General features: G+C 41.5%; 3 protein-coding genes across 3 annotated transcripts; 1 reads left to right on the plus strand and 2 right to left on the minus strand.

Annotated features, from left to right (window-relative positions):
- Positions 1 to 14,094: 14,094 nt before the first annotated feature.
- LOC134204596 (matrix metalloproteinase-19-like) lies at positions 14,095 to 15,847 on the minus strand. The gene is given in 5 exon segments (XM_062679396.1): positions 14,095 to 14,557; positions 14,609 to 14,813; positions 14,874 to 15,118; positions 15,121 to 15,538; positions 15,597 to 15,847. Coding segments are annotated over 5 exon segments (1,458 nt in total). The 5' UTR covers positions 15,783 to 15,847; the 3' UTR covers positions 14,095 to 14,153.
- An 11,475-nt stretch (positions 15,848 to 27,322) lies between these two features.
- LOC134204597 (matrix metalloproteinase-19-like) lies at positions 27,323 to 29,280 on the minus strand. The gene is made up of 2 exons (XM_062679397.1): positions 29,077 to 29,280; positions 27,323 to 28,911 (listed from the first exon to the last, which is right to left on the minus strand). The coding sequence occupies exons 1-2, from the start codon at positions 29,278 to 29,280 to the stop codon at positions 27,643 to 27,645; spliced, it is 1,473 nt and encodes a 490-aa protein (XP_062535381.1). The 3' UTR covers positions 27,323 to 27,642.
- Positions 29,281 to 37,149: 7,869 nt separating this feature from the next.
- Positions 37,150 to 39,070, plus strand: LOC134204600 (72 kDa type IV collagenase-like). Its single transcript, XM_062679402.1, has 3 exons — positions 37,150 to 37,600; positions 37,664 to 38,323; positions 38,477 to 39,070. Exons 1-3 carry the CDS (start codon positions 37,412 to 37,414, stop codon positions 39,068 to 39,070), a joined length of 1,443 nt encoding a protein of 480 aa, XP_062535386.1. The 5' UTR covers positions 37,150 to 37,411.
- Positions 39,071 to 57,636: the final 18,566 nt, after the last annotated feature.

Consider the following 57,636-nt stretch of genomic DNA (forward strand, 5'->3'; position numbering starts at 1 on the left):
CAGTGATATCATACACATCGGTTGATACGATGAACGATCATCCCTTGTTCCATTTTTCATCCATTCTACATTTTTTTCCACCAATGCAACTATCGAAGGCTGATGCTATTTTGCTTTCCTGCTACTACACACCACTTACGCCTAGGTCTGCGTATGCCGTCAGGCAGCTGATGGTGGAGTTGTTTTCCCGATCAAATCGTGGCCCCAAACGGGGAATAAAAATTGGATTTGATGAAGCGTGTTAATTGAGTTTTGAGCTGTAAAACCATGGTCTCGTGGGTACAATTTATAGTTTTTATTGTCTACTATTGCGTTTGTTGCCGACGATGTCGATAAATTTGAAAATGGGAGGAAACATGCGGTTTTTTGGTGGGTGGGTTCTGTTTTGTTGCTAGATGTCAAGGTTTCAAAACGATTGGACATTTTTGTCTGCTGAAATTGAGTTATGACAAGGGTAATACACTGTATTTCAAATTGCAATTGTATCAATATTTTCTGATTTTATACCGTTCGTTACACCAGGAAAGCGATAAATCATTGAGAAATAATTTGACATATTTAGTGATGACTAATAAAAAATGGATTTACCCGCTAAGTGGGGATATTGAATTTCTCGAGATTAGTTAAGGTGATTATAGAATGAAGCCAGAAATCGGCCATTTTGTAAACCACGTGCTTTTCCAATATTTTTTTCAAGAGCACGAGATGAAAGAACCATAACGCGTATGGGGCTGAAATAATGGAAGATCGTTTGCTTAGTTATGCTGAACAATCATAATTTTATTTCCGGCACTGTACGAAAACTATTACGCCAGATTTAGGCTTTTGGAAATGATTGTAGAGAAACGTGTGGTGAATTTGAAATTCACCACGGGCTTCATTCTATAATCACCTTAAGGCACTAACTTTCGTTGTTCGATACACCATTTACCTTGGAGCTGATTACGAAACTAACGATTGTATCGATGTACATCGATGAGATTGTTTTCTACGTCGTACCCTGATACTAATTAGTTCTACCCAGTTTTTATCAAAACATGATTAATTCAAAGGGTTTGTTGGAGTGAATCGATTTCGTATACAATCTGCATTGTATTGGTGCAAATTATTTTTGTCATACCTGTTCAAAGTTCATCAAAGTTTGCAAAACATCCGAAAGAGATACGTGTAGTCTCTTCAATTCAACATCAACTATCCACATTGATGGTGGAAGGGTAATCCTGATGCAACCGCGCCGCACCAATCAACGAGCGAAAGTTGAGCAGCGTAATCAATTCTAAATGTGCCACAGAAATAATTTATAATGCTCCGAGCCCGTTGCAATAGTTTTGCCTCCTTGCACAACGCCCCACTGCCTATCGGTCGCCGCAAAAACCTCAACCGGCTCGGGCGCCCTGCGGTGAAATTTGATCCCACGAATAGTTCAAAAACCTGAATGGCACACGGTTTGATCCTGCATGTGGGCCACATTTGGGAAGGCATTTCACTGAATGGGATTCGAACGAACGACATTTAGGTAATTGATGCCTCGACACTAATGAGCTTTTCAAACCAATCGCGATGGAAATGCAATAAATACGCATGAGCGCAGGAAAAGCAGTTCCATTGAAGGATTCATCTATCAATCAGTAGGAAATACATTTCGGCAATCCTTGTCTAGTAGATAAGAATATTAAACAAATGTATTTGTTTAGTCAAGATGAAGATGATACACTCTTTACTAGAAAGATTACAATTGAAGCTAACTATCGGTTTGTAACTGTCGGATTTTCTTTTTTTTAATATATTAAGCACAACAAAACACAAAACAATTAATATGGGCAACATTTTTTTGGTTCAATCAAAGTTAATTGCCTATTTCCGGGGATTGAACCACCCGACTTGGACATTAATTTACAATGTTGTGAAAACTCATATGTGAATATGTACATTATGTGGAAGATATTGATTTGAAAAATGTATTGGAGGTAACCACTTTCCTTTCGATGGGACTCGAATTCATGACCCTACAGTACGCTAGACTGGTGCTTTAACCATGGAAGTGTTTCATGTTTGCACCGGCCGGCATCAGTTAGCGGGCCATCCATAAAACTCAGCACGGACGCCATCCCCAACCGGAAGTACGTCCGTAGACTTGGCGTCGACTTGGACCGGAAAGTCTCTTTTCTACCGCACTTCTAGGCGGTAAAAAAAGCTTGCAAACCCCGCGTTAATCTCATCGAAACAAAAAAAACGCAGCACTAACAACAGGAGCACAAGATTAAACATCGGACAAGCCATCATTGATAGTCGCCTGCTCTATGGCCTAGAGCTTACATGCCCTGCCTACCGGAGCCTCATCAACACTCTTTCGCCTGTTTTTAACAGCTACGTCCGGACAGCCTCCGGTTTACTCCCGTCCACTCCCGCTAAACCTGCATGTGCTGACGCTGGCATCCTCCCTTCCTGGCACCGTATTTTAATGGCCATTTGCCGCAAAGCCACCTCTTCCGCTGCCTCTACCTCAGGTGTAGTCAGGATCCTTCTCCCCGATGAGGCTGACCGGATCCTGAGAAGTGTAGCCGATACTAGCCTCCCCCCAGTGGCGCGGGTCCACTGGCACAGACCCGAAGGGCTAGCTGACGACTTCAGTAAGCATCGACCGCACCATCGCTTCGCGGTTTAAAAGGGGTGACAACACAGAGGAACTCCGACGGTCTGTATTAGAACTGCTTGCAACACGCTTCCGGAACAGCGAAATCCGGTACACCGGCGGTTCCGTATCCAGCCGAGGAGTCGGCTTCGGAGTCTATGGACCCAATCTGGCCATGTCGGAGAGCCTGCCACGTCAGTGCAACATTTTTTTCCGCTGAAGCCGCCGCCGTCTTTGTTGCGACCACTATCCCAGCGAATAAACCAATCGTGATCCTTACGAACTCCGCGAGCATGGTTTCTGACCTCCAAAGCGTGACACCCAAGCACCCCTGGATCCAGGGAATACTATCTGGGATGATACCCGCAGGGTTGTTACGACTACGCGGATTTTGCGATTTTCGCGGATTTCGCGGTTTTCGCGGATTTGGCGCGGATTTGGCGCGGATTTGGCGCGGATTTACATAACGATTTTAGGGTTTCGCGCGGATTTGGCGCGGATTTAGTTTTAGGTGGAAATTTCTTAGAAAAAACTCAAAGGTGCAGCCCAATCGGGTTGTACGCAAAGGTGACGTAGGACTACGTAGCTATTCGAAAATGATTGTATTTACCATAATAATTTGTCTCGTTTTATTAACATTGAGCAAACTGCTCGGAGGCCAACTCAATCAAGAAGTCGATTAGTTGCTCCCAGTTGGATGGACTTTGAGTCTCTAACCGTGGAATTAACATGACTCATCGGCCGCTAAAGCCACTCGACTGGCTTCCAGTCGGGGACATCACAATCCTTACTTTGCCACGTACGCTTACATCGCGAGCGAAAACCAAACGTTGCTAATAAAAATATTTCCGTTTGGTTTCACGCCACTGCTTATTTCTCCTTTATTTCGTAAATTTTGAGGATGATGTCCTCCAAAAGGCCTTTATACAAAAGGTTGATCCGACAATCCGAGATGAATTTTCTTCAAAGTGCAAAACTCAATCGTAACTAGCAAACTTGATGGCGCATCGGAGGGAGATGATGCAGTAAATTTGAATGGATGGAATCACTAACAGATACCAAGCTACCACGCCAAACCCGATCCCACAGAAACAATTCATTTTCGCAATAACCTCTTTCTTATCATAAAATGTTGGTCCTAAGAAGAACCATTTTTCATTTCCCAATGCGACTTTCTAATAACTAACTGCATCCAAACGCTTGCCGGCACCTTACGTTGAAACTGTCCGACCGCCACCTGATGATTTTTCGCTCAGCCTCTAAAATTTGAAATAAATTTTCCGCATTGCCACACTGCCACCCACTTCGTGCTGCTGTGTCCGCTTCGCTGCATCCGATGTCGAACCGCCTTCTGTGGAATCTCGATCAAAATGGCTCGCGCGCGCCGAACAGCAGCTTTCTTGTATTTAATAAATTAAACCCGTAAGCCCCGCCCCTTTGTGAGCTGATATAGTGTAAATATAATGTGCACTCATAACGATTAATGAAGGGGCGGGGCTAATGGGATTACTTCATTAGATATAAGAAAGCTGCTTTTCCGCGCGCGCGAGCCAGTTCGATCGGGTTTCCACGGACAACGGACCGGAGAATTATGAATTCTAAGTATCCAATGAAACTTTCTCTAAAGATTCTGAATTTGGTTATGAGATCAATCGTAAATAGCGAATTTGATAGCGCGTCGGAGGGAGATGATGTAGTGAATTTTAATGAATGGGATCACTAACAGCAACCAAGCTACCACGCCAAACCAAATGCCACCGAAACAGTCCATTTTCGCAATTACCTCTTCCTTTTCGTAAAATGTTGGTCCTGAGAAGAACCGATTTTCTTTTCCCAATTCCCATTCCAATCACTAACTGCATCCAATCGCTTGTGTAAATTTGCAGCATTGCCACACTGCCACCCACTTCGTGCTGCTGTGTCCGCTTCGCTGCATCCGATGTCGAACCGCCTTCTGTGGAATCTCGATCAAAATGGCTCGCGCACTCGAACAGCAGCTTTCTTGTATTTAATAAATTAAACCCGTAAGCCCCGCCCTTTGTGAGCTGATATAGTGTAAATATAATGTGCACTCATAACGATTAATGAATGGGCGGGGCTAATGGATTATTTCATTAGATATAAGAAAGCGGCTTTCCGCGCGCGAGCCAGTTCGATCGGGTTTCACAGAACAACGAACCGTTCGGAGAATGAAACTTTCTCGAAAGATTCTGAATTTGGGTATGAGATCAATCGTAAATAGCGAATTTGATAGCGCGTCGGAGGGAGATGATGTAGTGAATTTTGATGGATGGGATCACTAACAGCAACCAAACTACCACGCCAAACCCGATGCCACCGAAACAGTCCATTTTCGCAATTAACTCTTTCTTCTAATAAAATGTTGGTCCTGAGAAGAACCAATTTTTTATTCCCAATGTTCCAATGTTCCAATGGATCGCCACAGTGCTATTTTTATGGTCAACCTTTTCTTCATATGAAATTCTGGTTCGTTGAGGTTGAATGATCTGCAGCAACACATCGAGCACCACCACCAATGCGATGGATTTTCTTTGAAATTGTTATTAGCGCCTCCATGATGCTGTGTCCGCTCCGCTACAATCGCTTTGATGCGTCTGCTATGCGTGAAATCTTGTTCAAACTGAGGATTAGATCCAAACCCGCAAGTGATTGATTTTTGATGTCTGTGCTAGTGATGCATGTACGTGATTGGTTAGTTTACCTATTTCTAAACAAATAATTGATTATCGATAATAAATAGTTGAAAATCAGTATTTTCAAATAAATACAAAGAAGCGTTGACTCATCCTTGATCGAATGGTCCAAAAAAATTGAAAATCCATCGAGAAACGGCTTAGATATTAAAGTTTAAAGTCTATCATATTTTCGTGACGGTCCCCGATTTTCGCAATCGTAAAGTGTACCCCAATATAGAAAACACAGACGTAGTCCTACGTCAAAATCTTAGAAAGTTTGTTTGAAAATTAGTTTTATGCCTATCTAGATGGGCTTTATTTTCATTAGCAAATGTTGTTGAGAACAAATTTGCGTTCCAAGTTTATGAACATTATTTTGGATATGTCCAAGTCCTTATTTAATGGCATGCATTACACTCTCAAGCATTATTTAAACAAATATTATGAGGAGAGATACGCCACTTGTTGTCATTTTAATCCATTCTAAAACATGACGTACACAAACCATGTCTATTGAAGGACATGAACACCCATTTTCATCTTGTCAATTTTTTCGTAATTCCAAGATATTTGTCAGTTTCTGATTGGTTGTTTCTTTTACGATGAACCACTCAGCATATCATTTTTCAAAAGTCGTCAGGAATTCTCTCATAATATTGGAACATTTTATATTTCCTTTATAACATTCATCTAGTACGAATAGAGGTTTATACAACAATTGAAAACATAAAAATCTTCTGTGATTTAATGCACATGCCTCATCTAAATAAGTTCTTCCGCAGAAAGTCGATCAAAAATTAGAAGATGATTCTCAAAAGTTATTTCTGGGCTCTGGTGGCTTTTTTATGATATTTTCGGTTAACTCCGGGGGTATTTTACAGGATTACCAATAGAAAACGAAGAAACTTCCTAAAGAAATTTCCATAAGGACCCTATGATGATCCTTGTATAAATTCCATGCAAATAAATTTCCACAGCGTAAAGAGGATTTCTGCAGCATTAAAAACCCGAAAAATTATAAAGACATTTTTGGAGGAATTTCCTGGAGCGGTGACCGCAGGAATGACTATAGAAAATCGAAAAGAATGCCGCCTTGAATTTACAAAAGATTTATAGCGATGATCATAGATATTTTGTGCTCAAAAATTGTACCGGGAGTTTTTCCGCAGGAAGTCACCAATCAATTTCTGCAAGAATTTCTAAAGCGATTTCCGTAGGAATTCATGAAGGGGTTTTTGCAAGTTAGCTCTGAAAATATTCCGCAGGTTATTTGTGGAGAATTGACTTGAACTCACGACAAAATTCCCAAATGAATTACAAAATAATTTCCCTGGGGAATTTTTGTAATAATACTCGGAGAAATTCCCACAGATGTTCTCGGAAGAATTTCCACAGATCCATTTCCATGAAAATTTCAGGGAGAATTTCCGCAGGATGACCCGCAGAAATCTTTGGGATGAATCGGCGCACGAAAGATGAATTTCTACATGAGTTCTCGGAGTTTTTAAATGAAATTCCAGTAAGAATGGTCAAAAAAAATTCTGCATGAGCTTTTAGAAAAACTTGTTACAAGAATTGAAGGAGAAATAATGGACTAATTTCTGTTGGAGTTTACGCAAATTATTTTGCCGTATTTCCAAAGAAATTTCTTCTGAAGTTTCTAAAAATATTCCTTCCGTTTGATTCTGACTTAAAAATCAACGGAGCTTGAGCAACTATGTTAGATTTTGTATTATTTGAGCTTGAGCAACTATGTTAGATTTTGTATTATTTGTTTCTTGATATGAATTCAAATATTTGTTTCACAGAAGTTTTGTTTAAAAACGGAGCTTCATTGTCTAATTCCTTAATATCTAAGCAAGTTTGTCTTGTGATCAAGAACTACAACAAAGCTGCCTAATTTATTACTTTAAAGGAAATTGCGGTTTTGGCAGATATTTTAATATTTGCCACGTTTATCTTTAATCAATTATGATCAAATCTGGCCCTTACATTCATTTGTAATCAACGTACCTTGTGCCGAATTTTATAAAGTTCTATCAACAAAAAAACCCTGATAATAACGGAACAAAACATGCCAAAGCCATCATCTAATCCAAAAAGCGGTGCTTATGCAAATAGTTTTGACTGTTTAGTTCTTGTTCCCTTAGATTCAGTACTTCTAGTGGCGAATAAGGCCATTTAGAAGGGTTGTAATACTTACTGCGGTTTTATTAGTCCTATTAGCATTTTGATACAAACATATGTTGCAGTTTAAAATCATATTTGAAATCTGTAATATTGTAAAAAAAAAGAACTTGAAGAGAAGACGCTCAATAAATTGTTATACAAAAATTGACATTTAACGTGTATTTGCTTAGAATTTAGATCTGGATCGCGCTGATTTGGCGCGGAGTGGATTTCATATCGCGCGGAAATGGCGCGAATTTGATTTTAGTCGGCGCGGATTTGGCGCGGAAAATATTTCAGGATCTCCGTAATAACCCTGTACCCGGTACCACCTTTGCATGGATCCCCGGTTATTACGGCATGAGGGGAAATAACGAGGCCGACGCCCTGGCAAGTGTCGGACACGAGGGTCTATTATACACCCGTCTGTCCCGCTGGCCGACGTTAAGAAATGGACGAAGAGCGTCGTCGGCCAGGACTGGGCTCGGATATGGAGCAGCAATAGAGGGGACTTCCTTAGAAAAGTTAAAGGAACCACCGACTCCTGGAATGAACCAGCCACCCAGAAAGAGCAGCAGGTCATCTCAAGGCTCCGGACCGGCCACACAAGGGTCTCTCACAATTTTGGTGAGGGCCCTTTTCGGTCCCTTAGTGATCTATGTGACACTGAAAGTAGTGTGGAGCACTTTGTCTGTCGGTGTCCCAAATATGACTACCCCCGAAATCTCTACGGAACACCGGGTAGCATTCGGGACGCACTGGCGGATGATAAAGCTACAATGGCAGCCATCTTTTGCTTCCTGAAAGACGCCCGATTATTTCATGAAGTCTAGCACCCCGATAGCCTCATAACATTAAGCTTCGGGAATGAGGCCTTTCACAACAGGCGAACGGGCATTTCCTAAATATGAGTCCCACCCCCCCAGCGATCACCATTCCGCCAAACCAACAGACATGCCATGCCAATTCGCATTCGATTTTTTTCTCATTCCTTTATTGAAGGACCTCGATAAGAAGCCTTCGAGCATTTTTTCAGACTCCCTCCGAATTTTTCGGATTCTGAATACCATCACATTTAACAAGTGGCGTTCTGATCCTTTCCTTGAAAGAAAGGTCGAAAAATAAAAGGACTTCTGTCAAATTGCAAATTTTGGCGAGGAGTTAATGGGTAAAGCCTCACCGCAACTTCAATCCTTCAGAGGCAAACATTACCACCGGAGAACAGCGTACCATTAGGACCACAGCAGGATATCAAAATACGGCCGAATTCAAGCAGGAGCCCAGAAGGAACTAGGGGAATGTAGTAAACGTAGGAAGGCAAAGTAAGAGGTCAACCCTCATAGGACTGACCAGGACCAAAATGACCCTATCCACGTCGGAACGCCCGTATCGAACTCGGCTTGTGTGTCATCATTTTATCTCTAATTGTTTTCAACCATGCAATTGTTTTATTACTTTATTTTCAGGCAAAATTTTAAAGTGTTAGGATTAATTAGTTTTATTAAAATTACAACGCCAACCCGTAACAACTACCACTAAGCTGATGCTTTTCAAATCGCTTATCCTGCCACATTTTTTATTTGGTGACATTCTACACATCCGTCCTAGTGCTAGTTCCTTCAATCGCCTCCGTGTAGCACTGAACTGCTGTGTACGATATGTCTTCAATTTGACCCGTTATGATCATGTGAGACACTTGCAACAACAGCTTATCGGATGCCCGTTGGAATATTTCTACGCACATCGTTCATGTGTCTTCTTGAGAAATTTAATGGTAACACAATCCCCACCATCAGTGGCGTAGCCACGGGGGTGGTTTTGGGTATAAAACCCCCCCCAAAGACAAAATTTTTGGAAGAAAATTTTTTTTTCTAAAAAAAAATGTTCAGAAAACCCCCCCCAGACCAATTTTCTGGCTACGCCACTGCCCACCATTATTGTTTCAAAAACTCATCCAAACCAGAGGTTGCCGCTTGCAGAAGGTGTGATACATTGGAACTCATTACCAACTGCTTTAAAACGTTCTCCATCGGGAGCAATTTTCAAGAGAGGCTGCATCGAATTTTGGAATCGTTAACAAAGTAATTATTTAAAACATTAGAATAAAAATTAGAATAAGATATTAGAATACCACATTAGGCAGATTTAATATCGCGATTTGAAACGGAGGTAGTAATTTAAAAGATTTGTATCTTACGCTACTGGACAATAAAACAAGCAAACGAACACTATGCCCAGGGTGTCGAGAATGTTTCCAACCGAAAACATCCTAGACCAGACCGAGAATCGAACTCGCCATCCCCGGATTGGCAATCCTACGCCTTTGCTCGCATGGCTATTTGAGATGCTTACTGCATAACCCCATTCTGAGTCGACAAATACGTATTTAGTTTTCTTTTATAAAACGCCTTCAGTATTTTGTTAGAAATATCTAACAGAAAACGAAAAGTATCTTTAACTATTCTATCCTATTTGTGTAAATGTAACCAGAAATGAACCAGATCAGTATAATATTGTCAAAGAGGCAATGCCGTAGCCCTTGTGATGACTTTTTTCACCTCCTCCACCGATTTCTTCACCTCCGCTTAGGCCCCAATCCAGGTTTAGCACATGTGTAAGAGTAAAGAAGGCCCTAAGAGATAAATTGGCTGTAAGCACGTGACCGGCATCATTATTGATCATGAATTGGAAACTCCGAAGCAAGTACAATGAGAATAACTTTTTTTATCAAAGGTAGATTATGCAATTGGTGAGCCGTGCAGTGTGCATATTTGCTGTTTCTCGGCCAATCATGATTAGCAACTACGATTTGTAAGTTAATAACTAAACTCTTCTTTGATTGTGCAAATAATATGTACGGAACATTGCAAAGTAGTGAGCATTCCTAGATCTTTGCATGAAATTTTCAAAAAAAAACAAAATCCAGAACGGGTTGGAAGATCAATAAAATTGCTGAGTTCATTACTCATGATTGCTTTCAGCTCATACTGACCATAACAGCTGCTTTTTGCACTTGATTGAATTCAGTTAATGATGAAAATTTCGCAACAATATTTGCATTCCTCATATGCACAAACACGTATACAAACTTATAGGACAAACAGAAACTAGCTCAGTTCGCCGAGCTGATTGTGTGCTCTTGCTCCAAGTTATTTGAAATAATAGTGGATGATTGCCTATTTAGGTGTTGCAAAAACTACATCGACAAAGATCAACACGGATTCTACCCGAAGCGTTCTGTATCCACGAATTTGATACAGTTTACTTCCTCCTGCTTACGGAGCATGGACTTAGGCTGGCAGGTTGATGCTGCATACATGGATTTGAAGGCAGCGTTCGACACAGTTGACCACGGAATTCTGCTTGCCAAACTGGAGAGACTCGGAGCATCTTCAAGGAGCGTAGACTGGTTTAGATCCTACTTGCGAAACCGTTCAGTCAGCGTAAAAATAGGTTGTTCGGAATCCCAACTGTTTGTCAATAATTCTGGAGTCCCGCAAGGCAGTAATCTTGGGCCTCTTCTATTTTCTATTTTCATAAATGACGCCTCCCTGTTGCTACCTCCTGGATGCCGCTACTTATTCGCAGACGACACAAAAATAGTCAAAATAGTAAAATGTTACTCCGACTGCTATTATTTACAAAACATGGTAAACATCTTTGCTGAGTGGTGCTCAAGAAACTTGCTAAGACTAAGTATCGAAAAATGCAACATTATCTCGTTTCATCGGAAAAATCAGCCATTCACATTCGACTACGTCCTCAACGGACAGACTCTTCTTCGGGTTCAGCAAGTTAAGGACCTTGGTGTTATTCTGGACAGTGCCCTCACATTCCGTGTCCACTATAACGATATAGTGACCAGAGCTAATCGTCAACTTGGCTTTATGTTCAAAATCGCTGATGAGTTCAGGGATCTGATGTGCCTCAGGTCTCTCTATTGCTCGATTATGAGATCTTTATTGGAATCGAATGCTGTTGTTTGGTGTCCTTTTCAAGCCAATTGGATTGCTCGAATAGAAGCCGTTCAAAATAATTTGTGCGTTATTGGTTGGCGTGACCAATGGAATTTGCCACCGTACGAGGAGCGATGTCGTCTTTTGAGAATCGAACCACTTGACGTGAGAAGAAGATTCGCTCAAGCAACGTTTGCAGGAAAATTGCTCACAGGTGACATCGATTGTCCAGCATTGCTGGCCCAAATTCAAATATACGCACCAGAAAGACCGCTTCGTCATCGTAACTTTCTTTTTCTGGAATCGAGGAACAGCAATTATGCTTTGAACGAGCCCGTCCGTGCAATCTGCCATCAATTAAATCATTTTTTCATACTTTGACTACAATGTTTCTGCTGACGTGTTTCGACAACGACTACTAGAAGTTTTCCGTACCGCCGGACGTTACCAAATAGATTTAGAATAGAATAAGTCATATTCATTGAGACAATCATTGTCAGTTGGATAATAAACAAACAAATAACAAATAACAAATAAGACTATGGGCCGAGCATCCTATATAAAGATTGAATTCGGAAGGAATGATAACTAGCCTTTTGATACAACTTTTTGTATGGGAAAGGAAAATCAATTCATATCTAGCAAACTGCTGCCGTAACGAGGCGATTTATCACAGACTACTTCTTCTCTTATTAACATTTATAGCTCTATTAGTCGCAAAACAGTTACATATTTGGCTTTGAAAAGTGAAATCAAAACTCCGTACATAATGTAACTCAATTTAATAAAAATTCTGCGAAAAAAAAAATAAAATTTCGTTTCGTGTCGTTAAATTTCGAATTAAATGGACCCTGGTTTCGTATCGTTTCGAAGTCACGTAAGTTAATCTATATTTAGTTTCGATTCGTTTCGAATCAACATAGAAATTTTTAATTTTGTTTCGTTTCGTTTCGCTAGGAAAAAGCGTGTATCGCATACCCTTAGTCACAAGCGTGCATCGGATGATTGACGTTTTAGTGGCAAATCATCGTATGAGTTATGTTGGCATCCATAGCAATTAAGTGATATTTTCTCGCACTTACCCCGAGTATGTTTATGCTATCTACTAAACTAAGTCCATTAGAAAATGTCCAATTTTTTATGATTGCGCTGTTCCAAACATTAACAACAACCAAATTCCTGAATCTTTCGAGAAGATTTGACAGCCACAGACACTATCGTGGCGAATAAATTGGCCGAGGAGCCACTGCCGATGACTAGCTAGCGACGCCATCATTGTCATTTTCACTTTGAAGAAAATTAGCCCTGTCGTATCGCTTAGCCACACTTAGTCGACAACTAAGAAGCTTCACCCGAATGCAAAAAAATAAGCCCATGTAAGCCTACGTGTGGATTATGTGTGGATGTGAACGTGTATGTGTGTACAAAAAATAGTGCGCCATGCGGCCAAATACCTTCAAAGTCTCATAAAATGCCTCTTCAATGCAATATTTTGGATGCCTTCAAAGCTTTTATTTTTATTCTGGTCTAGTACATTTGGATCGGACGCAGCTCAGTTGATTTTGGAGTAATTGGCACAAAATTGGATTATTAGCATCTTTTCTTAAGGTGTGGATTGTTGAGGTGAGTGCACTGCACATATATCGCGCACGTCCTGTTCCTTCAACTGTAATTTCAAAACTACTGGAAATTCTGCAATGAAACTCACGCAGTGTAAATACAAACACAAATTAAAGCTGTCGTGCACAAAATTTCATTAAAATCAACCTAGGATACGAACAGTTATCGACCGCTTCTTTGTTCGAACAACTTGTTTGAAGAAATCCTAACGTGTAAATTTATGGCAAATGTTCAGTTTCTGATTTTTGTTTTTAATTTAACGGTTAATCGTATGTTAGTAATTATATTACTCAAATGTCCAGGGAAAAAAAGAGGAATAATAATATAATAAATAAGCAATGATTTGTCATAAATTCAAGAAATTTGTAGAACAACGACTTTAGGGGAAACAGTGTTATTATTATTATCGTCTTTATTTAAGAGGTTTTCAGCCCTTGGCTGGCTCACCTCTTAAGGGAAACAGTGTATTTATGCACTCAAAAGCTCGAAAATCACTTTAACATGGTCAAAACGTGAACGGAACGGATCGCAATGTTCACAAGACTTGTAGAGCACACCAAAATCATCCGTATAGAGGTTGTTGCGAAATTTTTCGGTTTTTATGTCTCTCGTTAGATTTTTTTTTCAAAATAGAAAATAGCCCAAAAACACTAAATCGACATGAGCCACCTCGAAATTTTATCCGAATTAGCTGAAAATTTGACAGGAGACTTATTTTAGCGTAAAAATTGTGGTTTTGGACTGACCGGTTGAATTTTTGATACTTTTTGAAAACATGAAGAGGTCTAATAAACAGGCTGGGCTTATTGTAAGCAAAAGGGACTTTGGACTGGTCATGAAACACCAGGCAATCTGAAACGAGTCACTAGAACTGCAATAAAGCTGACTGTGAAATCATGTAATACAGACAGCTTTCTTCCATATAATATCACTGCCAGACAGTGGGGGTTAGATTACACACGTTCAAGTTTCTCATTCTTTGCCTGAGGAATAATCTTTTTTGTGCGACAAAACTTCCAACTTCTTACTTAACCCTCATTTATTTCAATAGAGTTATTGTTACGACATTTGTTGTGACCCTTATTGTGCACATACCAACCAATCATTCTCGTCCACCTTAAATCTCCCATTCTGTTGTAAAACGTACTTCAACCCACCCCTGAACGCCACCACCTCATCTTCGGTATCCAACGCTGCATCGACGTTGTTCGGCAATCCCATGTCTCGCATTTTGGCAGGATACTCCGATCCGACGCGCCGCTTGCTCACATCGTAAACCCAGTACTGGTTACCTTTCATCGCGAATATATCCCCATCATCGTCACTCATCAGGGCATCGATGTCGCTAGGCAGCCCCCGGAATCCTTCGCTGATCAACCGCGGGTGACCCGCATTCAATCGACCGTCCGCAAAACGCCAGTATTTGTTACCCTTGAAGAAGTAGCTGCGCCCGTCACCGTAGCGCAGGGCAGCGTCGATATTTCCTGAGTAAAACAGTTAGAAAAATTAACCAGAAATTAAAATTTGCGACAGACCTGGAAGCCCCGGCCACTTCGACGAGATTAAACGCCCAATAGGACGCTTTTCGTTCAAATTGTAGTAGAAGTTCCCGGCAAAAATGTACAAGTTTCCGTCTGATTCTTGAATGGCCGCGTCAATTTTCTCTAACGAACACAATTTGGGAGCGTCGTTGTTCATCGATCTTCCCCCTCTACGAACGCCGTACATTACTTGAATATTCTGAAATCGACGAAAATGGTTAAAATAAGGATTATACCGAAAAATGATTTCGCAACAAACTTTGATATCAATAGGTTGTGGCTCATTGAATCGATTGCTCTCGGTAGGATGCATCAGCGATGCCTTCGACCGAGAATGCTCCAGTCCTAGCGAATGCCCGATCTCATGCATGGCCGTATCCAGGAAGTCCTCCATCGTGACGTCTTCATCGTTGAAGAAATATTTATTATGAAAATGAATGTCACCGACTTCTGGGAAGAATGCGTGCGCTAAGGTATTCGGATCGTCGAAAGTGCATCGACTTCCCGCTGCTTATGAATTCGTCCGCCGAAGTTGATTTCAATATCGGCATCCACACCATCCACCTCCACAAAATCCAAGTTCGTCACCTTGCTCCATTCGTTGAATGCCTTCAATAGCATCGACTGGATGGGAGCCATCCGTTTGCCTCGTGGATAGTTTTCTATGCTGTACGTCAGAACATTTTTGCTCCATTTTCGATCGCCCCCTTTTAGTTTGGCACTTTTCTTCGACCCACAGTGGGGCCTGCCGATTGCCAGTTTCGTTTCATCGTCCAAAACGCCTGTCACCGGTATGTCATTGTCGTGCTGGAAGATGCTTATAATCTCACTCAGAGCACGTTCCGAAGAATCCGTAAGCCCGATGATCCGGAGATCGTCATCATTTTGATCGATTTCGTTGTAACCCAAATCTCGCAGAATAGCCTTCAAAATAGTATAATCGTAATATGTGTTTTACAATTCCACATGAAGATCAAATTACTTCCGCATTTGGCTCAGAAATATCTGGTATTATCAGGACCTCAGCTGGGTCAGGCAAAATATTGACACGTCTGGAACTTTTCCTTTTAGCCAATTTGGATGCCTTTTCAACCGAGGAGGCCGCAGGAGCGGCATAAGTTTCAAGTTCAAAATAAAACAGAAGAAAATAAAATGCCAATGATCGCATTGTGAGAACCTGTGAAGTGACGATAATATTGCTAGCAAGTCAACACAGCACAACGAAATGATTGCAACTGAGCGCGAGAGAGATAAGGGACATTTCTGATTTCCCATAAAGGGCAAACAACAAGATGATTATTAAACGATGCTGGAGGAATTCCTGATTCTCAAACCAAATTGATTCATCTAGTAGTGATATTCTGCCGTTCTCAAAATTAGTCAAAAAATCGACCTTTTTACTTCTACACACCATTTTCATCACAACTTTTGAAAGCAATGACCAGACGAGCTCGGTGGTCTAGTGGCTACTGCTTCTGCCTTATAAGCAGGAGGTCGTGGGTTCAATTCCAGACTCGTCCCTTTCCTACTTTGTATTTCTATCTTAGTTCTTTCTGTGTTTCACGTTCTACCAAAACGATTCCTACTGTTATAACCTTTCACACAATCCCAAAACCTCCCGTGGCACCTATCGTAGGAGGTCGTAGAGTTCTCTGCATCTTTCTTAAGTAGGTGTCCAACAAACCATCCTTCCCCTTCCTCAGCATTCGCAAGGACGTGGCCAGGACAGATCTCGACTATTGGAGAGTGCAATGCTTCCATCTAAGAGATAGTGATTAGTCCCAAATCAATATCTGAGGTAACGGATGAAAGTAATGCTACTCTCATACAATAGTCTTGGCTTGTACCACCTACGAATTTGTGCGAATTGCTCAATGCTAATGCTAATGCTAATGCTAACTTTTGAAAGCAATGACCAGTCGTGAGCAAATCAAATAGCTATCCAATCCAATCATGCTTCAACCACCGTCAAATTTACTTTATTGGAAGAAAGTGCGATGAGAATTGCTAATCGAAATGTTGTTTTCTTAGTTAATGTGCAAACACGTACATTCGGATAGACAAACGCTTACACAATTCGTCGAGCTGTGTCGATTGGTATATAACACCATTATTGGAGTGTACGAGAAATACTAAAATGTTGTGTATATAGATTACGGGAGCAATTTCCACTCGGGCTTTTATCCCTGAAATCGAATTAAAAAAAAACGCTGAAAGAAACATCTACATTCATATCTACAACCTATTTCATATCAGAATGTCGCCACAAGGAGACATATTCTGATACATTGCAAGTTAAGCAGACTCCGAGCCTCTTGATATTTGTAATAGAACTTTGGGCTGTAATCTCGTTCCATTAATTAAAAAATTAGAATTTAAGCTAATTCAAATTTTACGTAATGTATCAACAGGGGTCTTCCAGCCTTCCATTAGGGGAGACTGGGTAGACTTGATCCCCTTTTCTAATTTCCGATGTATCACAGCCAAAAATAAATAAACATACGCGATTTCCACACAGACTCTCTAAGAAATATAGTATTTAACTTTACTGAGGTATGACAGTCCTTAAATTATTGTTGTTATTGATACACAATCGATTTTTTAGAGTGCTGTCAAAAATCTACTTTTAAAATATTCGGGGGAAATTGATCCCTCTCCAAGAACTTGCTTTGATAAAATATGAAAGGCGTCCTCTGATTTTTTAAATATTTTTCCTTCAAAATACGCGCAATTTTCGAATTGCTGTGCGTATACATGAACGATTTTGCAACACATGCAATTATAAAATTTGGGGAGACTTGATCCGCTTTCTATGATATCTATGCAATAAATAATTTTTCCTGACAGCCCTTCATCAAATCTGTCAAATCTACAAAAAATTAGAAGCCTGTGAACAGATTTATATTTTTTTGAATTTTTTCGCCAAATTTTTGTATGGGTGACTAATGGGGGATCAAATGTCCCCATATTGAGGCAATAACTTCAAATCCAAATATTCTAAAACTTTGATGGAATGTTGACATTTTCATCAGTACAAATCATTAAGCACATTTATGGCTTTGTGCTGTGAAAAAACGAAAGCATTTGGTCATTGTTATGAAAAGTTATTCAAATTTTGCGTGGCCAATAAAAAAATCTTTAGGAAGGTCAAAACATACAAACCGCCCTGCAGAATAAATAAGGTTGTCAATCCAAAAATAACTCACCACATAAAGTTCATTTGTCTGGAGGATCTATACTAAAAAATATGCTAGAACAAAACTACTTTAGTTCTCGATAAAACAGGGGGTGATCAAGTCTCCCCGGGGATAGAGTCTACCCACCTTCCCCTATACTTTTATTTCCTGTTCGGGTGTGCCACTGCGGCCAGTTATTAGATCTTTTGTAGCGTTACCCGTATCCTTAGTGTTTAAGTGCATGTCGAATTACTCCATTACATTGATAAGCAATGCAGTATCGGTTTCAATACAGTGGTTGCAGTCGAAACTGCGTTCCACTTCTCCACCGCTTGGCACATCCTCTGGATAAAAGTATCCGGGGTTGTGTCCCGACCGCAAACGTCTAGGATAGCTCTTCTTTCGACGTCAAAACCAGGACATACGAACAGTATGTGCTCTGCAGTTTCGTCAACACCTGGGCAATCAGGGCAGACGGGGCTCTCCGCGTGCCCAAACCTGTGGAGGTACTGCCGGAAGCAGCCATGGCCTGACAGGAATTGTGTCAGATGGAAGTGAACTTCCCCATGGGGTCTCTCCACCCAGCTCGATATGTTAGGTATCAACCGGTGGGTCCACCTATCTTTAGAATAGTTATCCCACTCGCGCTGCCATCTGGCAACCGAAGTCACCCTGATGCGTTCGCGGGCTTCTCTGGTGCCACGTAGCTCGAAACACTCCTCGTCTTCCCGGATGACCAGCCCGACTGGCATCATGCTCGCAATCACGCAAGCTGCATCATGTGATATCGTGCGATAGGCAGATATCACTCTAAGACACATTAAGCGGTACGTGCTCTCCAGCTTCCGCAGGTAACTGGTTACCCGCAGAGCTCTCGCCCAGGACGGGCCGCCGTACCTAAGAATAGATACGGCAACGCCTGCCAGTAGCCTACGTCTACTGGCGTACACCTTGGAGTTGTTGGACATCGTCCCCGATAATGCCGCAACAGCAGTCGAAGCCCTCTTGCACGCGTAGTCGGCATGGCTGGCGAAGGTCAGCTTGTCGTCTCTTACGACCCCAAGGAGCTTCAAACTCCGCTTTGCTGTGATCGCGACTTCACCCACGTGCATCATGTAACCTGCTAAAAAGGTTTCATTTCGTTGTAAACAGTTTGTACATATTTGATTCATATTTCTTCTATTTTTTTAAGGATAGTTAAATGAATCTGAATTTAGAACACTAATGAATTTAATGAAACAGAAAAGAACTGAAAGAAAAACATATCGAAAACTTATCCTGTCCAAACAATGAACAACCCTAGTCCCGTTTTACCCACTCCTTTCGTAACGCCCTGTAATGCACTACAATCATCAACCGCATCTGACAGCTGACAGCTGTCAGCACGGTCATCGCTTCGCTCGAAAAAGGAGAGGGTTAAAACCAACGGACAGGAGGAAGATCGTTCTCTTGCAAGGTGACAGCCAACAGCACCTGACGTGTTTTTTAGCTAACCGCTAAAAGTATTTTTCTTCCCCAGTGAAAATACTTTTTTCTCGGGTGGCCAGTTCTGTGAGTTCCGGAAAGTCCCCGTCTGTAAAACCCCCGTAACTTTGTGGTGAATTGTGTGACGCTATCGGTTAATACCGATCATTAGTTTTCACGAGGACGTGTGACAAGTCATCGGGATCCAGCTGCCTCTCGGCTCGTACGCCATTTTGCCGCGGAAGTGAAACCTTCGAAGAAAATCGTGTGGCTTTTGATCCCCTTAATACCAAGCACCAGCTTTCCGAGGACGTTCGTGAAGCCAGCCGAAATTAGTTAGACCCCGACGGTACGCTTTTTTCCACTACCGACAGCTCAGAGGGAAAACGACATTCGGTGGTTGACCCATCCACCATGCGGTACACAGCGATGGAGACCCCGAGCTCCAGCATGAACGCCGGTCCGCTTGTCGGAGAAAGCGAAAAGTTAAGGGAAACGACCACCTGCTTTTCCGTCTAGAGGATCTAACCATCGATTAGCTGGTCTCCGACGTTACCTATCGTTGGCCGCTGCCCCGTCGCACGGATACCACTCGTCAGCAATCTTACGGTAAACTGCAAATTTAAATCTCCTTATCCAACACTAAAAATTATATAAAAACCAACAACGGAAGCTAATCCGAATTAAAATGAATCTTTGAAAAACTAACTATCCTAGTGATTAAATTTATTTTATATAGACTATTCCATTCTACTTGCTATTGTTTCGTTCACTTCGGCTTGTTTAGGGAAGCATTTCCGCCCTACCTAAGACCACCCTCCAATTTCTCCCAAGGTCACTAAAGGGCAGACGAAAGCCCCCAGCAAAAAGTTTCTCTAACAATCACTGCATGTTGAACCGACTTGCGGTTGTTGACGATAACCACCTCCGTCTTATGTTGAGCAAGCTACAGGCCTCTAGGGCTCATCCAATCCTCCACCGTGCTGATGGCGTGTGCTGCGGTCAGTTCTACCTCGGAAATTGACTCACCGAGAAACGACTGGTATGACGGCGAATGTGAGCAGTTAGTTGAGGAGAAGAATGCAACGGGCGCAGAACAGACAAAACTCGATTTTTCGGAGGAAAAAGCGCCAGCAGGAAGCTAGAGACGTGAAGAGACGGAGCAACTGTACCGCGCTAATAACACACGAAAGTTCTATGAGAAGTTAAACCGTTCACGTAAGGACCACGTGCCACAGCCCGATATGTGTAAGGACATAACCCAAGTAACAATTTCCATGCTTCTTGGATTTATTTAATTCTTATTGCGGACTTATGACAGCAATCACCAAGCTGATTGCTCAGTTTTATTGGCGCTCTTATTGCTATCAATAAACCTCCCATAAATCTGCTGAAAAAAGCTTCAAACGTCAAATGCCTATTGACCATATGAACAGATCTATGGTAGTGGTGAAGAGCGTAATAAATCCAATTTTCAACGCTCGAGGGGGCAGCAGGGACTATGTCCAAGGGCTTGACGATCCCTCCCCAGGCCATCTGCGAGTTGTGCATGAATCCGCAAGTAGGCTCCGCCAAAGCGACCGTGTGCCGCTCAAAGCGCACAAGCCCAAGTCCTGGTGTTAGGTGGGACGCTAAACAGCCCTGACACGACGGCCCTCCGACGAGACAGGAGGTTTGCGCAGGCCCAATAAGCCGCCTTTAAAAACAACTATTACGAACGACATAGAAGATAATACGACTCGAAACAATCGGCAAAGACCTAGGCGACGAATAAAGGATCACGATTGGAAGCTTGGAACATGGAACTGCAAGTCGCTAGGCTTCGCAGGTTGCGACAGGATAATCTACGATGAATTACATCCCCGCAACTTCGATCTCGTAGCGCTGCAGGAAATCTGCTTTTCGGTGACATGAACGCTCAGGTAGGAAGGGAGGAAATGTATAGACCGGTCATCGGACCGGATAGTCTGCATACCGTATCGAACGATAACGGCCAACGATGCATAAACTTTGCAGCCTCCCGCGGAATGGTAGTCCGAAGCACTTTCTTCCCCCGCAAAAATATCCACAAGGCCACATGGAAATCACCTAATCAAGTAACAGAAAACCAAATCGACCACGTTCTAATCGACGGTAAATTCTTCTCCGACATCACGAACGTACGGACGTACCGCAGTGCGAATATTGAATCCGTTGCAGTATGCTTGCGCTCAAAACTCTCGACGGTGATCAACACGCGTCGGAGTCGTCCGCCGCGGCTAAACATTGGGCGGTAGGCTAGTCCAAGACTACGCGCAGCAGTTGGAAGTGGCACTCCCAACGGAAGAGCAGCTAGGCGCAGCATCTCTTGAAGATGGCTGGAGAGATATTCGATCCGCCATTGGAGCACCGCAACCGCTGCACTAGGCACGGTGGCTCCGGATCAGAGAAACGACTGGTATGACGGCGAATGTTAGCAGTTAGTTTAGGAGAAGAATGCAGCATGGGCGAGATTGCTGCAACACCGCACGAGGGCGAACAAGGCACGATACAAACGGGCGCGGAACAGACAAAACTCGATTTTCCGGAGGAAAAAGCGCCAGCAGGAAGATCGAGACCGTGAAGAGACGGAGGAACTGTACCGCGCTAATAACGCACGAAAGTTCTATGAGAAGTTGAACCGTTCACGTAAGGGCCTCGTGCCACAGCCCGATATGTGTAAGGACATAAACGGGAACCTTCTTACAAACGAGCGTGAGGTGATCCAAAGGTGGCGGCAGCACTACGAAGAGCACCTGAATGGCGATATGGCAGACAACGGTGGCGGTATGGTAATGAACCTAGGAGCACGCGCGCAGGACATGCGACTTCCGGCTCCGAATCTCCAGGAAATCCAGGAGGAGATCGGCCGGCTGAAAACAACAAAGCCCCTGGAGTTGACCAACTACCAGGAGAGCTGTTTAAACACGGTGGTGAGGCACTGGCTAGAGCGCTGCACTGGGTGATTACCAAGGTTTGGGAGGATGAGGTTCTGCCGCAGGAGTGGATGGAAGGTGTCGTGTGTCCCATCTACAAAAAGGGCGATAAGCTGGATTGTAGCAACTACTGCGCAATCACATTGCTGAACGTCGCCTACAAGGTACTCTCCCAAATTTTATGCCGCCGACTAACACCAATTGCAAGAGAGTTCGTGGGGCAGTACCAGGCGGGATTTATGGGTGAACGCTCTACCACAGACCAGGTGTTCGCCATACGTCAGGTATTGCAGAAATGCCGCGAATACAACGTGCCCACACATCATCTATTTATCGACTTCAAAGCCGCATATGATACAATAAACTGATACGGTTGATCAAGTGGATGGATCGGGTGATGTGCGTAGTTCGAGTTTTAGGGGCATTCTCGAGTCCCTTCGAAACGCGTAGAGGGTTACGGCAAGGTGATGGTCTCTCGTGTCTGCTATTCAACATCGCTTTGGAGGGAGTAATACGAAGGGCAGGAATTGACACGAGTGGTACGATTTTCACGAAGTCCGTCCAGTTATTTGGTTTCGCCGACGACATTGATATCATGGCACGTACACAACTTTGAGAGGATGGAGGAAGCCTACATCAGACTGAAAAGCGAAGCTAAACGGATTGGACTAGTCATCAATACGTCGAAGACGAAGTACATGATAGGAAGAGGCTCAAGAGAGGTCAATGTAAGCCACCCACCAAGAGTTTCTGTCGGTGGTGACGAAATCGAGGTGGTTGAAGAATTCGTGTACTTGGGTGTAGTATTCAGAGTAAGCGGCTAATGATTTTAGTTTGTATAAGTGATTCTAGACTATGAATTGATTCTGCTATTGCGGATAGTACATTAAACATAAGCAATCAAATATACCAATCGTGAAATCACATATTTCGCGTGCCCCAATTTACCGTACAATGTGGCAAGTTTTACATTAGACTTGATTCGAACTCTCAATTTTGCATATGCACTAATATTGACCTCTATCGTGAAAGAATCTGTGCATGATTGAGTATTTGAGAGTATGGAGAGCAACATATTGAATTTTCTGACGAACTTTGCTTCATTTAAGCGTGTGCCAAGGAATCGGTAGCTTGTGAAGGGCTGAGAGAGGTTGCGCGGCGGGGTATGGCAATGCTAGCGCATTGCAGCCACCGCAGTGTGAGATGGTGTTGGTAGCGCCATCGTGTTGAGTAGCAACGACGAAGATTGCACCGTCAGTTTGTTGTCGAATTTTAAAACGAACAGTCGCACCGCTCTTCAACGGCGGATTCCATTCAGCCGTTTTCGGATGGAATACGACATTGGGCTCACTGGTGACCGCCGATAACGATACCAGCAGAGAAATTCGGAGGCGCATAGTGGCTGGAAATCGTACGTACTTTGGACTCCGCAAGACGCTCCGATCGAATAGAGTTCGCCGCCGTACCAAACTGACTATCTACAAAACGCTTATAAGACCGGTAGTTCTCTACGGGCACGAGACCTGGACGATGCTCGTGGAGGACCAACGCGCACTGGGAGTTTTTGAAAGGAAAGTGTTGCGTACCATCTGTAAGTGGGGTGCAGATGGCGGACGGTACGTGGAGGAGGCGAATGAACCACGAGTTGCATCAGCTGTTGGGAGAACCATCCATCGTTCACACCGCGAAAATCGGAAGACTGCGGTGGGCCGGGCACGTAGCCAGAATATCGGACAGTAATCAGGTGAAAATGGTTCTCGACAACGATCCGACAGGAACAAGAAGGCGAGGTGCACAGCGGGCAAGGTGGATCGATCAGGTGGAGGACGATTTGCGGACCCTCCGCAGACTGCGTGGCTGGCGAAGTGCAGCCATGGACCGAGCTGAATGGAGAAGACTTTTATGTGCAGCACAGGCCACTCCGGCCTTAGTCTGATAATAAATAAATAAAATAAATTTCAACGCTCGAATAAAGCTACAATTTTTGGTCATAATGCGGTCAAATGAATTACCCCCATAAGAATGTTTGTATTGCGAAGAGTTTATGACGGTGTTTTATAAAAGCAAATTTTTTCCGATCAAATTCCATGATGGCCATACTGAAAACGGAAAAACATTTCGCAGTCAGTGAAATATATCACTGAAATGCATGATTTAACAAAATTTTAACCGCTTAACATACTTTTTCCGATGATTAATTTTATTAATTAATAGTTTGGGCAAAAATACTAATCGATTTAGTGGACATCCTAGATGTTGTGGTAATCAATATTTTCGATTTATTTCCCTGAACTACGTTATATGGCCGGCGCGTGGTGTTCAACCTTATTTTTTTCACAACATTTGACCATAAAATCGAAAGCGCACTTCTTTTCAATGGTACTGAATCGAAAAAACAACCTTAAATAAAATATTATTTTGTTGTCATCGTCATAATTTTCATCAACAATCCATTTTGTTATTATTTTTCTGCAAAGATTTGTTTCTCTTTTTTTAAAGCAACATTTTGACAGCTACCGCAGCCAAATTCCCTTTTTTGCGGGTGGTTTAAAAAGGGTTTCTAAATGCTCTTACCCTAGCAGCACAATTAGAACCGATTTGGCTGCAGCAACTCAAATGTAACTAAATTCAGTTGTAGGGGTTACAGTAACTTTTGTTCAACATGTGTGCTACTCGGGTATGATAGGTTTTAGTGGTTATCTGGAGAGGGCCACTTGGCAATATCTTACTCTTATAGTGGTCATCAAAAGGTTTCCGTGTATTACTCGGTTTTATTGTTAGATCTTATGAATAGATCTTGAAAACCATTCGTAGAGCGGAATAAAACTTAAAATGTTACTTGGGAAGCGGGAACCTTCTTACAAACGAGCGTGAGGTGATCCAAATCTGGCGGCAGCACTACGAAGAGCACCTGAATGGCGATGTGGCAGACAACGGTGGCGGTATGGTAATGAACCTAGAAGCACGCGCGCAGGACATGCGACTTCCGGCTCCGAATCTCCAGGAAATCCAGGAGGAGATCAGCCGGCTGAAAAACAACAAATCCCCTGAAGTTGACCAACTCAGGAGAGCTGTTTGAAAACGGTGGAAAGGCACTGGCCAGAGCGCTGCACTGGGTGATTACCAAGGTTTGTGAGGATGAGGTTCTGCCGCAGGAGTGGATGGAAGGTGTCGTGTGTCCCATCTACAAAAAGGGCGATAAGCTGGATTGTAGCAACTACCGCGCAATCACAAGGTACTACAAGGTACTCTTCCAAATTTTCGAATAACACCAATTGCCAGAGAGTTCGTGGGGCAGTACCAGGCGGGATTTATGGGTGAACGCTCTACCACAAACCAGGTGTTCGCCGTACGTCAGGTGTTGCAGAAATACCGCGAATACAACGTGCCCACACAACATCTACTTATCGACTTAAAAGTCGCATATGATACAATCGATCGGGAGCAACTATGGCAGCTAATGGACAAAAACGAATTTCCGGATAAACTTTTAGGGTTGATCAAGGCGACGATGGATCGGGTGATGTGCGTAGTTTGAGTTTCAGGGGCATTCTCGAGTCCCTTCCAAACGCGTAGAGGGTTACGGCAAGGTGATGGTCTTTCGTGTCTGCTATTCAACATCGCTTTGGAGGGAGTAATACGAAGGGCAGGTATTGACACGAGTGGAACGATTTTCACGAAGTCCGTCCAGTTATTTAGTTTCGCTTATTCGACCGGTAGTTCTCTACGGACACGAGACGTGGACGATGCTCGTGGAGGACCAACGAGCACTGGGAGTTTTCGAAAGGAAAGTGCTGCGTACCATCTATGGTGGGGTGCAGATGGCGGACGGTACGTGGAAGAGGCGAATGAACCACGACTTGCATCAGCTGTTGGGAGAACCATCTATCGTTCATACCCCGAAAATCGGACGACTGCGATGGGCCGGGAACGTAGCCAAAATGTCGGATAGTAATCCGGTGAAAATGGTTCTCCACAACGATCGGACGGGCACAAGAAGGCGAGGTGGATCGATCAGGTGGATGACGATTTGTGGACCTTCCGCAGACTGCGTGGTTGGCGAAGTGCAGCCATGGACCGAGCTGAATGAAGAAGACTTTTATGTATTGTACAGGCCACTCCGGCCTTATTCTGGTTATAAATAATAAAAATCATTTTGGTTCTCCAAAACATCTTGATATCCGTAGTGTTTGAACTACCCGATCATCCCAGTCCGTGAACGCAGTGGTTCTACGCCCCAACTAAAAAGACCGCGGCTACATTCGAATGAACATTGCGTCATTGTGTATCAGGTAGATACCTGGATCATAACTCCAGATATTTTTAGAAGGACCTTGGACATCTCGTGTTCATCGAAATTAGGATCATATGCTAATTGAACCGGATTGGTGTATCGTATTCCGACGACATTGGAAAAGTCCTGATTGATCTAATAGGTACCTTGAGCTGAACTCGAGAACGTTCTGGAGTACCCTTCCGAAAAAGTGTCTAATGATAGGTATTAAGTGTTCAGTCTGTATGACCTCTGGCCGAAGACGGTGTTCTTGTTTTTTTCCTTTTTGCCTTTCTCGTACAACAAAGTTGTACCAGAAGGCTATAATTTCACTCCAAAAGTGTGTATGTGTGTAGCCCATAAATATTTTTTTTGTTAAACGCGTTTCATATAGAAGGGCTTGACAGATTCGAGTGCAACTGCAACTGGTTTATTCGACGGAGCAAATTTCCTAGTTGGACACTATTGTTTTTGTTTTTTAATAAATCAAGCAGTTTGGATTATATTTTTATTTTTTAATCAACAAAAACACAAATGCACATTGAATCATTAATCATTTTAGCCGTGGCGCAACCCACGGTAAGTAATTTTTAAGCAACGTACTAGAATTGCACCAAATCTTTTTACCGCCGAGATGTAGGCAATAAGCACTGCATTTGCAACATTAATTCGAATTCAACATACTGAATCGAGAAAGGCATCATCACCACCTAAATTTGGGTTTTTTTTAATGTCAGGAGGCACAATAAATTAAAACCTGCCAAAAACTTCTCCTACTGTCTCCTGCCTTTACATATACTAACATTGATAATGATAATATTACATGAGTAAAACGCAGAGTATGTGTCATTTCATTATACAAACATAACCAACTATTCATCTTTTTATTTTTAAGAGTTTCTGTTCTTATTTGGTGGGAAAAGTTGATACATCACATGAAAAAGCAACATATGTTTGCTGTTGTATGAATAATTCTTAGTGTTAGACGAAAACGAACTACTCTGGCATAATCATTAGTACATAGCAGCAAATAAACTTGAACTTCTTCTCTAGAATGAACTTTGTTTAAGGCCCATGTCTGGATTTGTTCTAGGTATTATTCATTTATCAGTTTTACTGATGTTACATTCTATCCATAATCCACCATTCAACTCCCCATATCTAGCATTCAAACCACTGCTGCTCCATTGGCGTGGCCGGTCCCACCGTGTAATCCTTCATGTTCATGATGTAGAAACTTCGATCCTTGAAAAAGTACGATATTCCATCGGTATGACGCAGGGCCGCATTCAAGTTCGATGGCATATCCTTGAAGTCGTACACCAACCGGGGGAACTCTTTGCCCACCTGTGGCCGCTTTCGGGGATTGTAGAACCAATACTGCTTCTTCCTAATGGCCAACAAGCTTCCTTGTTTCGTCACAAACACAGCACTCAGATTATTTGGCAGACCTGGAAAATCGTCTCTAATTGGCTTGGGATAGCCGGCTTCCAGCTGATTGTTTGCGTACACCCACACTCTGTTGCGTTTGAAGAAAAAGGTTTTGTTATTTCGATACATGAACGCGACGTCCATGCCGCCGGGTAATTTGGGCCATTTTGATGAAATTTGACGCCCTTGTGGGTTCCGCTCGTCAAGGTCGTAATAATAATCACCAGCCAGAACATATGTTCGACCTTGAGCATCGTTCAGTATAGTGTCGATTCTGTCAAGCGAGCACAGATAAGAACCGCTAGTTTCAGAACGAGGTGATGTAGTTGGGCTTGTAGTTTTTCGAACACCGTACAACGCCTGCAGGGCACGACGATCTTCTGGTGGAATTTCCGTGTGATAGCGAATGTGAAAGGGAAACATAATGGATGTTTTCGAATTCGTATGATCCAACCCCAGAGAGTGTCCGATCTCGTGGATGGTAGTGCTGAAAAATTCATCCTGAGTGTAACTTCGCCCACTATTATAATGGATATCTCCCACTTGTGGGTAGAAGGCATGTGCAAGGGTCGCGTTGCTTGTGAATCGACAATCACTGCCAAGTCGATTTTGGTGATTTTCCTGTTCATCACTGACATAAATATCGGCTTCGCCTTGCATGACTTCCGAAATACTCAATGGCACATGCTTGGTCCATTCGTTAAACGCTTGCGTGATCAAGCGTCTCGCTTCGCCATTTGTTATACTTCCCGGGTAGCTGCTTATTCTAAACGTCAAGGATTGTTTCGTCCACTTGTCATCGACTGCGTTTAGTTCCGCCACCCCGCAACGCGGAGCAGCGATAAGCCGTCGAGTATCATCATCGAGCGTTCCACTATCTGGCAGATTGAAACGTTGTTGTAATTGCTTTAGAGCGATCAGCATACTCTCATCCGCCGTTTGGTCCAAACGAGTGACTATGACGTCCGTACTCAAATATCCATATTCTTGCAAGATAATCTAAAATGAAATTCCTAGTAAACGAATGCAATTAAAAGTCATATAATGGCTTCACTTCATCCTACCTCCGAATAGGACGACGGTAAATAACACAACATAATTCTCTGTTCGTAAGTGCTGGAGGTAGGAGGAAATTCCGCAATGCCTTAGCTTATACCATCTTACACTAGCGTCCTGCTCTGTCACTTCTGGTGGTGTTCTTGGGTCTGTAGGGAAATCGTTCGAATCAACATCGGAATGGTCGCCAATATTATTATTCAACAAAAGTGTTGGTTTGATTATTATTGACTCCGGATTTATGTAGACAGGCAATGGTAAACAAAATTTGGAAAGACATTGTAGAACAGTAAGCACAGCTAGCAGAACCATCCTCCAACTGATAACGATGGAATACAACTGATCTGTTTGAATACAATCAATTTGTATTTAAAAACAGCGTAATTTACTCGACTTGATTAAAAGTGTTGCCATCCATCAGAAGGTTGGTAAATTACAGAAATACAACATCATCAAATAAGTTAACAAAATAACTAAAGACGTAGGAGATCAGTTCCAGTCTCCATCTCATGGTAGCCATCTAATCTAAAAAATAATGAATGAAGCACCAATTTCGTCGGAAATATATGTCTGTTAACATAGCAAACACAAGATGATCTTGTCTAGATCATATATTATTATACAACTACAAAATGAAGGCCATATACGTACATCTTGCATTCAGTCAAATAGAGGCAAGTGCTTATATCGCCTCCACATTGTACTCTTTGTTTCCTAGCATATGCGACTTTGCGTTGGCTGGACACCGCAGAAAAAATCACAAGAATGTGAAACATACTCATGTTCTATGTTTTTGGGAAAATGGCTTTTTATTTGGCTTTTGGCTTTGGTTTTCACGGAAATGGCCATTTCTCCGCATATTCCTGACATATTCTTGATCTGCAGCCAGCATTGTTCAGTTAATAAGTTCTAGTTTCTAGGGGAAGATGGAAGAAAAGCCAGAACATCTCCGGTAGCCCTGGACCAATCTGAGATTTAAAATGAGGATAGAATGGACTAGTTTCAAAAGTTAATACGTTCTACTAGAGTTTCTACGTCCGATGGTCCCAGCTCAATCAAATTTGTATTATTCAATGCAAAGCTATGCTAATATTAAACTCGACAAAACGTTTTTTATTACCTCTTGTATTGTGAATTATAGGTTGGTTGTAGTAAGTCGTTGATACAAAGCCTTCTCCAACCCCCGGCAATATCAGAGATTTTTCTTTGGGTTAGATTCCATGCTTTAGTTGCTTGCCGATATTCACTGCATTTACGCTGCATAGTTTCCAGAAGGTTGCGAAGAAGGACCAGCCCCCGGCTGAACTTTTCAAACATGACAGTGAGAAGCTTTATTAAGTGCTGCACCACATATGGGCAGACGAGGAATTGCCTGCTAGCTTGTTAAACGGCCTCATTTGCTCACTTTTCAAGAACCCTCCTCAATTCGGCGAACAACATTATGCCCCGTATTCTGTTCAAGAATTTGAGACGACCGTTTGCAGAGTCGTATACCAGGCATGTTTTCGTGAGGGCCGATCAATGACAGATCAAATGTTTACCCTGAGACAAATCCTTGATAGATTCCGGGAGTACAACTTGCAGACACATCATCTGTTTATTGATTTCCAAGCAGCGTACAATTGAGTGAAACGAAATATTTGCTAGAACATGGTTTTTCGGTGAAACTGATACGGCTAATTCGTGATACGTTGGACGAATTCAAATGTAAGGTTTGCGGAATTACGACATCATTTCTAGACCAACATTTGAAAAGGGTGTAACAGCCAAATTTATTCCGTCTGATTCTTCGTCTACATCTTCTTCTTCTTCTTCTTCTTCTTCTTCTTCTTCTTCTTCTTCTTCTTCTTCTTCTTCTTCTTCTTCTTCTTCTTCTTCTTATTGGCATTACATCCCCACACTGGGACAGAGCCACCTCGCAGCTTAGTGTTCATTAAGCACTTCCACAGTTATCAACTGCAAGGTTTCTAAGCCAGGTTACCATTTTTGCATTCGTATATCATGAGGCTAGCACGATGATACTTTTATGCCCAGGGAAGTCGAGACAATTTCCAATCCGAAAATTGCCTAGACCGGCACCGGAAATCGAACCCAGCCACCCTCAGCATGGTCTTGCTTTGTAGCCGCGCGTCTTACCGCACGGCTAAGGAGGGCCTCCTATATATGTGGACAAAGAATCAGATGGAATGAATTTTGGCTGTTACGCCCTTTTCAAATGTTGGTCTAGTTGTAACCTTAGATGAATTGAAGCAGAGATATGCAATTACGAATTTATTGTCTAATATAGCGCTCGAGGGAGCAATGAGTTGAGCTGGTGTGCAAAGAAGCGGTGCCATTATCACAAGATCTCAAATGCTGCTGGGTTTTGCGGACGATATCGATATTATGGAGAAGAGTCGTTTGACCGTAACCCATTCGGCCGAATGCCACTAGGCCGTACAAACCATTAGGCCGAAACTCATCTGGCCGAAAAGGTCATTTGACCGAATAGGACATTTGGCCGTATAGGACATTTGACCAAATAGGACATTTGGCCGAATAGGACATTTGGCCGAATATGACATTTGGCCAAATAGGAGATTAACCCATTCGGCCAATTGCCACTAACCAGTACAAACCATTAGGCCGAAACTCATCTGGCCGAACAGGACATTAGGCCGAATATGACATTTGGCCGAATAGGACATTCGACCGAATAGGACATTCGACCGACTTGGATATTTTTCTGAATAGGTCATTTGGCCGCATTCGACATTTGGACGAATACGACATTAGGCCGAATATGACATTTGATCAAATAGGACGTTTTGTCGAATAGGACATTTGGCCGAATAGGACATTTGGCCGAATAGGACATTTGGCCGAATATGACATTAGGCCGAATATGACATTAGGCCGAATAGGACATTTGACCAAATAGGACATTTGGCCGAATAGGACATTTGGCTGAAACCCATTTGCCAGAATGGACCATATGCCAGAAATCCATTCACCAGAATAGACCATTTGCCAGAATGTACCATTCCTCAGAAAAAGTAAAACTGGAAATCCGTTTATTATTGGTGGCTGAATAATAGGAAAAGAATTATATAAAGAAGATAATTTGACATAACGGGAATTTGGCATTATTTACTAATAAAGAATTTTTGGTTTAGATAATTTTCGTAAAAGATTATTTAACATATTAGACAATTTTCAGAAAGATGGATACTATTTATCAAAAAAAATACATTCATATTTGTCTAATACCAAACAAACTGTCTACGAATGGATATCATATTTCCTCGCCTCGCCTCATTCCAGACGCAGACTTCATTTCAAAAATTGAATCATATCTACAATTGGATAATATCACTTTCTGATACTATAGACAGCTATTTGCTTTCATTGAAATAGTTATATCTACAAGTCTAGGCAAAATGTCTACTTCTAAAGAAGAAATCATATCCATAATTGCCGTATCCAAACACGGGAACAACGCCTACTTTTTAAGAAGGTATAACATTTACTCTTGTCTTATTCAGAGCAAACGCCCTCTTTTAAAAAAAAGATCATATCCATCGTTGCTTTATATCTGGGAACACCTACTTTTAAAAAGGCGTTTAATCTTGGCAAACACCTAATTTTAAAGAAGGGATCACATCTCCCATCACATTAATCCCGGCAAACGCTTACTTTTAAAAAAGGAATCGCATTCACCATTACCTTAATTCGGGCAAGCACCCACCATTGCTTTAATGCTGGCAAACGCCTACTTTTAAAGAAAGGATCACATCCACCATTGCTTCATTTGTGGAAAACTCCAATTTTCAAAGAAGGGATCACATACACCATTGCCTTAATCTGGGTAAGTACCTACTTTTAAAGAAGGAATTACATCCACCATTCTCTTAATCCGAGCAAACGCCTTTTTCAAGAAGGGATTATATCCACCATTGCTTTAGTCCTGGCAAATGGCTATTTTCAAAGAATCAATCACATCCACCATGGGTTTAATCCGGGCAAGCGCCTCCTTCAAAAAAAGGAATCACATCTTCCATTACATTACTTCCGGCAAACGCCTACTTTTAAAGAAGGAATAATATCCACTATTGCCTTAATTCGGGCAAGCGCCTGTTTAAAATGAAGGGATCTTATCCACCATTGATTTCGGGCAAGCGCCTACATAAAAAAGGGAATTACATTCATCATTGCCTTAATCCTGGCAAACGCATACTTTTAAAGAAGGAATCACACCCAACATTGCCTTAATACGGGCAAGCGGCTATACCCGACTTATGTATGCTTTCTTCGAAGGAGTTACGTCTTTTCAATTATATGTATTAACGACTAAAACGATGTCATATTCCTCACTAGAAAACAACTTAAAACCAACAACAAAGCAAAATTATGAAAAATATCCCTTATGCTAAATGACCCTCCTTTTTGACACTGTTCACAGTTATGCCAAATGTTCATGGCGATATGATTTTTTGCGCATACTTGGCAAACGTTTCTTCTTTTTCTTCTATGGCGCTACATTCCAACTGGAACTTGGCCGGCTTTTCAACTTAGTAGTCCATTAGCATTTCCTTAGTTATAAATTCAAAGCTTTTCTATGCCCGCCATTGCATGAGTATTTACCTTGTGGGGCAAGTACAATGGATGCACAGGGTGTCGAGAATAGAAACATGGAAACCTGAAAACATCCTAGACCGGACTGAGAATCGAATTCGCCATCTCCGGATTGGCAATCCTACGCCTTTGCTCGCAAGGTTAACTGGAGTGGAGACCCTGGGCAAACGCGTGCATGGCAAATAGGAGATGACCAATTCTGGGGAATGGTGCATTCTGGCAAACGGCTTTCTGGGGAATAATCCATTCTGGCAAATTGATTCTGGCAAATGACTTTCTGGCGAATGTCATACCGATACGACATTTGGCCGAATATGACATTTGGCCGAATAGGACATTTGGCCAAATAGGTTATTTGGCTGAATACGACATTTGGCCGAGTACGACATTTGGCCGAATACGACATTTGGCCGAATATGACATTAGGCCGAATATGACATTAGACCGAATAGGACATTTGACCAAATAGGACATTTGGTCGAATAGGGCGTTTGGCCGAATATGACATTTGGTCGAATAGGACATTTGACCGAATTGGACATTTTGCCGAATAGGACATTTGGCCGAATACGACATTTGGCCGAACATGACATTAGGCCGAATAGGACATTAGGCCTAATAGGACATTCGGTCGAATAGGACATTTGGCCGAATAGGACATTTGGTCAAACCGAGTAACACACATGTTGTGAAGCAGTTACAGTAACTCAAATGCAATCAAATTTGGTCACATTTGAGTTGCTGCAACCAAATCAACGTGAGCTGTGCTACTAGGGAAATAAGACATTTGACCAAATAGGACATTTGGTCGAACAGGACATTTGGCCGAATAGGATATTTGGCTGAATAGGACATTTGACCTCTATGCATTTTTAGGACTGGCCACTTGATACCGGAGTTATTCCGGAACGCATTATGCCAGAACGCATACTTCAGAAATTATTATTTTAGATATTTTGAATAGAAACGTCGCATAAACTATACCAAATTTGATCAGGAATTTGATCGGTCCGAAATATGGCCTGTATTCCGGAATCCGGACGTTCCGCCGGAACATGTTTCGGGGTCACTTTACGGAAATAGGCGAATACCATCATGCGACACCTGGACCGTTTTGAACTGATTGGAACCGGTAAACTGATTTACCATGTACCGGTTCAAGGGTCAATTTTGGCAAATAAGCAAACCCAATCATGCGGCATATCAATCTTCATGATTTCAAAAGTTATGGCATTCTATGGAAGTTTTGTACTTCCTGGACCGTATTTGAACCGGTAAACGGTTTCAAGATGAAGCGGTTCAATGAGCAATTTTGGAAAATACTTCATGATTTCAAAAGCTATGACATTCTATGGCAGTTTTTAACTTCCTGGACCGTATTTGAACCGATTGGAACCGGTAAAATGATTTACCGGTTCAAGGGTCAATTTCGGAAAATAAGCAAACCCCATCATGCGGCATATCAAGCTTCATGATTTCAAAAGTTATGGCCAAGGACGGAAATCTTCGTTTTACTATCAGTTACATCGATGCTCAGTAAGCAGTTTCGTCATTGATTCGTGTTTGTTTTGATCAGACGCTCGGCAATGCAGGCACGAACATCTCGCAGCATGATGTCAAACTTCCATACCGAATTTACCGCCCGATCCTCAATAGCCGATTGATAATCGAGCGTAAAAAATGAATATCTACCGGGGCTGAAATGAATATTTTGAATTGCGGTTGATTTGCACCGATAAATGATGATTATTTTACTTTATATACTAAACAGATGCATATTGTTTAGAAATTTGACTTCAAAATGTTGAATCCATGCACCGCAGTATTAAATGATATTCATACTTTGAGATTTCAAATTGAATATCATTGTGCCAAGCTGAAGATTCATTTTGACACCACACAAAACAACGCTGACACCGAGAGTCGTCGCTTGCTGCTGTTCGTGCACATGCCGTCCTATTCATTCACACATTCAAATTCGGGAAGGACTAGTAACTTGATTGTGTGTTGGATGTCAGCTGTTTGAGTGTAGTTGTAATGACTTTTTCTGTCCCTGGTTATGGCATTCCATGGAAGTTTTGTACTTCCTGGACCGTAATTGAACCAATTGGAACCGATAACATGGTAAACGGTTTTACCATGTACCGGTTCAAAAGACAATTTTGGAAATTCAGCAAACCCCATCATGCGGCGTATCAAACTTCATGATTTTAAAAGTTATGGCACACATCGGATTTGCTCGAGTTTGACGTTTGCTCACTAGCGCCATCTGGTTCGTGATTTGCCCAACTAAGGTGTTTGTACGACGAATAATTTGATGAGTGAATATTCAATGCGTTATGTCTGTCTGTTCAATGTGTCATGAAGTTTGATACGCCGCATGATGGGGTTTGTTAATTTTCCAAAATTGCCCCTTGAACCGGTTCATGGTAAAACCGTTTACCGGTTCCAATCGGTTCAAGTACGGTCCAGGAAGTACGAGCTAAATTCACTAGATTGGTTCCAAATACTCCGCAGAGAAGATCCCGCTTGAACGTTGCTTCACCCTCCTAAACGACATTGATTGGTTCGATTTTAGTTGTAGCAGAGCAAAGAACAAAACTAGATTAAGGCAAAATTTTAGTTAGCATATAAGTTTTAAACCAGACATATATAAAAGTTGTTGAAATTTACAAGAAAGTAATGCACATAAAGGGAATGCCAAAAAGAGCGTAAATTTAAACGATATTATCACCTGAAAGTATGCAATTTATATTGCATTATGTTACTTTATTTGAAAAAAGCTACACTGATACGTTTTACGGAGAAACGGAGATACTTTCGAGGTGGTCAATAAATTCGTCTACCTTGGATCGTGAAATACGAAGGTGCATCATCTGTGAAAGTATTCAGAAGAAACTACGGTCAAAAAGGATTCACACCCGAACCAAATGTGTCATGTGCAAAACTCTCACATGAGTCTAGGACCAGACTTGCGGACGATCTCGAATACCCCGAGAGATGGGTGCTTAGGACCATCTTTGGCGGTGTGCAAGAAGACGGTATGTGGCGGCGAAGGATGAACTACGAGCTGACCCAGTTCTACGATGAACCTAGCATCCAGAAGGTAGCTGAAGCCGGAAGGGTACGATGGGCAGGACATGTTGCAAGAATGCCGGACAGCAACTCTGCAAAGATGGTGTTCGCTTCCGATCCGGCAGGTACGAGACGGCGTGGAGCGCAGCGAGCGAGGTGGGCAAACCAGGTGCAAAACGACTTGGCGAGCGTGGGGCATATTCGAGGATGGAGAGATGCGGCCTCGAACCGTGTATTGTGGTGTCAAATTGTTGATCCAGTGTTGTCTGTTATAGATATTAGCTAAATAAATAAATAATTAATAATAATGTTAATGAAGAATCAGATGTAAGTTCGAATGTAACATATCAAGTCAATAAAATATAAATATTCTATCATTCAAACCATTAGATTAACCGCAGATACACACAAATCTCACGACGCAATTATTAGCATGGGAATAAGTTACCGGTTTACTCGCAGCTCTGCCATAGAAAGGGTGTGTATATTTTCATACCCGACTCGTATTCAACTAGAGACGTTTTTAGCCAGAGCGTGCAACCGAACGATCGTCCCCGCTTGTTCCTTTAGTTTTGGAATTCTCTTCCAGCTAAGGAATACCAACTTTTCTGATAATACTCGCTTGCGGGATTCGCGATCCAACAGGCATCTTCTACTGAGGGTGAACATTTTAAAAGGCAGAAATCGTCAGATGACGATTTAGTAACGATCCAGTGCTGCAGCTGTACAGTTAAGATCAGTATAATAATCTATAATGTTCGATTCAAAAGTATTTTCGTTGTTAGTCGTGTTATTAATTAAGAGTCAAACACACTGTGCACCTATAGAGAACATGTTAACAGATGTGTTGATATTTGATAGAGATCCTGATACTGTAACGCAAGAGCTACCAGACCCAACGAAACGAATCAAAATACCAGCAATATCAGAAAATGATGCTGAGGTAATGAAAAATGTTCACGAGCTCAGACAACAACGCTAATCTGAAATGGTTCTTTATTTCTAGGCACTGCTCGGCAATCTGGGTTTTAACGAAACTGAAAGCACCGATGAGTTTGGTGTTTCCTCAAGATTCAGCTTTGGTCAAGGCATCTCACTTGAAGAAATGTTCCGAAACTACCAACGATCGGTTGGTTTGAATGAAACGGGAAAGCTAGACGATGACACCAAATTGTCCATGGCAGCCCCTCGCTGTGGAACACGGAATTTGGCCAAACGCGGCGATGACTCAAAGTGGAATAAACGGTTGATAACCTATATAATCCGAGACTATCCGGCCGGTGCGTCCCCTACGTCCGTTCAGAACTTGTTGAAACGGGCATTCAATGAGTGGAGTAAAGTGACCAATTTGGACTTTTTGGAAACCAAAGAACGCGAAGCAGACATCGAGGTCAACTTTGGTGGAACATCGCACAGCAGACGAGACAGGCGTTGCTCGTTCGATAGTCCAACCATTATGGCGCATGCTTACTTTCCCGAGGATGGCGATCTGCACTTCAACTCGAAGTACTTTTTCGATAACGTGGAATACCTCGAGGATTTTCTGGACACAGCGATGCACGAAATTGGCCATTCTCTGGGGTTGGAGCACACAAATACCAAGGGTGCTCTGATGCATCCCACCGACATGAATCGGTACACGAAACCACAGCCGGACGATGTCAGGGTGTGTATTCAAATTAATTGTAAATATAAAATTATTCAACGCATTCTTTTTTACATTTTAACAACATAATATATAAGTTAGAAATACTTACGAGTCAACCATAAACAGAATAAAGCAAACAATTAACAAAGTCATCCTTTTTTCCTGTTTTAGAGGATACAAAAACTATACGGAGCACGACGTGGCGGCAGAGCCATCGAAGACAATGCGGCACCACGGTTGTGCACTGTCAAAAAGTACGACGGCATCGTGGACGATATCACCGGAGATTGGTTTATCCTGTCTGGCAAATACTACTTCCAACCGGAAAGCAGCAATCCCACCGGTAAGCTGATTTCCAGCAAATGGCCCGGCCTGACCGGTGACATCGACGCTGCGTTCCGGTATCCCGATGGGAGGACGTACTTCTTCAAGGGTGATCGCTTCTGGCGGTACCGAGGTAGCCGACTGGAAGTTGGCTATCCGCGGAAAATCTCCGAAGGTTTCCCAGGACTGCCGAACAATATTGATGCAGCGTTTGTTGATTCGAAGAGCAAAATTTTTGCGGTGAAGCACAACACCTATTGGGTGTACGATTCGGATGCTGACAGCACGCCGTCCTTTAGGATAAGCTCTCTCGGTTTACCGAGCAATGTTGATGCCGCTATTAATACTGGAAAATCGTTCATCGCGTTCAAAGGGAAACATTTCTATCGGTTTCAGAATGGGAAATTCACTGAGTTTGTAAATAAATGGATGATTTGCTGATAAGAATATGATTGCGTAATACTGTTAAATCATAATTGATAATCTCACGTAGAGCTGTGGCATTGTTGAAACTATGTGAGGTATGCATTAGCACTTATGACCTATATTTCATCGTAAGCTTTCTGTAGTGGATAAGATTAGAATGAGAAGTTGTTGCAAAATACCACTGAGATTATTACCTTGTAACAATATGTACTCATTTATTGATTCATTTTGATCAGCGTGTATAGGGCTATCTTGTGCTCCATGGTAACGCAAAGGTGTTTTCGGTTTTTCGTTCGTGTTGGAACGAATCGATAACAGAGTTCAGTTTGCAGAGTATTGTTGCGACGAACGGTCGAGCTTGAAAACCTCGTCCGGGTCACGACAATTGCATGATTCAGTCAAGTTGAGGAGAAATGGAAGGAAGCAATGCTAGTGGGACTCCATTCCTGATTGCAACCAAGAACATTTTTTCAATTTTCAACTGGTTCTTAAAAGTAAATAGAACTAAACAATGAAAAAACAAATTTTAAAAATCTTTAATGTAATGTGTCTGATAGAGACATAAAAATGTCGAATAATATATTAATTAAAAATATGCCTCTGAACTAAAATCTAGAGTCTAAAGGTTCGGAAGTCCCCATTTGAGAGTCGTAAAGGACTTCTTTCCAATAAGCTGAGTAGCTCCGGTGCAAAAGGCTGGGAAACCTTCTTCAAGAAGCGTGGATTCCTCATTCTAAGATGCTAGAGACTCGAAAGCCTCCTTTCAAAAGGTTAGAAAGCATTTTTCCAAAAGGATTGGAACCTCCTTTCAAGAGAGAGAAGATAGCGAAACAAGATTCAACTTCTTTTTCATATAGAATCGCAAACGGTCGAAACAATATCCCGCTGAAATCTCCTTCAGAGATACTTGTTCGTAGATTTTTTTTGAAAATGTACATAGGGGGAAAGACGGCTTTGGCAGGTTTTGTTCTATTATTGGCAGGGGGTTTTTGTCGACCGAATTTTATGAAATTTGGCCACAATGTTCTTTGATATGCAAAGAATGTTTAGGCCAAATTTGAGCCTACTCAGTCATAAAAAAAGCCCTGCCAATAATAGAACAAAACCTGGCAAAGCCGTCATTGCCCCTAGTACTAACACGCAACTGTTCTCACCACATAAATCTTCCGCTCTTTGACATAACCCAGCAAGATGTGTCATCCGTGCTGAAAAAAACTAGATGTATCGAAGGGTTCGGGAACAGATAATATTCCACCGCTGTTCTTAAGAGAGTGTGCTGAATCCCTACAAATGCTACTGACAATGATTTTCAACATATCTTCAACATATCAGCTCTACTTTCCCAAAGCTGTGGAAGACTGCCTCAATCTGCCTGATTTGTAAAACCGGCTTGAGTCATGCTATTGAAAATGACTGTGGCAATTCAATACTATGCTGCTTGGCTAAGGTTTTCGCAGAAATTGTGTCCTGTGGACCGCCTATAAACCAATTATATCAGAGTTTCAACACAGATTTTTCAGGTAAAGATCTTCAACAACGAACCGGCGTTTACAAGCTTTCTGTCATTATAAATTAAAAGTGGACACCAAGTGGATGCCATGTATTTCGATTCTCCAAAGCATTAATTTAATAAGGTGCCACATGTCTCTGCTATTGCTAAGCTCAGATATTTGGGCTTTCCGTTTTGGATCACCAAGTGGTTACGCTCTTACTTGTCAGGGCGTTTTTCAACCTCCTTGCAAGAGGCACAAAAACCTCCTTACAAGATGCTCGGGAGCCTTCTTTCAAAAGGGTCGGGGACTATGTTCAAGGGTTTAACGACACCTCCCCAGACCACTGCGAGTTGTGGAACTTGCTTAGGGTGAGGTCCCTAGCAACATTTTTAGTTTTATAACGCTCTTCAAGACCATTATGTACTCTACAAGAGTGCCATAAAACCATTATAAAAAGAAATAAAAAGAGATGATGATGCCTTTCTCGATTCACGGGAGGTAATGTTATCAAGCCGACTTTATTTATATTACCCAAGATTCATGCTCTTATAGACGAATCCAAGTAAAAATAAGAAGAAGACACACGACGGTATTAACTTTGACAGATCCTACAGCTCAGCATAGGGAGATCATTTTAAAATGCTTATAATAAATTCTAGACAAAATGTAATTAAAATCTAATTGATGTATGATACGGAAAAAGTTCCGAACTGTATGATAGATACATTTTTGGAAAAAATACAAAAAAAATGAGATAAGCTTCCAAATATGGAATTCGAAACTTTTTCCGTACCGTACATCAATCAGATTTTAATTACAATTTGTCTAGAATTTATTATAAGCATTTTAAAATGATCTCCCTATGCTGAGCTGTAGGATCTGTCAAAGTTAACACCGTCGTGTGTCTTCTTCTTATTTTTACTTGGATTCGTCTATTCAACTGATAAACGCAATATACCTGCGTGAAAATGTGCTTTGACTCGGTTTGTTGACAACCACTTAAGTACGCAGGCAGTGCAAGAGATTTTTCTTTTGCCCAATGAAGTAGTTTTTGGAATGGACTTACCTATTTTCGCACATTAGATGAACGGATAACAATCACACTATTTTAGCATTCATATTGAATTCAAAATAGTCACAATTAGTATAGTGACACAATCAACCAAAAAAAAATTGAACAATATTAGAACACGATTTTCACTTGAAGCAGCACATTATAATTGCCTACCTTAAGGACATAGCTGGAAGAGTACCACGATGGCAGTCAATATGGCACCGGACCTTCCACGGGTCAACCCCACACCTCCCGCACTCCTCTCCCACCAACATTCGAATGCATCGAACAGCATCGAACAAAAGTTTAATATTCAGATTACTAACCTGTTCACAGTATATTTATGTATGTCGTCGTCTCCATGTTTCTGCTGCAGCAAGGAACCCCTTAAAACCTTACTGCAGTAGAATGGCGAGACGACTATCTGCGATCAACTGGCTTGGCGATGTCAGATGAGCACTCGGCTAAAAGAAGCCCGGCTGCCGCTGCTGATGAACTGAAAGTCGAATGGGCGCTCGGCTAAGTGAGCCTCGGCCCGACTGCTGCTGGTAGACGCCGGATAGGCGTTCGGCTGAGCAAGCCTCGTCCCGGCTGCTGGTGGTGGAATGGAAGTTGGATGGGCGTTCGGCTAAACAAGCCTCCTCCCGACTGCTGCTGATGGGCGCCGTCTAGGCGTTCGGCTGAACAAGCCTCGTCCCGGCTGCTGCTGGTGGACGCCGGATAGGCGTTCGGCTGGGCAAGCCTCGTCCCGGCTGCCGCTACTGCTGAAGGAAGTCGTATGCGTGTGCCTCGATGCTGCTCTCCTGAGCTGTTGCTTCCTCTGCGTCTGCCGAAATTCTCCACGATTCTCAATAATCAATTTTTTTTTTTTTTTTCAATAAATTCATTTTTATTCTTATTTTTTTGACTTTTAACAATAATTTTACATGGCAAGTGGTTGACCGAAGGGCCCTTCAACTTTGATTTTGAACATTTTGTTTTTGTTATAGAATTGGGTAGTATTTTTATGATTATATCTATTTTATCCTTTATAAGGAATTGATTGATTTTGAATTTGATAACCTAACTACTATGTACACTAATATTTACAATACAAATTTGATAACCTAGATTGGAACTAGCGCCCTAATTGCACCCTGATCCGAATGCAAGCAACGGACCCTAAACTTTTCTTTACACTCACCAAAGCGTTCATATAAGGTTTTTATTCCGGCCAGACGGTGGACCTCGGATGTTCTTGTCCTGGGAGGGGTGTTGAGGATCATCCTCAGGAATTTGTTTTGGACCCGTTGAAGTTTGAGGTGGTGGGTTTTAGCGCAGCTCTCCCAGACCGGCATGCCATATTCGATCACAGGGAGGATGATTTGCTTGTAGACAGCAAGCTTATTTTTCAGGGACAATGACGACCGGCGGTTGATCAAAGGGTACAGTAGTTTCAACAAGACGTTACACTTTGTCACCGTTTTGTCAACCTGCTGCCTGAAAATAAGCTTGCTGTCGAGGGTCAAGCCAAGGTAGTCGGCCTCATTGGCCCATTCCACAGTCGTGCCATTGAGGATGATTTTACAGTCCCCAGGCGGAACAAGTTTAGGGGATTTGGAGTGGGGGAAAATGATGACCTGGGTCTTCGCCGCGTTGATACAGATCTTCCAGCTGGTGAGGTACTCTGTCAGGGCATCCAGGCCTCGTTGGAGTTTTGCCACTAGCGCTCTGATCACTCTACCGTTGTAGACGATGGATGTGTCATCTGCGAACAGAGACAGAATGCCGCCTTCTGGAGGTTCTGGCATGTCGGAGGTGAACAGATTGAAAAGCAGGGGCCCGAGGATACTGCCCTGGGGAACGCCTGCGACGATGTTGTGCGCATTGGAACTCGCTCCGCTGATTGAGACCCGGAATGTCCTTGCCGACAGGTAATTGTTGATGATTTTCACCAGGTAGCTGGGAAGATTGTAGCGTTGTGGTTTGTACACCAGGCCATCATGCCATACATTGTCAAATGCCTTCTCGACATCGAGTAAGGCCATGGCGGATGTTTTCGAGACGAACTTGTTCCGTCTGAGGACGTTGGTAACTCGGGTCAGTTGGTGTACAGTTGACCGACCGCGTCGGAAACCAAACTGTTCCTCGAGCAAGATGTTGAGATTTTCGGCAGACTCAAGTAACCGATGATGAATAGCTTTTCGAATAGCTTGGATAATCCTGAGAGAAGGCTGATGGGTCGATAACTTTTGGGGAGGAAGGATCCTTCCCAGGCTTCCGGATGGGGATGACTTTCGCTGACTTCCAGGACGATGGGAAGTAGCTAAGCCGGAGACACTGATTAAAGATCAGCGAGAGGTGCTCAAAGAACGGAGCACTCATGTGTTTGAGCTCGAGATTCAGGATGCTGTCGAAGCCTGGGGCCTTCATGTTCTTCGACGATTTGATATAGGCCGTCAATTCGTCAGCTGAGATCTCCAACTCCTCCGAGAAGTCGTTGGGAATCAAATGGATGTTGTTAGCATGCTCGTTGACGGTTGCTTCATGTGGACTGACGATGTTCTGCCCAAGATTGTGTGAGCTGACGAAGTGACGACCTATTTCAGCGACCTTCTCTGCAGGAGTTATCAAGCGATCCTTAGAGCCATTATTGTCTAGTGGATCAAAGGTGGAATGGGCCGAGGCTTGGATTTTAGAATTTTGGTCATTTTCCAGAACGGCTTAGCATGATCTGGGAGAGTGCGGATCTTATTCGAGAAGTCGTTATTTTTGAGGTCCACCATTCTGGCCTTGATAATTTTTGTGATTCGATTGCAGCGTGCCTTAAGCTCAGGCAGTCCAGTACGCTGAAACTGCCTGCGAGTGACATTCCGCAATCGAATCAAATCTTTGGTGAGTGTATCGATGTTTAAGGAGTTGCTTACCTGCCGAGCCGTCGATACGTGTTGCTCTCGGGCCGCCGTGATCGCCTCCTCGATAGCGCACAGCTGGCGGTCGATACTTTCCGGCGTCTCCGGACGCACCTCGTAGTCGACGGTGTTATCGACGCACTGCTGGAAACGCTGCCAGTTCACTCGGTGGTAGTTCCGCCGTAACTGCTGGTGCCGATTGACCGAGGAGCCCAGTTCCGCCACCACCGGATAGTGATCCGAACTGAGCTCCTGGTATACAACCGGCTGCGAGACGTGGTCACTCAGGTTTGTTACGTAGAGGTCGAGCGTTGCGTGGGCACCGGACCGACTCAGCCGAGTGGGGGAATCCGGGCTCAGGATCGTGTAGTGGCCTTCCTCCATGTCGTTGCTCCAGATGGTCTCCACGATTCTCTGCAATGCACCCGTATTTATAGGTCAAATCTTCATTTTCCTTTTCTTCTTTTTTGTTTTTTTTTTTTTGTGGCGTCGGAAAGAATATGAGGGAACAAGACAAACGTTTTTAGCATTGCGCGATCAATTTTATTTTGTCGATATACTTAAATATGTATGAGTTTTATAATTTCTACAATTTACGGGTCTTTTTATTGGTTATTTCAATTTACTGTCTCTATTACTACATTCCTTCTCACCCCTACTCTCTTTTTAACCTTTTTCTTGTGTTTTAGGTGGTTTTGAATGAAAAATAGAAAATGCTATCACCTTGAGTTCTTTTTTTTTTTAGTTTTTTTTTAACATCTTATTATTAACACTCAGATCATGATACTCTCAATCAGCCTCCGTTGAATTGCGCCGGAGCGCAACAATATCAAGACCAGAGTTTATGTAATTAAGAGTGGCAACACAGTCAAATCATTTTTCATATTTTCAAAGTTTATACTAAGCTAGAGTAAAAAAGTAATCTATGCCAGATTAAATCGTTACACAGCAAGGATACGGAGATTATACTAATCGAGTATAAACTACACGTAAACGAACGTGGGGTCAACCAGGAGAAACGCAGTTAGCATAGATTTTCCTCAGAGTGTAGAACGATTTTTTTCTAATTCGCATTGATGCTATTATATTTCATTCTTGTTGATAATACATCCAGTTTCGTGATGACCAAATACTTCTTTGCGTAGAATGATATAAAAAAATATTTTTCTTGTTTAATAATCGGTTGTTGTTTTTTTTTTTTTGCATATTTATCATGATTTCTGTTGCCACATAATTAAAATAATACTTATTCAAATGTTAGTCTTCAAATTTGTTTCACTCCAGTGTAACCTGTGCTGAACCATATCGACCGCACCCACCAGTACGTAATTTTAGAAAGGCCCTTCCGTGTGACATTTGCGATATTTGTGACATCTAATTTTCCACTTTTTGTTTTGTAAATATGATTTGCTAATCTTGATCCGCACGAATTGTTCATCATTTTTTTTTACTAATCCTTTAGTAGGTATACTTCTTTTACTTAATATTTATTATTATTTTTTGGGACACGAAAGCAGCAACCTCTGGTAAGTGGCGGAAGTTGGCAAAGGCAAAAGATGTGCTGTATAAAAACCAAAGGCACCTTTCGCATCTGGAATTTCACATCAACAGCTGCAGAACAATTTTGTTGATAGGTAACATTGAATTGCACTGATTTGCATGTTTACGAATCGAGAAATCAACAAGCGCTGTCAACATAAGCATAGAGATCAGTAAAAATACTAAAATATCGAAGTGTAATCGTTTTCATATTGTTTATTGTACCTTTTATTTCTTCTTGTTATTTATAGTTTGTTTAGGTCAATTCATTAATATAGTTTGGAAAACTTAAGAGCAGTTAGTGTAAAATATTTTCAGCATTCTAATTGCTACCTAGTCAAATATGTTAAAAAGGTACATATCCTTCAGCTTATTCGGTATTTTCTTATCTCGTCGAGGGCGAAGCTCAGTTAATCTTCCGTTATCCATTTGACTTCTGTTTTTTGATTCGCCTGTAGTGTTATTAAAAGAAATAAGAAATTTGTGTTACACGTTGTAACCATGATTTAACAACCGTTATCATACCTTGCTCGCAGGTGTTTTTCACTCCCATATTCGAAGATTCCTTGCCGGATTTTGTACCACCTTCTTTAGCCAGTACTTCTGTATTTGTTGCATCCTTGGACAGTTGATGACCTGTGTGTACAATTGCATCATGAAGGAAATTTTCAAGTTCATAAAGATAAAACGGCCTACCTATGTCCATATTTGAGCTTATGTCTTCATTGCTTGTAGAAAGTTCCTCATCTTGGTCCTCTACTACCGCCTTTTTAGCATCTCCTACGTTTCTTGTATATATAACACCGCGACTGCTCCGGATTACAATTTTAGCACCTTCCCTTGCTACTATCGTGAACTTCTCTGATCCGAATGTTGAATCGGACTTATTCTTCTTTATTTGAGTAAGGACTACTTTATCGCCAACCGCTAGATTACTGTTCTTAGCATTCCTTCGCAGATCGGCATTCAGCTTACTTTCTAGTTTTGAGTAGGCATCCTTTTCTCTGATATCTTCTCGATCAAGTTCCTTCGAATTATCTGACCCCCATAGCCCTGGAAACGTTCCTCTGAACTTCCAGCCGACTAGTAACTCAAAAGGTGTTACACCTAATCGGGTAAGCGGTCGAACTTTATTATGTATGTGTACATAATTGTTCAATGCTGCTCTCCAATGCGTACCGTCTAATTTTGATGCTGACAAAGCTCGTTTTATCCCTTCATTTTGCCTCTCGACTGCTCCATTCGATTGTGGGCTCAGAGGGATAGATTTGCGGATGTCAATGCCTCTGTTCTGCCATGTTTTTATAAATTTATCACTTTGGAATGGGGGGCCATTGTCGCTTTGTATAACTAATGGATACCCCCATTCAGCGAATATCTTATGTAAAGCAGCAATTGTCGACTCCGCATCCATGTGTCTCATCTCTGTCACATGTAGATAACGGGAGTAAGTATCGACTATGACGAGGAATTCACCAAATCCAAATTCTTTGTCGGTAAAAAAATCGATCTGTAGAATCTCCCAGGGGCCGTGCGGGAGTTCTCTGTTGCATAGTGGAACAAGTGGGTTTTTTGCCTTTCTCGTATACTAAGTATACGGTAAAGGCTATATGATCGCTCCAAAAACAAACTTTTTATAGAAGGCCCGGAGACCCATAGTGTTATATACCAATCAACTCAGTTCAACGAATTGAGGTGATGTCTGTGTGTGTGTGCGTGTGTGTGTGTGTGTATGTGTGTGTGTGTGTGTGTGTGCGCACAAAACGACGCAAAAAACGTCACTCATTTTTTGGGCACTTATCCTCAACCGATTTGCTCGCAACAAATTGCATTCGACGCAGATTCCTTTCCCATTGTTTCCTATTGAAAATTGGCCAGCTCGGACTATGGGATCGGAAGTTATGGCCAAAATACAAATTTATACGTAAAAATCGCGTAAAAAATGTCACTCATTTTTCGAGCACTTATCCTCAACCGATTTGCTCGCAACAAATTGCATTCGACGCAGAATCCTTTCCCATTGTTTCCTATTGAAAATTGGCCAGGTCGGACTATGGGATCGGAAGTTATGGCTAAAATACAAATTTAAACGTAAATATCGCGTAAAAAATGTCACTCATTTTTCGGGCACTTATCCTCAACCGATTTGCTCGCAACAAATTGCATTCCACGCAGAATCCTTTCCCATTATTTCCTATTGAAAATTGGCCAGGTCGGACTATGGGATCGGAAGTTATGGCCAAAATACAAATTTATACGTAAATATCGCGTAAAAAATGTCACTCATTTTTCGGGCACTTATCCTCAACCGATTTGCTCGCAACAAATTGCATTCGACGCAGAATCCTTTCCCATTGTTTTCTATTGAAAATTGACCAGGTCGGACTATGGGATCGGAAGTTATGGCCAAACCACCTTTTTTAATAGAAAAATCAGAATAGAAAAATATCACCTATTTTTCGGACACCTAACCTTGATCGATTTACACGCAACAAGTTGCATTCGACGCAGATTCCTGTCCCATTGTTTCCTATTGAAATTTGGCCAAACACCATTTTTGCCTTTTGTTTACAAAGTATACAAAAAGGCTATATGTTCGCTTTAAAACCAAACTTTTACAGAAGACCTGGAGACCCATAGTGTTATTTACCAATCGACTCAGCTCGATGAACTGAGATTTTGTCTCTGTGTGTGTGTATGTATGTGTGTGCGCGCACCAAAAGTGCAAAAAGTTTAGCTCACTTTTTTGGTACTTATCCTCAACCGATTTACTTGCAACAAATTCCATTCGACGCGGGATCCTGTCGTTTTGTTTTCTATTGAAAATTTGGAAGATCGGACTATGGGCACAAAAATTATGGCCAAAATGCTTTATGTTATAAAAAAGCGCGTAAAAAGTCTAGCTCATTTTTAATGCACTTACCCTCAATCGATTTACTCACAACAAATTGCATTGGACGCGGAATCCTATTCTATTATTTTCTATTGAAAATTGGCCAGCTTGGACTATTACCTTAGAAAATATGACCAAAATACTTTTTGCCTTTCTTGTGCTACAAAGTTGTACCGAAAGGCTATAATTTCTCTCCGAAAACGAACTATCGGATGCTTCCACACTGATACACTTCCCTCCCTCTTCATACGGGAGTTTGGCAGACGGACGGTCATGAGATTTATATCATAACAAATATTGCCCTCCGCTCGCTTGATGGGAATGACATTTTCGTTTTCTTTTGTGTAGTCAGAGCTTCACTTTAACAAACATCCAAATGTGATATCCTTAAAATATATAACTGGGGAAAATAAAACAGGGGTATGTACATCAAAAAGATTGGAAAAGGAAAAAAATGTCGAAATTCTTATTAGCATATTGTAGATCAAGTTGAAAACCGAACCGAGATCTCGCGTTTTCAACTGGATCTACAATATCTTTTCTTGAAGTACACTGGATTTTGTTTTTACGCGATTTACATTTTCTCAATTTTCCACTCATCCTTAATGTTTAACGTATATTAATTACCATGTGATTTTTCTTTGATTTATTCCGGATTTTTTGAAACATGTTGCGAAGAGTTTGGTGGCAAATTGAAGTCACACGATCAAAAATACGAGCGAAAAAAAATCGTGTAAAAACAAAATCCTGTGTAATCCGATTTTCAAGTTTTTCCGGCCAAGAAGTTTTTCTTTTTTACTCTTAGCTACTAGCTCATCTACTTTCAAACAAACACATTTTACGAAGGCCGAGAAAGGCACCATCACCGCTAGGTGGATTAATCTGGGTTTTTTTTTGATAACAACAGGCACGTTTCACAGCACTTAATGAACGACTCCACTGCTGAACTCATTCCTGGCCACCAAAAATGTTCACGAAGAATTCTCTTTGTTGAACCAATTCCCATATGGCCCTGATGAGCAGACTCAATGGCTTTACTCCTTAAAGCACTCGGTAGAACGATTTTGTCACTTCTGAAGACTGAGCTTCCAAAAACGCTCAATTCCTTGGCTTGTGATTCAAATCTACGTAGTCCGTCCTCCCAGCAACCTGATTCGATAGATGTTCTCACTTTTGTTAACTCTGTGTCTCTTTCTGAATGCTCCTCAATCTCGCTCCAGGATATCTCCATTGCACCCGCGTCAATAAGATAGAGTAAATGATTACAATCAGCTTCATCGTCAAATGACTCGCGTGGCTGAGCCTGTTTCACCAGTCTGGACAGAGCGTCAGCGACATTCATTTCTCCTGGGATTCTTCTAACAATAAAGTTATACGGTTGCAACCGTAATGCCCATGACTCTGCTCTGGTCACCGCTCTCTTCCCGATTCTATGCAATCCTCCAAAGATGAACTCGTTGGACTCGGCGTCAGTTCTGATCGTGAAGGTTATGCTTATTAGATACAGAGAAAACTTCTCAACCGCCCAGACCATAGCCAATGCCTCTTTTTGTGTTTGTGGATACTTCTGCTCTGTAGCGGATAGTGCTTTCGAAGCGCAGGCAATGACTCTCGGTTTACATTCGTGGTCGAATTGGACCAAAACGGCTCCGAGACCATAAGGAGACGCGTCTACGAACAGTTCAGTGCGGTCATCTCTATTAAAATAGCCTAGCGTTGTGATAGTTCTCCAGGCTGCTGATTTAAGGTACTCAAATTCATCGTCCAACGCTTGATTCCAGTGAAACTTTTCAGATTTAGCTAATGAGCGAAGCAGGATTGTCTTGTCTGCTCTGTTGGGAATGAATTTTTCAACAAAATTGACCAAGCCGAGGAAACTTTTGACTTCGGCCAATGATTCTGGATGTCTAAAGTTCTTCAAAGCTGCGATTTTTTCTTCCTCGATTTTCCACCCATCGCTTGAAACTACAAAGCCAAGAAAGTCAACAGCTTGTTTTCCAAAAGCACACTTGGCTTCATTTATTTTCACATTATGATTTTGGAGGCACTTCATTACTTGAGCTAAATTCTCATCGTGCTCTTGTTTTGTTTTTCCAAAAATCATTACGTCGTCAAGATAACAACCAGCAAGTACAACCTTTACAACCAGCAAGTACAATTGTTTGGAGTACCTCCTGGAATATATCAGGTGCATTTGTTAGGCCAAATGGAAGTCTACGATAACGGTACAGTCCGTCACCCGCGAAAAAAATTCGTTAGGTGTCGCGACCTCTCATCCAGCTCAATATGGAAAAATGCGTTCGTGAGGTCAACAGTAGAGAACCACTTTGCACCATGGAGCTCCATCAGTATCGATTCAAGTGTGGGCATTTTAAAAGGTGTTCGATATATACACCGGTTTGGTCCTCGCAAATCGATGACAAGTCGGATATCGTCCTTGCCTTTAGGAACCACTAGAAGTGATGAGCAGAAAGACCGATCCATATCCAAACTGACTTCTTCAATAATACCACTTGTTAATAGGTAATTTAGTTTCTGTTTCGTAAGTTCCTTATACGCTGCAGGAATATGAGTATACACGTTTCGCGCTGGGGGTACATCTACGTTGTACCTTAACAGTACCGGAGGAATATTGAATTTCGGAATTTCTACAACTGTTGATACTGCTTGTACGTAATGTGCATTCCTCCGAAAAGACTGATGTTGCTGTCGTATTGGTACGCCCAAGCCAACATCGAGAACAGAATATCTTGTTGCTGTATTAAAACCCAAAAGCGATCTAAACTCGTCTACAACGTAGAATTTTTCTACCATTACTGGTCTATCCGGTGAAATGAACAACTCAGCTGAAAAATTGGCAACGACTTTGATGGGATTCTCCGTTGCGTAGGCTTTCAAAGGCTTATCCGAGCAGAAGTGTAAGTTGAGGATTCGAGATGCAGCATTTGGATCATTCACTATTCTATCAAATGACAATTTGGTTAAGATGTTCACTTGAGCCCCAGAGTCTATTAAAAATTCAGCTTCGATACCAGCTACCTTAGCTTGAATCAACGCATTTCTCTGGTTGATTGTACAGTTATTGAACGGTGGAACATGATTGATTTGTTGAATTTCAGGTTTTGTGACATGTGATTGTAGAATCGTTTTCTGTAAAATACACCATAATTAACAAGTATTATTAGATCAGAAAAAAACTCAACTTTATTCAAATTCAAAATATTTCAATTGCATTAAGAAAGAAATTACTCAACTTCTTCTTCATTAACCCGTACCTTTGTGTCCAATTCAGCATCGGTATTAGAACACTCGATTGCCGCAATTTTCCCGACTAGAAGAGCATAACAGAAACTGAACACAATATTAACATATTGTGATATTCATAACTTATTTTGATACAATTTTGTTCTTAGTAGCCATTATCTTTGAAATGTTGTAACAGGATTTTATCATAATATGATTTAAAAAATGCTTAACACCGAATTGCCCAACAGTAGGCAATTAAAATAGATGTAGCAAAGTCTTCCAGCCATATAGATATCACAACGCTGATATAATTTGCAAAGGTTGCCTTATTTGTAATGTTGTTAGTTTCATGTTCTCGAAAAATATTCTTGTTCAGACAAAAACAAAAGTTTCGTATTGTTGATCACAATCTGGAGACCTATCACGAAATGTAAAAAATTGCAACTACACAGAAACATCATATTTTGTATCCGATTCTGTTATAAATTTCTAACAAAATATGTTATTTTTATGATAAAATTGTAACAAAATTTGATAGTTTTTTGTTTCTAGTAGTGTGATTTTTGATAGAAATTTAGATATTTTAACAACATCCTGCACCACGTTTCTAACAAATTTTGTTATAAAAATTTAGTATAACATAATAACATAGGTTGATTTAATTTTGATATGACCTTCTAGTCGGGTTCCTTTCTACTGGTTCCTCTTCTTCACCACGGCGTTTGAAGGATCGTCTCTCGGCTTGTGACGTGTTTTGTATGTTCGATGGACAGACCCTTGCGATATGGCCTAATTGTCTACAAACTCGACATTCTTTATTGATGGCAAAACATTCGGAGGCTCGATGGTAAATGCTTCCACACCTATGACAACGAGATGCGGATTGATGACGATTATTCCCTCTCTGGAATCCTCTTCCACCTCCCCAAGTACAGTGAACGTTCGCTAATTGGGGTTTTTCTAGTTGGGGCGCTTTTTAGTTGGGGGTTCGCTAATTGGGGCGAAACCCAATTAAAAAGCAGCTAAACGTCAGAATGATGATGTAACACGGTTTGTTCTATGAGTGTAAAAAATACTGCTTTTGAACATATAGTATGTTACGTTTTGGTATGAAAAACTGCTTTGATTACTTTCACACGACCCAAACAGCGCAAAAATTATCGATATTTTCAACATCTTTCAGACTAAACTTAAGTACTAAGGATGTTTTCAGTAACCGACTTTCAACATGGTTCTGTCAAATTGAATACCAAAACAAAAATGCTGACCAACACGTTCAAAGAAATAAATTTTATACAAAAAATGAATGAAAACAAGCATGCATGAAATGATGAACACCATTTCAATAATATTAATAAACATATACAAACTGAATAAATAAATCAAATTTGTTTCGAAGTCTCGGTCGAAACATTATATGCGGCTCATGTTTCATTGGCTAACTTTTCATTTTACTTCTCCTAAATTCATGCGCCATTGATTGAAGAAAAATATAACTATGCCAAAGCATGATTTTGAAATTGATATGTTAACAAATTCTCGAATCTGCAAAAGAAAAACATTATGGCGAGTTGTCGATAAACAACAGGGTCGATGAAGAACGTTCATAACATTGATCTTAAAAGATGTTGAAACTACGTTAAACTTCTATCATTGTGGTATATATTCTGACGAAACAAATGTCAAAAAACAAACATGTTATGACATTGTTCGTAAAATCTTCCTGTAGACATGTTTTATGTTGTGAGAATGTGAAACGAAACATCTCAAAAAACCAAACAAATGTCAAAAATCGACATGTTATCAGCAAGTTGTGAGAATGTAGCATGAAACTTCTTCTCTGATCAAATTGCTGTATGTTTTGCAAAAACCTTATCATAGCTTTCCTCTACATAACATGTTTTGTATTTCATTTTCCCGACCTTTATTCAACATCATTATTAGATCTTCGTTAATAATGATGTTTTCGGTGTTACTTGGGTAGAGGCCTTCTAGAATAAAATGGTGGTGTTGCTGTTTGTTTGTATCAATGTACTATTGCATATACACTAGTGACATCTGCTGTTCGATATCGTAAGCTTTTAATGTTCCTTCCACACACACGAGGTGGAGAACAGTCTTGAAGAAATTGAAAGTATACAGCTAGAATTTAGTATGGAGGTACAATGAAATCTTATTTATTGTTTAGAACTGTAAAACAAGTCGTGGGAACAAAAAATCTAAAAATTATTTGTTGCTTTTTGACCTAGGTTTCATATTGATGCGATGCGTAGTTAATGAGAACGGATGATTTGCTCATACAAGGAAATTCATTTTACTTTAAATGTTGTGGCGCCATCTCGTTCAAACAGCACCTTTGTCTTTGCCTTATTCATGTTGTTTTCCAATAATATCACGCGTTGCATTTTTTGACATATGCGACTGGAAATACACGTTACATTCACATGCTTTTCAATAAGTGCAGATTCATGTGTTAAACCAGTAGTATGAACGTTTATATTATTTTCAGTGTATGCCAGTGACAGACATCAGACAAACTGCCTCATGAGGCAGATGAGGCATGAGGCATCATTCCCTGAAGTAGTTCATCAGCGGTTGTCATCAATGAGAATAAATAGAAGGTGAGGAAGAAGACCAAATGCAAGTGTATTAGTGGATGATGAAAAATGTAAACAGCAAATGGTGACGTACATATTTGCACGGCTTCTTATGGGAGCTCGTTCGAATGTAGTAGTGAAAGATTTTTCGCCATACACAAAAGGCACGCACACAATATATGGATTTCCATACCTTAGTATTTATTTACATTGGGTTGTCATTAATTGCGCAACGTAAATTGGTGAAACGTGCTCGTGTGGGTGAAGCGAACGAACTGAAGGAGCCAGAAACTCTCGATGCGTTTGTTGTTCCCCAAGATCTTGCGACAACGGTAAATGGAGATAGATTTCTTTTAGCGGACATCTCGATGGATAAAGATAGAGCTCTTGTGTTCGCTACCCATGAAATTCTTCGGAAACTTGCGACTGCCAAATATTGGGTTGTAGACGGTACATTTGACAGTGTACCGGGCCTATTCCGTCAATTGTTCACAATTCATGGCAGTTGTGCCCATGTCCTTATGACGTCAAAAACGGAAGCATTGTATCGGAAAGTGTTCAGTTCGATCATTGACGCAGCCGATGCTGTGGGCATTGATCTTAATCCGGAAGCGATTTTATCTGACTTCGAAAAAGCGATCATCAATTCAGTGGCAGCAGAATTTCCTGGTACTAAACACAGTGGATGTTTCTTTCACTGGTGTCAAAATCTGTGGAAGAATGTACAGAATTGCGGATTAACAACTGTGATTAGCGGAAGTACAGTTCTTTTTTCGAATATTTTAAACGTGTTCAGGCTCTAGCATTTTTGCCTACAGTAAAAATTGCGAGAGCATTTGACGAGTTGAAAGTGCTTCTTCCTATAGGCGAATTCGAGAAGGATCCAGTGGTAGAGTGCGCTGCGAGAGTTTAGGAGAAAAGTCGCCAGAAGCGATTATTTACATTCAAAATCAAATTTTCTCCATAAAATTTACTTCACTTTTTGGTATATTGTCACATGTTTTCCACTGGCAATGGCTTTTTACAGTCTTTAAGCAGCTGTTGAAGTCGTCTCCCACCCAAATAAGCCGCGAATTAAAAATCCGGGAATTCATAAACAAGATAGTGCGGTGGAGGCACTGCAAGAGATGTTCTATTTAATCGGAAAACTCATATGCAAGCACCAACCGGATTGAAGCGCATCCCAAAGAAAACAAAATTTTCTTCCAATTTGCGATTATTTCAGCTTTCATAAAAGGTTGACTTAACCAGAAAACGCAAAAATCGTACACCCTCCATATGCTGCCAATGCACTTTTTTGGCCAACGACACTTTTTTCGTGGTTCTTGTGACGACCACTAGATGTCGAAATGATCGATGAGCTTTACTCAAATTCGCCTATACGTAGAAGAAAACTATGTTAAAGGGAAATTGTGACGTACTACAACCGAAGGACGCGAAATAAGAACGGAACCGCTATTTCCACGGAACCGCTCTGGTCGATTTATGATAATGTACTTAACAACATACCTCGTACCACGAACCAAGTAGAAAGTTGGCACCACCACGTTGGTGTATATAGAATCATTAGAGAACTGCGAACAGAGGAAAAATATACATCTGGACAAATTGTAAACTATATTTCTGGCAATTTGTGTAAAAAACGCAAAGCTATGAGCAAGAAAAATGATGAGAATATTCAACAAGTGGTTAAACGGATGAAGTCATACACCAACGATCAAGAATACCTTCAAGCAATCGCTGCAAATCTTGGATCCAAAGCGAGATAAATTTCCTCAGAATTCGACATGAGATTGTTTTATATTGAACATCGAGTAATAATAGTGTAGTCGTAATTCCATGATTCATAAAAATAATTCCAAGAATCTTGTTCACATATGGTAAAAATATTGTTTGTCGAAAAATTTGCGTTAAAACATTCCGCGGTAAACTATTTCGCGGTGTACCATTTCGCGGAAATACCTGTGATAATCTGTTTCGCGGTATATGTGGTTTGATGGTACATATACCGTTTCGCGGAAGGTACATATAATTACGTGGTTAATAATTTCTTGATGTAGCGCTTCGCGGTAGTTAGACTCATCTTAATTCAATTTTTTTATCTTTATTAATGACATTTAATTATAAACTAGTTTGCCACCTCTATAAGGCTAAGGTCATTCCGTAGAACTCGAAAGACGGTACTACAGAAAATATGCCTTCTTTGTTCGCATTTGCCCGGTAAATGTGTTGTTTTGCCTTCAAGTACTGGCATTAGCCCCGTATAAGGCAAAATGTGAAGGTTTGTCTCCTTTAAATGTTCGTATTTGCCCGGTAGAAGTCAAAATGTGATGTTTGGTCGTTATGCCAAACGGTCCTTGGAAAGCTAATACGTTATGCGAAATGGCATTATGCCATATGGGGTAAAAACAGCAAAAATGTGATCTATGATGCGATGATGCAAATAGAACACCAGCTTTTTTTATGCTCGTTTTTTAAATTTTCCAAACGCTTCGTTATATCGGAATATCGATGTTTCAGCGCCGATTTTTTTTACATCGATATCTCGACAATAAAAACATCGATCCAGCAGTTTCGATATTTTTCCGAAAAACGCCCATTCCTAGTTCATCAGCGTCATACAAACACAATAATAAATGCACAATATTCACCCTAAGACATGGACAAAGCTCAACTGGTGCACATTTGTATCAGTTCAATCAAGGATAATTGCCTATTTTCCGGGTATTGGCCACCCGACATGGACACTAATTTACAATGTTCTGAAAACTTGAAGTAAATATGTAGTTCAAATTTTCAAAAGACACTCAGAACATGATAAAGAATCAGATGAGCGCAATGGAGGAAAATCGATGGGGGATTGGCTTC

The sequence above is a fragment of the Armigeres subalbatus genome, unplaced genomic scaffold (assembly GCF_024139115.2).
Source record: "Armigeres subalbatus isolate Guangzhou_Male unplaced genomic scaffold, GZ_Asu_2 Contig736, whole genome shotgun sequence".
NCBI lineage: Eukaryota > Metazoa > Arthropoda > Insecta > Diptera > Culicidae > Armigeres > Armigeres subalbatus.

Coding starts and splice junctions, on each gene's coding strand:
- LOC134204597 (XM_062679397.1), bottom strand. CDS start 29,280: ATGGTTCTGCTAGCTGTGCTTACTGTTCTACAATGTCTTTCCAAATTT. Junction 28,912..29,076: donor TGACAGAGCAGGACGCTAGT/GTAAGATGGTAT, acceptor ATTTCATTTTAG/ATTATCTTGCAAGAATATGG.
- LOC134204600 (XM_062679402.1), top strand. CDS start 37,412: ATGTTCGATTCAAAAGTATTTTCGTTGTTAGTCGTGTTATTAATTAAG. Junction 37,601..37,663: donor TATCAGAAAATGATGCTGAG/GTAATGAAAAAT, acceptor CTTTATTTCTAG/GCACTGCTCGGCAATCTGGG. Junction 38,324..38,476: donor CACAGCCGGACGATGTCAGG/GTGTGTATTCAA, acceptor TTCCTGTTTTAG/AGGATACAAAAACTATACGG.